Source organism: Peromyscus californicus, unplaced genomic scaffold (assembly GCF_007827085.1).
Source record: "Peromyscus californicus insignis strain IS unplaced genomic scaffold, ASM782708v3 Scaffold_33__1_contigs__length_539039, whole genome shotgun sequence".
Lineage (NCBI taxonomy): Eukaryota > Metazoa > Chordata > Mammalia > Rodentia > Cricetidae > Peromyscus > Peromyscus californicus.
In genome coordinates this window covers 370467-442555 of record NW_026294544.1, presented here as the reverse complement: position 1 = coordinate 442555, position 72089 = coordinate 370467, and the positions used below count along the sequence as shown (strand labels likewise).

At 38.4% G+C, this 72089-nt stretch overlaps 1 protein-coding gene across 5 annotated transcripts; it reads left to right on the top strand.

Annotated features, from left to right (window-relative positions):
- The first annotated feature begins 26178 nt into the window (after positions 1 to 26178).
- On the top strand, positions 26179 to 56711 carry LOC128121193 (zinc finger protein 431-like). 5 transcript variants are annotated; one of them, XM_052755614.1, is made up of 5 exons: positions 39209 to 41177; positions 43962 to 44040; positions 50583 to 50709; positions 50906 to 50966; positions 51885 to 56711. In XM_052755614.1, exons 3-5 carry the CDS (start codon positions 50676 to 50678, stop codon positions 52837 to 52839), a joined length of 1050 nt encoding a protein of 349 aa, XP_052611574.1. In that variant the 5' UTR covers positions 39209 to 41177; positions 43962 to 44040; positions 50583 to 50675; the 3' UTR covers positions 52840 to 56711. The 5 variants fall into 5 exon arrangements, 4 of the variants coding, with proteins under 4 accessions (XP_052611575.1, XP_052611574.1, XP_052611572.1 ...); XM_052755612.1 differs by having other exon boundaries at positions 39210 to 41177; positions 45021 to 50709; XM_052755615.1 differs by lacking the exons at positions 39209 to 41177; positions 43962 to 44040 and adding an exon at positions 26179 to 26658.
- Positions 56712 to 72089: the final 15378 nt, after the last annotated feature.

Here is a 72089-nt window from a genome sequence, read left to right as displayed (position 1 = left end):
GATTTCTTTTTAATAACAAACACAGGAGAATTCCAAGGGCTAGTTGATTCTTCAATATGCTGAGCATTTAACTGTTCTTCTACCAGCTCTTCTAAAGCCTGGAGTTTCTCTGTTGTTAAAGGCCATTGCTGGACCCATACAGGCTTGTCTGTTAACCATTTTAAAGGTAGAGCTGTTGATGTCTTTGGAAGATCATCAGTTGTTGTGCCCTGTTCTTGTATAATATGGATGGCTGGTGACCATTCAGAATATTGCCTTCTAATATTTCTCTCAGAAACTTGTGCTAGTTTATGATTTGTTTCTGAGATTGAAGGGATGTTAATCTGAGTATTCCATTGTTGCCACAAGTCTTGACCCCACAGGTTCATAGCTATGTTAGCCACATATGGTTTTAATTTTCCTCTCTGTCCTTCTGGACCTATACATTCGAGCCATCTTGCACTCTGTTTCACCTGAGATAATGTTCCAATTCCTAACAGTTGAACATTTACTTCCTGAAGAGGCCAAGTTGGATGCCAAAATTCTGGTGCAATTATGGTAATGTCCGCACCTGTGTCAACCAGACCAGACAACAAAACACCATTTATTTTTATCGATAATTTTGGTCTTGGTTCATTAATAGAAGTTTGCCAAAAAATTTTCTTTATGTTTTCTCCTGAATTTTCTATTCTCTCTGTTTCATCATCCTGACCAGCATGGCTTATTCCAATAGGCATTTGGTTATTTAATTGCTCTGAGTAGGGGTTTCCTCTATGACTGCAGGAAAGGTTTGGACTGGATTTGCTATTGGGGCCTGCATGAGGCCCCTCTGGGAGTTTCCCGAAGACTGAGGCAAACGATTACCCTGTCTGTCCCTTGTTGATCTACATTCGTTGGTCCAGTGTTTTCCCTTACCACACCTTCTGCATACTCCAGAAGGAAGGGGGTATTCTATTGCCATTGCTCCTTGAAGAAACATTGTTTCTAGGAATGACCTGTTTACAGTCCCTTTTCAAATGTCCTTGCTTTCCACATCCAAAACATCTAACATTTCTCTAACCTTTTGAAATTGCTTCTCCTACCCACGTATCATCATGCTCATGAGCTTCAACATTAACCGTGTCTCTAATCCAATCTTCCAAATGTGCAGATCTTGCCTTTAACGGCCTGATCATTGTTTTGCATGCTGCATTCACATTCTCAAAGGCCAAAGATTCAATTATTATCTTACTAGCTTCTGAATCTGGGACCATTCTCTTTACTGCTGAAGCCAGTTTTTGTAAAAAATCTGTGAAAGATTCTTTTGGACCTTGTACAACCTTTGTAAATGACTCAGTTTTTTTCCTGGTTCCTCAACTCTGTCCCATGCGTTCAAGGCTGCTGTTCGACATAAAATTAGGGTTTGTACATCATATAAACATTGTGTTTGTGCTGAAGCCTATTGACGTTCTCCAATAAGCTGATCCTGGCAGACTTGTATTCCTTTATCCCTCCACTGTTTTTCTATGTTTTTAGCTTCATCCTTGAACCAAGTTAGACACTGAAGCCTTTGATTGGGTTCAAGAACAGCTTGTGCCAGCTCCCGCCAGTCCTGTAGTACAATCCTATTATAAGTTGACCAAGAATTTAACATTTGCTTTACATTTGGGGAATGCATGCCATAAGATACTATTGCCTCCTTAAACCTTTGTAAATCTAACATTTCAATTGGAGCCCAAATATTTTGTGTAGTCATTTGATCAGGCAACTGCTGTACGGTTACTGGACAAACTAAGGGTGACTGTGTGAAAACAGGCTTTCTTTCTGTAACCCTATGATCCAATCTTGAAGCAACTTCACTGTTAGTTTCTTCTGTCTGAATTTTTACAGGTTTAACAAGTTTTTCTAAAGCTGTCATCCTGGCACTTAAATTGACTATCTTTTTAAATAGTAAAATGAGGATTTGCATAGTAATAAAATGCATAATTCAATCAACATTAATCTTCTCATATAGCTGTTCCATTGTCATGGAAAACAGTGAAGCATATAGTTGTGTGTTATTTCTAATGAAAACTTTATAATATAGTATGAGCTTTTAGATACATGGCAAGATTAGGTTAATTGTATTGATAAGTTGATACGTACTTGTTACTTAGTGGAAAGCCACTTTATTATTAATTTAATCAAGTAGGCACTCATTCTTTAATCTAACAAATTTCAAATATTAAGCTAATTGATGCTTAAAAGGGAAACACCAACATCAAAGCTCCAGTCACCAAGGAAGGAGAAAGTAAACTCTGTCTCCAGTTCTAAATGCATTATTTAGAAATGTAGTTAACTGAGTGAATGATGTCACTGGGGAGATATCTCCCTGGTTAAAAGCACTGACTGCTCTTCCAGAAGATCTGGATTCAATTCTCAACACCCACATGGTGGGTCACAACTGTCTGTAGCTCCAGTTCTAGGGGATCTGACACCCTCACACAGACATGTGGTGATCTTGATCTTATCTATTCTTATGTAATCTTTGGAATGTTTGGAATGTCAGGTACTTTCCATTAGCTGCTGGCCTATCCTTGGGTGGATCTCTTAGTGGTGTCAGTTTATGGATGCAGGTGTTGCCTACCAGTAAGCCTGTCATGGCAGCTTTGTGGTCAAGCTGTTTTGGGTCCCCTACACCCTACACCAATATCTTTCAGGCTTGTTCCAAAATGAGGTTGAAATGCTGCAGCTGTCCATTTGTGAGTGATTCCTGCATGATGTACAGAACCACCAACTGATGCTAGTCTTAGGTTACTGGGTCAATCGAATGTAGGAAATACACAGCAAATAAATTTCCAAAATTCATTCTTTCTTTCTTTCTTTCTTTCTTTCTTTTTTTTTTTTTGTTTTTCGAGACAGGGTTTCTCTGTGTAGCTTTGCGCATTTCCTGGAACTCGCTTTGGAGACCAGGCTGGCCTCGAACTCACAGAGATCCGCCTGGCTCTGCCTCCCGAGTGCTGGGATTAAAGGCGTGCGCCACCACCGCCCGGCTTTTTTTTGTTTTTTTGAGACAGGGTTTCTCTGTGTAGCTTTGGAGCTTGTCTTGGAACTCACTCTGTAGCCCAGGCTGGCCTTGAACTCATAGAGATCAGCCTGGCTCTGCCTCCCAAGTGCTGGGATTAAAGGTGTGCACCACCACAACACAGTGACCTTACTTATTTTTGAAAATGTTTCTTTGGGAAGCAGTGGCAGACACTTGAAATGACTTTAATAGGTATTATATTCCAATTCTACAATGCTCCTATTTTTGTATTTTATTATGTTTTGTTCTTTTACTGTGTGTGTGTGTCTGTGTGTGTGTTTGTGTGTGTGTGTGTGTGTGTGTGTGTGTGTGTACATTATGTAGCACAGGCTTCACTACTTACTGTGATCTTCCTGCCTCTGTGTTCAGATTGCTGGTGCTAAATGAATGCACTACCACACACAGCTTGCAATATAATCTTTAGGGTCTAAGTCTCCTCTTCTTATGGTGGTCAGGGAGACCAAGAGACTGTGTCAGAATCACTGATACTGGAGATATATATATATCTATATATATATCTATATATATATATATTAGTGAGCTTCTACATGTACTGGGAATGGAAGCTGGATGCTCTGAAAGAATCTTCAGTGTTCTTAACTGGTAAGGCATTTTCTACCCTAAGTTTTCTATTCTTGATTATTTTTCCTGTCCAGGCAGTCTAGTCAGGGTCAGACACATGATACTGATTAAAAAGTAGAATTTTCCTCCACTTGTGAGAATAAGGCAGGGATGATCTCCTTAATTATCTTTCCAGTACAACATGGTCAGCCAAATATCCATCTATGTATAACCAACAACAATGAATGTAGCAGGCTGTTTTCATGTATTTCATCATACTTATTCACCCACAATTACCAAGGAAGACTTTAGAAGGAATTTGTGTAGGGAATAAATTAAGAGATGAAAGGAGAAAGTAATGTAATATGTTTTAATTAACAATTGATGGAAATTATTTGTACATATTGTAAATATTTGAAACTAATGTACAACCACTATGGATTTTCCTATGGTGGTTTCTCAGAAAATTGGAAATTGATCTACCTCAAGACACAGCAATGCAACACTAGGGCATATAACCAAGGAATGCTCAATTATACCACAAAGATACCTGTTTAACTATGCTCATAGCAGCATTATTTGTAATCATCAGGACCTGGAAACATCCTAGATGTCTGTCAACTGAAGAATGGATAAGGAAAATGTGCTACCTATGCACAATGGAGTACTAATAGGCAGAGAAAAACAATGACAGCATGAAATTGCAGGCAAATGGATGGAACTAGAAAATATCATCCTGAGTAAGGTAACCCAGACTCAGGACAAACATGCTACATACTTACTCACAAGTGGATACTAGATATAAAGCAAAGGACAATTAGACTGCAACCCACAGATACAGGGAGGCTACCTAGCATGGGGTACCCTAGGATGACTGTGGCTTATAATAAGTTTTGGTTTACCCATTCACTATAGTGAAACATTTCATTATTAGGATAAGAATTTGTACTGTACCAAGCTGAAAAAAAATAAAAAAAGAAAAATTAAATAAACTAAAAAACAAACAAACAAACACACAAAAAACAAGGAAGAGTTTAGAAGTATTTCAAAAAGGCCTAAGACCTTGTGGTATAAGATGAACATCCCAGAGGGATTTCTTTCCATCATTTTAATAATTTATATATGGCTCCACATGATTTTTATGTATAAATTCCTCTAAGTGTCTCCACTGTTACATTTTGATCATGTTCAGATGTGGATTGATTAACCTAGCCTGCTTAGGAATATGGAGAACTCTACATGACCATGTCCAGATTCCCTATGTAAAATCTATATACTTCCTTTGCTTAGAAAAAGCTTTGGAAAAGCATTAATACTCTACCATCCTCCTGCAGGTAGGAAATTTTTCTCCTTTCTTCCATCTTGGATATTGTGATGACTATTCTTGGTAGTCAAACTGACTACCTCTGCAATTAACTAAAACCAAAAGAGTTGCGTATACCTGTGAGGGATTTTTGAAAGGTTTTGAAATTAAAGACTGATCTTTAATCTAGATCATTTGAGGTGATATCCACCTTCAGCTGCTTGGTGTCTGTGCACACATTTAAGCCCAGCACTGAGGAGGCAGAATCACTTGGGGTTTCTGACTTTGAGCCCAGCCAGTTCTACAGAATGAGTTCCAGGGCTACATAGATAAATCAAGTATCAAAAACAAAAAAAAAATCAAACAAAGTATAAGGTCCACCTTTTATCTTGATCATAACTTCTGGTGTCAGCATACATATATAAAGGACACAGAAGAAGAAAGCTTTCTGTTTGCCTACTTGCCCTAGCTCTGGCTACCAAGTTCATTCCTTTACCAGCATTAGAACCCACTTCCTTAGATGTGTGGTGTATACTGAAGACCAGTGGAGATACACAGACTCATGAACTAAACAGCTGTTGAATTCTTCAAATTTCCATTGGCAGCTGCCATTGATGCACTACCTGAACCACAGTTTGTGAGACATTCTAATAAATCCACTTCTTTATACATAGAGAGATTTGTTCTATCATTTTCAGGTAGAGAACCTTGAATAATGAAGTGGTTTTTTTCTTCACCTGCCCATTGAGAAAGATGTGCTGCCTAACAATAGTGTTCATAAACACATTCTTCATAGCTCAGTTATTCTCTAAGTATTACATTATCCATGAAGATTAGTCTTTGTTATTATTAATTTGCCAACAGTTTACTCTGAATTCCTGGAATAAAACTCCTAAAGCAATGGACCTATTTTCTTGGTTGTGATCCAGTTTCTGCTTTTCCTTGCTAGTTGTCTGAAGTCCCTATTACAACCAGGTAAAAAGTACCTTCAGTTCACCTGATGTCAGTATTAAGTCACAAAAAAAACCACTCTCCTCATGTGTCTTTAAATCTCTCTTTAGTTGTTAATATTCCTGACATTCTTTTTCCTATGTAACAGAGAATCACTCCACTCCATATAGTTTAGTGGTCTGTGCAAGCTAGCTAGCCACATGGTGTCTAGGAGGAAGAAGGGGAAGTTCCTATGGAGTGCAGGAAGATAGCAGAATCAACAAGTGGAGCCAGGTACAAGTGCTATTATTATGCATATCTCTACTCATTTATAAAAAGCCTTGCTAGGTGGTGGTGGTGGCGGCGGCGGCGGCGGCGGCGGCGGCGGCGGCGGCGGCGGCGGCGGCGCACGCCTTTAATCCCAGCACTCGGGAGGCAGAGCCAGGTGGATCTCTGTGAGTTTGAGGCCAGCCTGGGCTAGGCACAAAGCTACACAGAGAAACCCTGTCTCGAAAAGCCGAAAAAAAAAAAAGAAAAAGCCTTTGTGTAGGGTGAAAGACAGGGTCAGGAAACATTGTGCTGTGTCTTTAAGCCACTGTAATCCTGTGGGAGGTGCTCTTGTCACTCAGGCCTCACTAGCCAATCAGGCACTCCAGGTGACCTGCCAGTCAAATGTGGTGCAGGGTCCTTCCGGCCACTGGATTCAGACTTGGCTTTGAAGAAGAGCTGGTTCCAGCAGTTTTGTGTGGTGTGCTGTGAGTCCTGCTGCAGGAAGCTGAGCAGAGAGCATGGCCGAGCTGAGAAACCATGATATGGTGAGTGAGGGGCTGCTATCTCCATATGGAGTGGAGGAGATGGTGAGATGGAAGATCTGGTGTGATGTGTCCTCCTTGGATCTGGGTGGGAACCTGCCTGCAGAATCTTTGTACTATGAGTTCCCATGTGGTACTTGAATCTTGGACCCTGGGGCAGGCCTCTGAATAACTTTGCTCTGTGGTCTGAACCTTCACAGAATTGGGCACAGGGAGGTGTGTAGAAACATCTTTGTGTTACATGAGGGTGGCCCATGCATTTAATCCCAGCACTGGGAGAGTTCAGACCTGTATGAGTTCAAGGCCAGCCTGCTCTACAAAGGGAGATCCAGGAGAGGCATCAAAACTACACAGAGAGGCCCTGTCTCAAAAAAAAAAAAGAAAGAAAAGAAACGTTTTTGTAGTGAGCTTTGACATGGTTTTGGTGCACCCATAGAAAGCAGGTTGTCAAACATGGAGAGTGCCTTTCAGTAACTTTTAGAGGTTCAGCACTTTGCATTTCACTTTCATGTGTAAGATCCATTCATAGTTAATTCTGTAGAGGGTGTAAAAGGCATCTCATGTGTTGGATAGCATGTTACTATTAACGTGTGATATAGAAGAGTAGAATTGGTGATGTAAAAGATTTACTAATTCTCTGAAGATAGTAAGTCTCACAAAATAGGGGTTAGCTGAGGGAGGACTGCCTCAAAAAAAAAAAAACCCTCAAAGGTAAGTGTATTGTAGTCAGGCCTGTTAGAGATTAGGACAGGAGGATACACATTTGTTGGGCTCCAAACCATTACACAGGAGCCACTACTTATTTAAAACATACCACTAGGCCTAACACTGAATCAAAATGGGACTCTAACAAGCTGCTCATTCAGGCATTACAGGGTAACAAACAACCTTAAATCCTGGCATGCCATGAAGTTCCAGTTTTCTTCTTGAGAAAAGCATAGTTCTGCCAGATGGACAATAAGACAACTAACTGTATCAACTTATTTGAAAAGGAAAACACTAGGCGGGTGGTGGTGGTGCACACCCATTTTCCCAGCACTCACTCAGGAGGCAGAGGCAGGTTGATCTCTGTGAATTTGAGGACAGCCTGGTCTACAGAGCAAGTTCCAGGAGAGCTACACAATAAAAATCTGTCTTGAAAATACAAAAAAAAAAAAAAAAAGGAAATAAGAATAAAAGAAAAGTAAAACACTAATGTGTTAAGGAATTGCCTAATCAAGCAAGGCTTTCATTTAGGCCCTCAGGCATATGTTAGGAAAATTCTTGTGTGAGTTAGTAATAACCTTAGACCTAGGGCTAGGATGCTTTTCCCTCAGGGCCTGGTGTACTGATAATAAAACAGAGCTCCTTCCCAAAAACCAGGAATTTGCTTTGGAGAACTAGCAATGGTCTGGGACCAGGGTGTTTGTTGTGGGGTTACCTTAGATCCTGAGAAACTAAGTCTCTCCCCGACATCACGGTATAGTTAATCAGTCCACAGATCACGTGGGCTTAGTCAGTAATCCTCTTTCTTTTTTTGGAGGTGAGGATCAAACCCAGGGCCTTGTGCTTGCTAGACAAGTGCTCTACCACTGAGCTAAATCCCCAAACCCTAGCAATGTTCCTGAGATGCCCTGTTTTTCCTTGTGCAGCATTGTTTGAATAGGCTCCTCTTTGAGTCTCCCCCATTGTGTGATACTTTCTGCTGACTTCCAAGAAGTGTCCCATTTCCTTTCATTTCACCCCTGGAAGTAGTATCCATGGTGCTGTTCTTCTTAAGAAGCTTAGGTGACATGAGACATAGCTTGTGTAATGCCTCCCCACCCCAGCTTTTATCCTTTCTACCTTATACTTCTCCTCTCTTTCTCATGCCCTGTGACCTTCACCTCAGGACCCTGTCATTAAAGAACATCCTGCTGTTTCACATCACTGGGGTACTTAAGAAATAATTTTGGAAATGTCTTTACTGTGTAAGTCTCCCATCTGTCTAAGTGAGTAGACTTGGAGTCTTCTGTCTCTGTTTAAATTGCTGAAAGTGTAACCTGGAGATGGAACCTAAATGTCACAAGGATGATTACATGCAGAATGCAATGTCTCTTCTAGGCTGGCTCCTCTTTTAGCATTATCTGGAGATTGACGCATGCTATAATTAAAGAGATTTTTCTTTATCTCTAAATTGTGTTGAGTGATTTCTCTCTTTGCAAGTATTTTGATTCTAGAACAGCTGCATTTCAATCCTGTTAGAAAAATGTTTCTGAAATAAGCTCTCTTATGTTGACACCAGTGGCCTTGGTCCCAGTCTGCTGCTCTCTATGGCAATGACTTTCCTGTCCTCTACATTACACATTAAAAATTTTATATTATGGGGTTGGGGATTTAGCTCAGTGGTAGAGCACTTGCCAATCAAGCACAAGACCCTGGGTTCGATCCTCAGCTCCAGAAAAAAAAATTTATATTAAATGATTGCATCACCTCAGAGTTTCAAATTATCCATTGAAGTCATGCAATTGCATGAGCATTGCAGTAAAAGGAAAAGGATTTACATGTGGAGCATGGTTTCTACCTTCAGATCAGAATAGAAGGAATAGTTTATTGTGTACACTGCTGGGGGAAACAGGGTAGTCAATCAGCTACTGGAGTCATCACTATGAAAACAAACTTGTTTGTAGCAGGGGAAGGGATTTTGTAATTTCCCAGCATGTACTAATTGCTGTCTTGTGAATGAAGATAGACCAGACTTGTTGGTGTACAATTTGGGAAGATCAACTTGTGCCAAAGATATTGAATTTTTTTTTATTTTTTTTTTTGGTTTTTCGAGACAGGATTTCTCTGTGTAGCTTTGCGCCTTTCCTGGAACTCACTTGGTAGTCCAGGCTGGCCTCAAACTCACAGAGATCCACCTGGCTCTGCCTCCCGAGTGCTGGGATTAAAGGCATGCGCCACCACCGTCCGGCTGAATTTTTAATTATACAACTCTCCTATGCAGATATTTTCAGTCCTGCTTGACACAGTTATGTTAGCTCAGAGGTTTGAGCAAAGGGTCATTGACTGTAACTCTGTGTGTCAGGTTACAGATTACAGTAGCCCCCAAGTGCATATGGGAACTTCAATCTCTCTCTTATTAATGACATCCCCTCTACTAAAAAAGGTCCCACTCTTTTTGCAAGTCAATATACCTAAGTATTTTTATCTAAAATCACTTTAAAATACTATCTATTATTATTACTTTTAAATTTTTTGTCTGGACCTGAGGATCAAACCCATGGCCTTGTGCTTGCAAGGCAAGGACTCTACCACTGAGCGAAATCCCCAACCCTATTTTTAACATTTTTATGTTCATTACTGCTCCAATCTATTTGTTTCTGTTCTCTGGTGTGTGTAGTTCATAAATTGTTTCAATCCTTCTCTCAAAAGCTGTTGATTATTGACTTCTGTGTAGAGAAGTGTCTTTTGTAGCCCAGGCTAGACACATGCTATGTAATTGAGAATTGCTTTGAACACTTAATCTGCCTCTGCTGCCCAGTGCTGGGAGACAGTTCTGCAACTCCTTCCAGGCTGGGCCCAGTGAGAAGGGAAAATGCACCAGTTACTTAGTGTCCACCAGTCTCTCTGGCATTTGGGGTGACATAGAAATGAACAGAGACCTGTGTAAAACTGATTCAGCTGATGTAGTGGCAGTGCAGAAAGGTGGGGGCAGGAAGGAGGGTGAGAGCTTACCTGTTTCAACAGTAGTTGAGATTAGCAATGTGGAGTCATGTAATCAATTTTAGATTCTCTGTAAACGGCCTGATTGCCCATTTCTTGGGGTCCACAAATCATATCATTCAGTAATCTGGATAAAGGACTGACCTTGTAGTGCAATGAAATTACTGTAGTTACACTGGTTCAACCAATATAGAAGGTCTGAGAAAAACAGTGCGGCCCTGCCTAGCAGACTGTTTCTTTTTTTGTTTAAGAAAAATCTTTGGTTTGCTGTCATACTAATCCCTGATTTCTGGAACACATGGCCATGAATTGTGTTTAAACTTTTCAGAGGAATTCTTTGAGATTATAACTACATCATGCCACAGTCTCTTTTCTTCCTAGAAGAACTACTAGAAAACAACTCATTGTTTTCTAATTCCTGACCTGTTTTTCTTTAACAACAGTTACACAGTATTCACAGTTACTGTTTGAATGTGACCTGTGTTTTACTTCCCAGCTGCAAGTCATAGGTTTGGCACCACTCGACAATCAGTGTGTATTGGAATTTGTACACAAAGGAGTGTGTCCTGGAAAGGAAACAGGAAGTACTCTGAGAGACTGGAAGAATTTCTACTAAAATACAAATATCTCAGATTAGGGTCCTGCCTACCCCTAGGGTGGAAGGGCAGAGCTGGGAGGGCCTGTGCTGTCTGTGTCATTTGATCTCTGATCCCCCAGAGGGGTAGCCACTACTGTCTGAGTCCCAGCTGGGGTCCTTAGCTAATGTGGGACTCTGGAAAGGCTTAGCAATTAGGAGCACCAATGGGAGGTAGCTTGCAGGTTCTTTCTAGGATTATCTTCTGGCTCTGCTGTAGGGAGCTGTGAGGGAGAACACAAGCCATGTCATGGTGAATGTGGGGACCACTGACTGCAGACCAAAAGGAGCAGTTCTGCTGAGCTGTCAGAGCTTCTGTCACATGGATGGATCATGAACCAGACTTTTGTTCTGTTGGTCCATGTGATTATCTGGCAGTGACCCTTCTCTGTGGCTCCCTGAGTGTATTGTTGTGAAGTGGGGAAGGCTCTGCCAACCTGGCCATAGAAAGCTGTGGTTCTTGTAATATATGTGTCCAGTGTGCACAAATAGGATTTGCTTATAGTGAGCAGTGGAAAGACTGATTGGAAAATTGAAGATATAGTTTCTAGAAGTTCTGATCATTACACTCTACATTCAAATTTGTCTTACAAATGTTACAAATAGTTTAGCAACTGGCAGAAAGAAGTGTTGGGGATCCTCCTTCAGCAATACATGATTAGAATGTTTAAAACTTTTGATACCAGTCTCAACCTGATTCAGGGAAGTCCAGTTCCAGGGGAGAAAAGAAGTTTCTCAGCAGAAGATATATTTCAGGTTTGCATGTTGTTGGACAGGTGCATAGGGCAGATTCCATATCATGGGCCATAATCCATGTGGGAGAAAATAGACATTAAGTTATTCTTCTACACTGATTTGTGATTCAGCATTAGTAGGGCTGGGTTTGCCTGAAACCACAAGAGGACATGAGAGTCTGTACTGTAATAGAGTGAGATTACCTCCATTTGCCAAGAGAGCTCTAGAGTTTGGGGCATCTCAGTTTGGAAGAAATATCAGTAGCTGGATAGTCAGAAACATAACAGTTTAAGCATTACTTGGAATTAATTTTTAGGGAGTTGTGAAGTCTGAGTTAATTTCTATACACAGAGTTATAGGTAGTGGTTAATATTGGTCATGATTACACGTTTCCAGGCTGAGATTCCTATGGCCTTTTGATTAAAAGTTTACCATATTTTTCTGCTTTTGTCCTTGGCTTTTTCTGTCTCTTTTATTCTTTTACAAATATTGTACATTTTTTTATTATTGTAGCTTTGTGGTAAATATAGAAATCACATAGTATCACTAGGTGTATTATTTTTTTCATAATCCTATTGAGCATTCTGAGTGTTTCCACTTTGCATGCAGCATTGCAATCAGGAATCCTGTTATAAAATGCTGTGAATATTTTTAGGACTGTATTCAATTCATGCTGCAAATTTACCAAGCACAGCATCTTAATACTGATACATCATGTTCCCATGTATCATTTATTTACTTCTTTGCTTATTTAGGTTAAGCTTTGTTGTTAATTAGTGAAAAAAATTTCTTTTATTGGATAAAAGGTGCTATAGGGCTGGTCAGCTGGCACAGAATGTATTCTTCTTGGGGATGACCTGAATTCATATTCCAATGTCCAAGATGGGAGGCTCATAACCACTTGCTACTCAAAATCTAGATGATCTGATGCCCTCTTTCTGTGTATATCACCTGTATACACATGAAAGACATTTTTTTCACACACAAAAACATACAAAATCTGGGAATAAACTTTTGTTCCCAAGTTCTTGTGACTCATAAACCAATTAGAGCAAAACAATTTGTTTTAAGTATGTAAAACAAGCAGGGTGGTGGTGGCTCATGCCTTTAATCCCAGCACCTGAGAGGCAGAGGCAGGCAGATCTTTGTGAGTTCCAGGCCAGCCTGGTCTACATAGTGAGATCCAGGACAGGTGCAAAGCTACAAAGAGAAACCCTGTCTCGAAAAACCAAAAAAAAAGTATTTAAAACAAAACATACACTGTCACTTTAAAATCTGTTATCTTGCAGTTGGTTTGAAAAAGTTTCCATTTCCTTACTTGTTGTAGAATATTATTTTGATGTATGTTACTTTTGTTTATGCTGTGGAACATTTGTTTAATGATGCAAAGATGTGTTGCATTCTTTTATATTGCATTTTTTAACCCTGTGAAGCTATGTTACATTGTCTTTCTAAAACACATTATGATCTAATAACAAGCTGACCAGCTAATAGTGAGGCAGGGATAGAAAGGATATGCAGGGCTGGCAGGCAGAGAGAATAAATAGAGGAAAAAATGTGGGACCAAAAGAAGAAAGGAAAAAAAGGGAGAGGAGGATGCTGGAGATCAGCTACCTAGCCCCCCATCGGCCATGCAGTAAAAGTGAAAGCAAAGTTTACAGAAGTAAGTGAAAGGAAAAAGCCTAGAGGCAAATGGTAGACAGGATAAGTTAAGAAAAGCTGGCAAGAAACAAGCCAAGCTAAGGCCAGATATTTATACTTAAGAATAAGCCTTTGTGTGTGATTTATTTGGGAACTGGGTGGTGGGCCCCCCAAAGACCAAAAGCAACCAACAACACTGCCTCTGATTCAGACTTTCAGGCAATCATCAGCCACAGCAAACAAAATGGTGCCTAAGTGATCCTAACAAATAGTATTTTCTTTATTATAAGGGAATGAGTTCATTTCTATACTCAAAATTATTTTCAATAAAGATAAAACATCAGAAACCTTGAAGCAAATATCTCCAGTTTTGGTGAAACAGCTCATCCTCTCACAATCCATTTTCTATTATTGGCTAAGGACAGAACTGGGGTGAACAGGATTAGTGTTGGCCAGTGATTTCTTGGGGTATAATTTTATTTAGAATCTTGTTTTTGTTAAAGGTGCCACTATAATTATATATATATGTATATATATATGTATATATATATATATATACATATATATATACACATATACATATATATATTTGTAGGTGTCTTTTTTGTCTTGTTTGGTCAGTGATTCCATCTATGTTGTTGATTTTATTAGTTGTCATGTACATTTATTGTTGTATCTCTTGAAAATGATAGATAGTCACCATTTTTTCAGAAAATTTACTATGTTCCATATGAGTTCTTTGAGCTTGTGTTGGCTTGTGAAGCTTCTGAGAAGACAGAATTTTGCATTCCTCTTCTTAATCTTAGAGGCTCACTTCATATTTATTTACTTTTCTTTTTTTTTGTTTTTGTTTTTTCAAGATAAGGTTTCTCTGTGTAGCTTTGAGTCTTTTCTTGATCTCACTTTGTAGACCAGGCTGGCCTCAAACTCACAGAGATCTACCTGACTGCCTCCCAAGTGCTGGGACTAAAGGCATATGCCACCACCATCCGGCCCTCAATTCTTGACATATCTGTGTTTCCCTCTTGTTTCTATCTTCATGTTTGGGTTTTTGCTGCTTAAAGGATTATTTTGGTTAATATGCTGGTTTTGGTTTTTAAATTATCTCATATATTATTGTCTCTCTCTTAGTTAGCTTTAACTGTTAACATGATGTAACCTAGTGTCATCTGAAGAAACATCAATGGATGCTTTGCTCAGATCAGAAGCACTAGGTCCTAAGTTTTTGAGAAAATGTGATTGATGTGGGAAGGCTCTTCAACTGAGCTTTCAATACCCTAAGAAAGAGGGCCTGATATGGTTGAGAGATCTAGCTTAGGACAAGGACAGTGACCCAGCAAGAGAGAATGCCAGTAAACAAAGTTTTCCAGTGTTTTGCCTTCAGTTCTGAGTTTCTATCCAAAGCTCCCACAATTATGGTTTGTAATCTGGCAATATCAGCCAAATAAATGCATGCTTTTGGTTAGAGAATGTAATCACAGCAAGATACATGCAAGTTACATCAAAATGTAATACACCAAAAGTGATTTTGTTGCTGAGTAGAATGTTGTCTTTTGGAGGAATGTTGAAGATATTAGGAGCTTAGATGGCAAAAGCCATAGACAGCTGTACACACAGCTTAATCAGCTATTCTTGGAGGACTAGGAATATGAGTGTTGAAAGTAATTCAGACAGTGGAACTTGAGGCCACAGCATTACAGTGGGAAATAGACACCATAAAATGTTAGTTCGAGGTCACTTGTATAATATTTTGTCCCCAAATCATTCCTATTTTCTCCATTCTCTGAGAAATTGAGTAAAGTAGAATTAAAAAGTAATTGGCTGATTTCTTGGACAAGATATTGATTCTGTTGGATGTTTATTCCAGATAACTCATTCAGTTTATGGAAGGCATGGGCAACATGATTCCTAATCTGAAGAAGCAACTTCACACAGAACCAGTTGTAACTCTGGTCCAAGCATAATAGCATTCATCATAATTTGGATGACAAATTTGGGGGTATAACCCATAATGTACTGGTTATGCAAACAGCGATGCAAAACTTATAGGCTGCATGAGCTCAGTAGCCAGATTGTGTCCAAGAGGAGAAAGTGAGTTTTCCTTGAATTTTTCTGTATTTGTGTTTTCTATATTTTATAACTGTGAGAATGTCATTGATAAAATTATCTTTTAGATTGAACATCAAGATTGATAGGTTACATAGGCTCCAAAACAATATTTTTTCACTCTATCATTTACTACTTTTCAGGTAAGACCTTGTGGTACAAGATGAACACACCAGAGGCATTTCTTTCCATCATTTTATCATTTATATATGTTTCTGCATGACTTTGCGGACAATACCCCTAAATGTCATGGTTTTACATTGCGATCATGTTCCAAAATGGATTTGTTTACTTTCCTGTTTAGTAATAAGGAAAATTCTTCATGAACAAGTTCAGACTTATTAAGTAAAGTCCAGATATTCCTTGGTTTATGAAATGCATGCTTTCCCTGCCTCCTGCAGGAAAGACATTTTTGTCATTTCTTCTTTCTTGCTTGATGTGATGTCTATTCATGGTAGTCACACTGACTACTTCTGGAATTAACTAAAACAAAAAGTGTTGGGTATACTTGTAAGGGATTTTTTTATGTTTTGAAATGAAATGTATATATTTAATCTTGATCATTTGAGGTGAAATCAACCTTTAGCTGTTTGCTGACTGTGTACACCTTTAACCCAAGCAGTTAGGAAGCAGAAACAGTTGGAATTTCCTGAGTTTGAGGACAGACTGGTCTACAGAATGAGTTTCTTGGCACACAGATAAAGCCTGACTTGAAACAAACAAACAAATAAGTAAATAATAAATAAATTAGCAACATTTAAGATCCATCTTTAATCTGGACTGAATCTTTTTGAGAGCCTACATATATAAAATATATTGAAGGAGGAAGCTCTCTCTCTCTCTCTCTCTCTCTCTCTCTCTCTCTCTCTCTCTCTCTCTCTTTGCTTCCTTGCCATAGCACAGGCTATCAAGTTTATTCCTTTAGCAGCATTAGAGCCTACTTCCTGGTATTGTGGTGTATACTGAAGACCAGTTGAAATATCTAGCCTCATGTACTGAACTACTGGACTCTTCATATTGCCATTGGTAGGAGCCATTGTTGGAATACCTGGGACACAGTTTGTGAGAGATTCTATTAAATCAACTTTCTACATACAAGGAGAGATTCATTCTACTAGTCTTGTTCATGTAGAGAACCTTGAATAACACAGTTGTTTTTTCCTTCATCTGTCCACTGAGAAAAATGTGCTGGCTGACAATGGTGTTCATAACTGCTTTCTTTCCAGTTCAATTATTCTCTAAGTATTAAGCTTTCAATGAAGACTATTTTCCAACACTTTTTCCGATTTCAAGAATAAAACTCCTTAAGGAATAGAGCCATCATTCAACTTTCTGATTGGAGAAAGACCTATTACCTTGTTTGTGATCTGGTTCCTGCTTTTCTTTCCTGGTTGTCTGAAATCCCTGTGACAAGCAGATAAAAAGTCCATTCAACTGATCTGACCTCAGTGTGAAGCCGTGTAACAAACATCTCCTATTTTGTGATATATCTCTCTTTAGTTGTTAATATTCCCGGTACCCACCCACCCGTGTGACAGGGAATCCCTCCACCCCACATAGTACAGTGGTCTGTACAAGCTAGCTAGCCACATTGTGTCCAGGAGGATAAAGGGGAAGTGCCTATGGAGGGCAGGAAGAAAGCAGGGTCTGATATTAGAGTCAGGGGTAGGTGCTATTGAAATGTAATTCACAGCTGATTCAGAAAAGCTATGAGTCTAGGATCGAAAGCAGGATCATGAACCAATGAGCTGTGCCTTTAAGCATATTTTAACCCTATGGGAGGTGCTCCTGTCACTCATGCTTCACTAGCCAATCAGGCCCTCCAGGAAACCTGCCAATCAAAAGTTGTGCAGGGTCTTTCCTGTCATGGGCTTCAGGCTCGGCTTGAAGAGAAGCTTGTGCCAGTGGTTTTGTGTGCTGTGCTGTGAGTTCTGCTGCAGGGAGCTGAGCAGAGGACATGGTAGAGCTGGAAAACCATGAAATGGTGAGCTAGTGGCTGCTGTCCCTAGACTGGGAGGAGAGGCCAGTTGAGCCACGGGAGCCAGTGTGGTGGGTCCTCCTCTGGCTGGGTGGGAGCCAGTGTCCGGATGGAGAGTTCCACATGTTCTTGCCTGGTCCTGCATGGTCCTGCTGTGGTTGCATGCTCCACTATAATTTTGTGTGGTCCTGTGTGGTCTTTTCAGTTTTGAGTCATGGTCTCTGATGTTGCTTGAGGTGGAATTGAACCCTGCCTGTAACCTCATAGGGCACTGCCCTTGTTATTCTTGTGACTAATCACCCTAAATCTTGGATGATACATCTGCAACACCACAGAGTTCTAAAATTACAGGTATGAGTCACATTGTGGACTGTCCATTGCAGACCAGGGAAAGGATTTGTGTGTGGAGAGTGATTTCTTACTTCAGATTGGAAGAAGAAGAACCGTGTACTGTGTACACTTCAGGGGCAAACAGATTAGACAATATCTTGATCACAGACTGAGGTTGAAGGTAGTGAGCTGCAGGGGTCTCCATTACAAAGAAGGACTGAGCACGCATGGTGAGTGACTTTCTCTGTAATTTTTCTGCATGGATTAATTCTTTCCATATGAATGAAGATAGACAGAATTGGTGGGTGTACAGTTTGGGGAAGATATCTTGAACTAGTAAGTATTCAGTTTCAAATTAGAGAACTCTCCTACTTAGATATGTGCAATCCTGATGGACACAGTTAAGTTAACTCAGAGATTTGAGACACAGGCCATTGGCTGTAAATCCATGTGTTAGCTCACAACAATCAGTGGCTAACACTTTACATGGGACAAAGTCATACAGTATCTTATTAACGGTATTCTCTCTATCAAAGTATTACCTACTCCATTTAATGTCAGTATACGTAAGTGTCCTTCCAATTTTTTTTGAAGATCTCTTCAACCAAAAGAGATCTATGTATAATGTCATGGCTGTGCCTAACAGGATTGTTATTTTTCTGGTTTTATATGTTAACCCTGATACAAATGTTGTGAGAAATCTTTGATATGCTGTAAAATAAATTCTTACTCTCTGGAGCCCATAGACATAAAGTTTGTTTCAACTTTCCAAAATAATTTTTTGAGATTATAATTACATCATATCCACATTCTCTTTCCTATAGCCAGGCTTTGCTATAACCCCTCATTGTTTTCTAATTCACAGTCTATTTTTCTTTAACAAAAGTTAAACAGTAACAACAGTTAAACAATAGCAATAGTTACTGTGTGAATATGACCTATGACCTATGCAGTTGTCCCAGCTACAAGGCAATGGGTCGGCTGCTATACACATTTAATGTGTAATAGAATGTGCACACAAAGGGCCCTGTATTTTGGATAAGGATCATGATGTGCTCTGGGAGAGTGGAAGGATGTCTACTAAAATACAAACTTTCTGGACTAGGCCATGTATGAAGGACTGGAAGGGCAGAGGTAGAAGAACTGTGCTTTCTGAATCATTTGATCTCTGATCACCCAGTAGGGGAGCTGTTAATATTCTGAGGCCTAGATGGGTGGCCCTAGACAATGGGGGACTCTGGAAAGTCTTAGCAATTAGAAGTACTAGTTAGTGGAAGGTAGCTTTCAGGTTCTGTGCAGGATTCTCCTCTGCTTTTGCTGTAGTGAATTTTAAAGAAGATCACAAAATATGCCATGATGAGTATGGGGTGTTCATAGCAGGTCTACTGAGATGTCATTTCTTTTGAAATTTGCATCAACCATGAGCCAGACTGCCGTTCTGTTGGTTCATGTGATAATCTGGGCAGTGGTCCTTGTCTTCTGAGCCTCACTGTGTGTGAATTTCTAAGGGAGGGGGGAGACTCTGCAGTCCTGGCATGGGAGTATATGATGCTTGTAGTGTCACTGTCGAGTGTGCACACACAGGCATGCTTTTGGTGTGTAGTGGGAAGACAGAATTTCAGCAATATATGATTAGAATGCTTCTAAGGTTCTGCCACCACCAGGCACAATGGTGTGATTCTGTAAAGTTTAGTTCCAGGGGACAAAAGGAGTTTCTGATCTTCAGAGGTTTCTCAGGTGTGCATGATGTTGGGTAGGTGGAAAGAACAGAATCCAAATCTTCTGTCATAATCTATGTGACAGGAAGCATTCATAACTGATAAGTCTGTGTCATGATTTTGGAGCTGGTTCATGTCACAAAAGGAAACCCGCTACATGCCCCCATTTACTTGGATAGGTATTACTTATGATTCATTCAGTACAACATTACAAAAATCAAGAAGTGGACATAAATAAATGAAAAGACTATTGGTTGTAGAGAAAAAGAGCACTATGAATTTGCAGAAGGTAGTCAAATGCTGACCAGAGTCAGGGATGTTCAGGGAGATTATCACCATTAAAAAGAAGGCCCTTATTCTACATCAGAAACCTAGCAAAGTGCCTCAAGGGTAAGAATCCATCCTTATATGCCCTCAGTTAATGGAGGGATTAGGCAAAGTGATTGCCATTCCCAGGAAGCAACTTTATTCAAGTCCTGCTGCAACTCTGGTCCAAGCATGGCAGAGGCCATCATAACTTAGTAACCAAATTTGGGGGAATGATTTATGTTGAACTTGTTCTGGAGACCAGAATGCTGTGGGATGTTCTGTATATCAAATGTGTTACTGATTAGTCAATAATTAAAACACTGATTGGCCATTGGCTAGGCAGGAAGTGTAGGCGGGACAAGGAGGAGAATAAAGCTGGGAAGTGGAAGGCTGAGTCAGAGAGACACTGCCAGCTGCCACGATGAGAAACAGCATGTGAAGATACCGGTAAGCCACGAGCCATGTGGCAAGGTATAGATTAATAGAAATGGGTTAATTTAAGCTGTAAGAACAGTTAGCAAGAAGCCTGCCACGGCCATACAGTTTGAAACCAATATAAGTCTCTGTGTTTACTTGGTCGGGTCTGAGAGGCTGTGGGACTGGCAGGTGAGAGAGATTTGTCCTGACTGTGGGCCAGGCAGGAAAACTCCAGCTAAAAATGTCACCCAACGTGGGGCAAGAGTTTCCACCAAAAAACTGAGAAAAAAGATTCTAAAACTGAGCTAAAACCAGCTTCCTAATTGTCTCTCTCAAATGAGCAGCAGCTGCCGGTTTGAGCTACTTGTGGGTTTCTGGTGTGGGCGCTCGACCTGCAGTTTGGCGGGAATGAGGCCTCTGCAAGTGGCACATTAAGCTGCATGGTGAATTTAGACTTTGCTAGTACAAAACAAAAAAAAGAGGTTTCTGGTCTACATGCTGCTTGGATAAAAGCATAGACCCACGATAGCTCCCAGAGCTGGCGGTAAGCATAACCATGTTGGGAAGCTGAGGTGGGCGGAGCCAGCAGCCAAAGCTGCTGCAGTTTAAGGCAATAGATTCACAATAAGACAGATTCAGATGTAATAGTTTACAATGTGTGTAATATACGTAGACTTGAAAGAGACAAAAAAGGTGATATATAAAGTTATATACACAAATACATAGTTTGAAAAAGTAAAGTCTTTAAAGAGACAGTAAAATTAATATAAAAAATAAGCCACGTAAAGATGAATATTACACAGAGAATCTGGATTGTGTTGTCTTTGGGATTTTTAACTGCAGAAAAACATTTGATCATAAAAGATGTTGAGTTAAACCAATATGTATATTTTAAAGATACCATGACTTCAAAATTTGGATATAAGGATATGTTGCTTTGGAAAAGAGTCTCTTTTGTTCCCACAGAAAGCCAGAGGCTATGGATTTGTTCCAGATTAAGATACATCAGGTTTGACCAGCCAAGACCCCCTGAAAGGTCTCCGATGACACCATGGCCCAGATGACACCATAGCCCAGATGATCCAACATCCAGAATGATTTGAAGGCAACTGGCTCAGATGATACACCCTCATGGACTATTCTATAATTCTAAAATTTTCTTTGTATCCCCATAAGATACAGCGCCCCCCTCCAGCAGGAAGTAGTAAGAGAAGCTACGCCCAAATTCCCAAATTATATGTAATTTTACTTTGTTAAGGTTAAAACCTTCCTTTTTTTTTAAAAAAAGGGGGGAAGTGCTGTGGGATGTTCTGTATATCAAATGTGTTGCTGATTAGTCAATAATTAAAACACTGATTGGCCATTGGCTAGGCAGGAAGTGTAGGTGGGACAAGGAGGAGAATAAAGCTGGGAAGTGGAAGACTGAGTCAGAGAAACACTGCCAGCTGCCACGATGAGAAACAGCATGTGAAGATACCGGTAAGCCACGAGCCATGTGGCAAGGTCTAGATTAATAGAAATGGGTTAATTTAAGCTGTAAGAACAGTTAGCAAGAAGCCTGCCATGACCATACAGTTTGAAACCAATATAAGTCTCTGTGTTTACTTGGTCAGGTCTGAGAGGCTGTGGGACTGGCAGGTGAGAGAGATTTGTCCTGACTGTGGGCCAGGCAGGAAAACTCCAGCTAAACCAGAATGATGTAAAATTTAAGATTATACATTTTTAGTCTGCATTTTCACTTCAGCTCTGTTGTAGGCATCTGTGTTTGCTATGGTAAGAGCTCCAGTGAGAAGACTGTCTGAGTTCATTGCATGATACTATGAGGATGAAGCCTGAGTTGTATTTTGAGACCATAAGATGTTGAGATAATTAAGCTATGAAATATCTTACATAGAGAGCTAGCTACATATAGGGAGTGGAGATAGCCATAGAGAGAGATGTATGGGAAGTTGTGGAGAGAGAGAGCCATCTAAGCCCTTTGAAAATGAAGCCTCATGTCTCTGATACAGAGCTAGCTACCATATTCAACGGTTGCCCTGCTGGATTTCAGTCTTCCCTTGGTTCAAACTTTCCTCACTGTGTCTTAGTTCCTTTCCTTTGGGATGATAATGGGTTTTCTGTGCCATTCACATGTTAGAAATATTTAAATTGTTTTCTGATTTTATAAGATGCCACAGTCAAGAATTTGTCTTGAGTGTCAAAAGAGACTTTGGACATTTCAACAGTGTAGGAGTTGTTGCAGACTATGAGAATCATTGAAGTGACTAAATGCATTTTCTTCATGGATGACACTTGAGCCTATAGTGACCTGGGTGAGAATCTAGTTAATTGAATAAAAAGCTCCCAGATGGATGAGGTATTTGAACATGTGTCTCTCCTTGATGACTTTCTTTGCGGTATTTGTGGAACCTCCGGATAATCATTGGGATATTATTGGGGCTGGTGATATGTTCTTCTATAGCCTCAACCCATTTCCTTTTCTATGTTTCTACTATATTGTGATTGAAATGAATGAGCCAGCTTCCTTCTTGTGCTGCCATGACTTCACCACCAGTATAGATAGTATCATCAAATCACAGAAAATACAATTGATGGAATTGGTATTCAATGCTAAGCCACTTTGCCAGCCTGAGTTTTTTAAAATTTTGTTGTTCCTATTTTTGTTTTTGAAGAAAAGCTTTGACTGAGTAGCCCTGAGTCTCCTAAAAGTAGCCCTGTAAACCAGGTTGGCCTCCAACTCAAAGATTCACCTGACTCTTGCTCCCACATGCTGAGATTAAAGGTTGTTCAACATTCCAGAATTTTTTAATATATAGTATCAGGTGATGGTTCGAGAGTGTATGTTTTTGTACATGTCAAGCATATGTTGTTTTGCTGAGCTTTATCCCCCAGTTTCAATTTTGAAATTCAGCAGAAGATATTATTCTCTTCCTAGATGTAGTGTCTGGGCCTTCTGAGTCATTAGATTACAATTGTGTGACATTCTTCTTGCCTTTTGAGTTTGTTTTGATTTTTTTTAATGAATTTGGTTATTTTGTCTATGTACATGGGAATTTTTTTTTTGAGACCAGGTTTCTCTGCATAGCTTTGTGCCTTTCCCAGATTTTGCTCTGTAGACCAGGCTGGCCTCGAACTCACAAAGATCCACCTGCCTCTGCCTCCCGTGCACTGGGATAAAAGGTGTGCACCTCCACCACCTGACTGTCTGTGTACATGGATATGCACCACATGTACACCTATCCTCACAGCAGTCCAAAGAGAGTGTTAGAAACCATAAGATTGGAATAATGAACAGTTGTGTGATTTCCCCATGTAAGTTCTGACAATTGAGCCCATCTGTATGCAAGACCAGTAAGAATTCTTTTACTTCTGAGCCATCTCTCATTCCCTGTGTTGATTATTTATGATCATCATTGATATTGCTAATGTTATCTTCTTTCTATTTGTAACTCTTTAAATGCACAGTTCCTTTTAGTAAGATTTACTAATGTACAGTTTAAACTGGAACAATTCTGGTTTCTGGAAAATGAATAGAGAACTGGAGTGAATGCCAAACTCTTTGTAGGATCTTCAGAAAAAATAAATCTCTGAGTTCATCTTATCTTTTTTGTTTGTTTGAATTGAAGATTCAGTGCAGATGCAGTTAGCATAGACAAGGCTAACTTTCACCTCAGAAGCACATACACCTGCTTCTACCTTCTAAGTTCTCGGATTAAAGGCATGAGCCGATATACCTAGCTTACAAATCTTCTTTGTAGTTAATAATTGTTCACAAAATTTCTCTGATGGGTGCTCAGCACTGTTGAAGTGTTTGCTTGTCTCTCTATCTCTGTTAATAGGTGTTTCTCTTGCAAGGTGATATCCTGTTCAGAGCATTCAGAAATAATAGAGGTAAACCTCCAATTCAGTTTGTTTGTGAAGTAACTTGATGAATTCATTGCAATTGTCTGAGTTATGGAATACGTGTAGCACTCACCAGAATTATATGTCTATATTGTCAAAGAAGCACACATTTACAATGTTGTATCATGCTTTTTGTTTTATATCTATGGAATGCATATTTATGTATGGCATATTTTAGAATGCAGTGACCTATAATGATGTGCATGTCGACATCACTCAGAAAGAGTGGGCATTGATGGATCCTTCACAGAGGAATCTCTACAAAGATGTAATGGTGGAGACCTGTATGAACCTCACAGCTCTAGGTAATACTATAAATTTTCCTTCACAGTGTATGATTTGTTTTATACACTTAAATAAGATTATTTTCCTCTAATTACTTTCTGAGTCACAAGAACTTTAGAAGAAAAGTTTATTCCCAGAATTTGCATGTTTTTGTGTGTGACAGAGGATGTCTTTTGTGTATCCAGGTGATATACAAAGAAAGAGGACATCAGATCACCTAGATTTGGAGCAGCAGCTGGTTATAAGCCTCCCAACTATGTCTTGAAAAACCAAAAAAGAAATAAAAGGGAAAAAAAGAAGTAATATGTTTTAATGTTAATATTTTAAATTTATTTTTTTATTATCAGATTGATACAGTATATATTCGTATCCAAATAGTGAAATGTTTCACTGAGGCTTGGCCAGAAATGAGGAAAACCAAAACTTATAAGCCACAGTCATCCTAGGGTCCCCCCTGCTAGGTAGCCTCCCTGGTTCTGTGGGTTGTAGTATAATTGTTCTTGGCTTTATATCTAGAATCCACTTATGAGTGAGTACATATCATGTTTGTCCTTCTGTGTTTGGCTTTTTTCACTCAGGATGATATTCTCTAGTTCCATTCATTTGCCTGCAACTTCATGCTGTCATTGTTTTTCTCTGCTGAGTAGTACTCCATTGTGTATATGTACCACATTTTCTTAATCCATTCTTCAGTTGAGGGGCATCTAGGTTGTTTCCAGGTTCTGGCTATTACAAGTAGTGCTGCTATGAACATAGTTGAGCATGTATTTTTGTGATATGATTGAGCATTCCTTGGGTATATGCCTAAGTGGTATGGCTGTGTCTTGAGGTAGATTGATTCCCAATTTGCTATGAAACCACCACACTGATTTCCACAGTGGTTGTACAAGTTTGCATTCCCACCAACAGTGGAGGAGTGTTCCCTTTGATCCACATTCTCTCCAACATAGACTGTCTTCAGTGTTTTTGATCCTAGCCATTCTGACAGGTGTAAGGTGATATCTCAGGGTCATTTTTGATTTGCATTTCTCTGTTGATTAAGGATGTTGAGCATTTCTTTAAATGTCTTTCAGCCATTTGTGATTCTTCTTTTGAGAATTTTCTGTTTAGTTCTTTAGCTCATTTTTTTAGTTGGATTGTTCAGTATTTTGATGTCTAGTTTCTTGAGATCTTTATAAACCTTGGAGATCAGTCCTCTGTCTGATGTGGGGTTGGTGAAGGTCTTTTCCCATTCTGTAGGCTGTCTTTTTGTCTTATTGATGATGTCTTTTGCCCTACAAAAGCTTCTCAGTTTCCAGAGGTCCCATTTATTTATTGTTGTGCTCAGTGTCTATGCTGATGGTGGTTTTTTTTTTTTTTTTAGGAAGTGATCTCCTGTGCCAATGCATTCAAGTGTAGATAAGTTAAGTAATATCTTTTAATTAACAATTTATGGGAAAACACTTTAAATAAAAAGGGGCTAGATAGATGGCTCAGCAATAAATGCACTGACTTTTGTGACAGAGGACCCAGGCTCCACTTATAGAACGTACAAGGTAGGAAATCATTTGTTGTAACTCCAGTTCCAGGCACCTTCTATCTTCTTCTGGCCTCTGTAGGCCAGAACAGTGTGAACAGACAAAACATCATATAAATATTTCTTTAAAGTTATAAAAAGTAAAGAATGGGATTCTTTACAGTGAAGTCACAGTCCTCAGGCAGACAGTAGCCAGGGATAGTTAAAATGAACTCCTTATTGTCTTGCCTGGAAGCAGCTGTGGCCTCCTGCCAAGCCAGCCTGCTCAGAGGCAAAAGCAGCTTCATTCTGAGGTTAATAAAGCTCATCATAACCATTCATCTAACAGCAGAGTAAATAATGCTGTTAAGTGACTTTTTAATAATGATTTCTGTTCTCTCTCTTTGTGAAAATTATGATATTGGTATACTTATCCTTTAGACTGAACATTAAGATTGACAGGTCTCATATGGCCAAGAGCAATCTTCATTCACTGTATCATTTACTTGAATTTCAGCTAAGACTTTGGGGTACAAGATGAATATCGCAGAGGCAGTTGTTTTGATCATTTTATAACTTACATATGGCTCTGCATGATTTTTATATAAGAATTCCTCTAACTGTCTCTACTTTTGCATTGTGATTGTGTTCAAAGATGGACTTGTTAAACTGTCCTGCTTAAGAATAAGAGAACTCTACACAACCATGTCCAGATTCCCTATGTAAAATCTACATTCCTCCTTTGTTCACATAAAGCATTGTAAAAGTATTCCATACTCTACTATCCTCCTGCAGGTAAGAAATTTTTCTCAATTCATCGATCTTGGATATTGTGATGGCTATTCTTAGTAGTAAAATAGACTAACTCTGCAATTAACTGAAACCAGAAGAGTTGGGTTCACCTGTGAGGGATTTTTGAAAGGTCTTGAAATTAAAGACCCATCTTTAATCTAGATCATTTGAGGTAATATCCATCTTCAGCTGCTTGGTGTCTGTGCACACATTTAAGCACAGCACTGAGGAGGCAGAATCTTCTCAGGATTTCTGAGGTCGAGGCCAGTATGGTCTACAGAATTCCAAGGCTACACAGATAAATCCATTCTCAGAAACACCAAAAGAAAATCAAGCAAAGTATAAGCTCCACCTTTAGTCTTGATCATACCTTCTGCTGGTAGCCTACATACATAAAGAACACAGAAGGAGTAAGCTCCTGCTTGCCCTAGCTCTGGCTACCAAGTTCATTCTTTCTCTTCCTTCCTTCCTCTCTTCCTTTCTTCTTTCCTTCCTTCCTTTCTTCCTTCATTCCTTTCTTTCTTTCTTTCTTTCTTTCTTCCTTCCTTTCTTTCTTTCTTCTTCTTCTTTTTTTTTTTTTTGGTTTTTTGAGACAGGGTTTCTCTGTGTAGCTTTGAGCCTTTCCTAGAACTTTCTCTGTAGCCCAAGCTGGCCTTGAACTCACAGATCCACCTGCCTCTGCCTCCCAAGTGCTGGGATAAAAGGTGTGAGACACCACTGCCCAGCTCCAAGTTCATTCTTTTACCAGCATTAGAGCCTAATTCCTTAGAACTGTGGTGTATACTAAAGAACAGCTTAGATATACAGCCTCATGAACTGAACAACTACTGAATTATTCGAAGTTCCATTGGTAGCAGCCATTGATGGACTATCTAAACCACAGTTTGTGAGACATTCTAATACATCCATTTTCTTCCTACATAGAGAGATTCATTCTACCAGTCCTTTTCAGGTAGAGAACCTTGAATAATGCAGTTGTTTTTTCCTTCATATGCCCACAGAGGAAGATGTGTTGACTAACAATAGTGTTCATAAACACATTTTTATAGCTCAGCTATTATCTTAATATTAAACTATCCATGAAGGCTACCCTGTATTATTATTCATTTGCTAACAGTGTGCTCTGAATTTCTGTAATAAAATCCATAAAGCAATGGTCTTATTTTCTTGGTTTTGATGAAGTTCCTTCTTTTCTGTGCTGGTTGTCTGAAGTCCCTAAGACAACCAGGTAAAAAGTACCTTGAAGTTCACCTGATGTCAGTATTAAGTCACACAATAAACACTCTCCTCATGTGTCTTTAAATCTCTCTTTCGTTGTTAATATTCCAGAATCCCTTTTACCTGTGTGACAAGGAATCACTCCACCCCATATAGTTTAGTGGTCTGTACGAGGTAGCTAGCCACATTGTGTCTTTGGGGGGCAAGGGGAAGTGCCTATGGAGTAGAGGGAGAAAGCATAGTCAGCTATTGGAGCCATGAGCAAGTGCTATCAATATGCACATCTCTGCTGTTTAGAAAAAGTCTTTGTCTAGGGTGGATGGCAGGGTCAGGAACCATTGTGCTGTGTCTTTAAGCACACTCTAACCCTGTGGGAGGTACACTTGTCACTCAAGTCTCACTAGCCAATCAGGCACTCCACGTGACCTGCCAGTCAGAAGCCGTGCAGGGTCCTTCCGGCCACTGGCTTCAGACTTGGCTTTGAAGAAGAGCTGGTTCCAGCAGTTTTGTGTGGTGTGCTGTGAGTCCTGCTACAGTGAGCTGAGCCGAGATCATGGCCAATCTGGGAAACCATGACTTGGTGAGTGAAGGGCTGCTGTCCCCTGATGAGGTGGAGCAGATAATGAGGTGTGGGATCCAGTGTGGTGAGACTTCCTTTGATCTGGGTAGGAACCTGCCTGCACAATCCCAGTCCTGTGACGTTCCATGTGGTACTTGAAACTCCCTGGACCCAGGGACAGGCCTCTGAATAACTTTGGTCTGTGGGCTGAATCGGCTCGCAGAATTCGGTACAGGGAGCTGTGTGTAGAAATATTTTTGTGCCAAGTGAGGGTGGCCCTCACCTTTAATCCCAGCACAGGGGAGGGAGAGTTAGGCTGATCTCTTTGAGTTCAAGGCCAGCCTGGTCTATAGAGTGAGATCCAGGACAGGCATTTAAAATGACACAGAGAAGCCCTGTCTCAAAACACAAAAACAACCAAACAAAAGAAACGTTTTTGTAGTAAACTTAGACATGCTTTTGGTGTACCCATGGAAAGCAGGTTGTCAAAAATGGAGAGTAACTTCCAGTACCTTTTAGAGGTTCAGCACTTTGCATTTCACTTTCATGTGTAAGATCCTTTAATAGTTAATTTTGTGGAAGTTGTAAAAGGCATCTTATGTGTTAGGTAACACTCCACTATTAATGTGTGATGTAGAAGAGTATAATTGGTGATATAAAGGATTCACTAATCTTTTTGGAGATAGTAAGTCTCACAAAATAGAATTTAGCTGAGGGAGGACTACCTCAAAAAAACAAAAACCTCAAAGGTAATTGTATTGTAGTCAGGCCTGTTAGAGATTAGGAAAGTAGGATACACATTTGTTTGGCTCCAAACCATCACAAAGGAGCCACTGATTATTTAAAACAAGCCACTGAATCAAAGAATGGGACTCTAACAAGCTGCTTATTGAGGCATTACAGGGTAAAAATCAACTTTATATCCTGGTATGCCATAAAGTTTCAGTTTTCTTCTTGGTAAAAGCATAGTTCTGCCAGATGGACAATATGACAAATACATCAACTTATTTGAAAAGTAAAACACTAGCCGGGTGGTGGTGTCGGTGCACACCTATTTTCCCTGCACTCACTCAGGAGATAGAGGCAGGTTGATCTCCGTGAGTTTGAGGCCAGCCTGTTCTACATAGCGAGTTCCAGGAGAGACTCCAAAGATATACAGTAAAAATCTGTCTTGAAAATCCAAAAGAAGAAAAAAAAAAGAGAAAAGAAAAGAAAAAAAAGGAAATAAGAATAAAAGAAAAGTAAAACACTAATGTGTTAAGGAATTGCCTGATCAAGCAAGGCTTTCATTTAGGCGCTCAGGCATAGATTAGGAAAATTCTTGTGCAAGCTAGTAAAAACCTTGGACCTAGGGCTAGGAAGCTTTCCCTAAGGGCCTGGTGTACTGATAAGAAAACCGAGCTCTTTCCTGAAAAGCAGGCATATGCTTTGGAGAAGTAGCAATGGTCTGGAACCAGGGTGTTTGTGGTGGGGTTACTTCAGATCCTGAGAAACCAACTCTTTCCATCACATGAGGCTATAGTTATCAGTCCACAGAACACTGTGGGCTTAGTCAGTAAAGTTCCTGAGATGCCCTGGTTCCCCTTGTGCAGCATTGTTTGAATAACCTCCTCTTTGAGTCTGCCCCATTGTGTGAGAGTTTCTGCTGACATCCTAGAAGTTCCCCATTTCCTTTCATTTCACCCCTGGAAGTAGTATGCAAGGTGCTGTTCTTCTTAAGAAGCTGAGGTGACATGAGACATAGCTTGTGTAATGCCTCCCCACCCCAGCTTTTATCCTTTCTACCTTATACTTTCCCTCTCTTTCTCATCTTTTGTGACCTTCACCTCAGAACCCTGTCACTGAAGAAGATCCTGCTGTTTCACATTAGTGGGGTACTTAAATAATTTTGGAGCCAGCCAGAGGTTGTGCAGGCCTTTAATCCCAGCACTCGGGAGGCAGATGCAGGCAAATATGGGTGAGTTTGAGGCCAGCCTGGGCTACAGAGTGAGTTCCAGGACAGACTCCAAAGCTACACAGAGAAACCCTGTCTCAAAAAAACAAAAAAAAAGAGAGAATTTTGGAAATGTATTTGCTGTGTAAGTCTTTCCTCTGTCTAAGTGAGTAGACTTGCACTCTTCTGTTCCTATTTAAATTGCTGAAAGTGTAACCTAAATCCTGAACCTGAATGTCACAAGGATGATTAGCATATGTGCAATGCAAAGTCTCTTATAAGCTTTCTCCTCTTTTAGCATTAGCAGGAGATGGATGTATGTTAACATTAAAGAGATTTTTCTTCATTAATCTCTGAAGTGTGTTGAGTGACTTCTCCCTTGGAATGCATTTTAATTCTAGAAGAGCTGTATTTCAATCCTGTTAGAAAAATGTTTCTGGCCGGGCGGTGGTGGCGCACGCCTTTAATCCCAGCACTCGGGAGGCAGAGCCAGGCGGATCTCTGTGAGTTCGAGGCCAGCCTGGTCTCCAAAGCGAGTTCCAGGAAAGGCGCAAAGCTACACAGAGAAACCCTGTCTCGAAAAACCAAAAAAAGGACTGGAGAGATGGCTCAGAGGTTAGGAGCACTGGCTGCTCTTCCAGAGGTCCTGAGTTCAATTCCCAGCAACCACATGGTGGCTCACAACCATCAATAATGAGATCTGGTGCTCTCTTCTGGCCTGCAGGCATACATGCAGACAGAATATTGCATACATAATAAATAAATAAATCTTTGAAAAAAAAAAAAGAAAAGAAAAACCAAAAAAAAAAAAAAAGAAAAGAAAAGAAAAACCAAAAAAAAAAAGGAAAAATGTTTCTGAAACAAGCTCTCTTATGTTGACACAAGTGGCCTTGGTCCCAGTCTGTTGCACTCTATGGCAATGACTTTCCTGTTCTCTATATTACACATTAAAAATCTTATATTAAATGATATTATCACCTCATGGTTTCAAAACTATCCATTTGAGTGATGCAGTTGCATATTCATTGCCGTAAAAGGAAAGAGATTTGCATGTGGAGCATGGTTTCTACCTTCAGATCAGAATAGAAGGAATAGTTTATTGTGTGCACTGCTGGGGGAAACAGGGTAGTCAATCAGCTACTAGAGTCACCATTATGAAAACAAACCCGATTGTAGCAGGAGGAGTAATTTTATAATTTCCCAGCATGTACTGATTGATGACTTGTGAATGAAGACAGACCAGACTGGTTGGTGTTCAATTTAGGAAGGTCAACTTGCACCGAATGGTATTGACTTTTCAATTAGGTAACTCTCCTATGCAGATAGTTCAGTCACTCTGTTCTCTAATGTGTCTATGTCATTAATTGTTTCATTCCTTTTCTATCAAGAACTGTTGATTATTGATTTTCTGTGGAGAGCAGTGTTTCTTGCTTGACACAGTTATGACAGCTTAGAAGTTTGAGAAATAGGCCATTGACTGTAACTGTGTGTCAGGTTACAGTTCACAGGAGCCAACAAGTGCATATGATAAGATCAACCTATATTTTATTAATGATATTCCCTCTACTAGAGAAAATTTTAAAAACTTTTTTAAAGTCAATATAGCTAAGGTTCATTTTTTGTTTTCTTTTTATTTTTTTTGAGACATGGTTTCTTTGTGTAGCTTTAGAGCCCTTTCTGGAATTCACTCTGTAGCCCAGGCTGGACTCAAACATACAGAGTGATCTGCCTGCCTCTATCTCCGGAGTGCTGGGATTAAAGTTGTGTGCCACCACCACCTGGCATAGTTAAGTTTTTAATCTTAAAAAATGCATTATTTTTATCACTTTAAAATATCACTTATTGGTATTATATTTAATATTTTAAAGAGCATTACTGATCTTATCTATTTGTTTCTATTCTCTAATGTGTCTAAGTCATTAGTTGTTTCATTCCTCATCTATCAAGAGCTGTTGATTATTGATTTCTGTGTAGAGCAGTTTTTCTTATAGCCCAGGCTTGCCTCATGCTATGTAATGGAGAATTGCATAGAACACTTAAACCTGCCTCTGCTGCCAAGTGCTGGAAAGACAGACCTGCATCTTCTTCTAGGCTGGGCACAGTGAGAAGGAAAAATAGAGCAGTTAATAAGTTTTCAACAGTCTCCTTGTCTTTTTCTGGGGCATAAACTTGAAGAGGGACCTGTGTAAGAATTGAGTTCACGGAGCACCTTTGAAGTTGATGCATTGAAAGGCCAGAAATGGAGGAACAGGACAAAGGGTGAGAGTTTTCCTGTTTCAACAGTATTTGAGGTGAGCGATGTGGAGTGATGTAACCAATTTTAGATGATCCACAAATGTCCTGACTGGCTGTTTCTTGGGGTCTACAGAGCAGCACATTCAGTAATCTGGATAAAACACTGACCCCATATTGAAACAGAATTACTGTAGTTACACTTGGTCAATCACTCTAGACAATCTGTGTAAAGTGGTGTGGCCCTGCTTAACAGGACTGCTATTTTCCTTGTTAAAGATGTGTAGCCTCCGGAAAAAAAAATGCATGTGAGTAATCCTTGGTTTGCTCTCAAACAAATCCCTAGTATCTGGAACACATGGCCATGAACTCAGTTCCAACTCTTCCAAATTATTCTTTGAGATTATGACTATGTCATGTCTACGCTCTCTTTCCTACCTACAAGCCCTACCATTGACCACTAATTGTTTTCTAATTCTTGGCCTGTTTTTCTTTAACATTTACATAGTTACAACAGTTACTGTTTGAATGTGACCTGTGTTTGGATGCAGGTCTTCCCAGATATGAAGCAAAGGTTTGGTTGCACTGGACAATCAGTGTGTATTTGTACACAAAGGACTGTGTGCTTGGAAAGGGGAACAAGAAGTACTCTTGGAGACTGGAAGAATTTTGAAAATACAGACTTCTCAGAATAGCATTCTGTCTGCTCCTAAGGTGGGAGGGCAGAGCTGAGAAGGCCTGTGCTGTGTGTGTCATTTGATCTCTGATCACCCAGTGGGGGAGCCGCCTCTGTCCTGAGTCTGAGCTGGGTAGTCTTAGCTAATGCGTGACCTCAAGAAGGCTTAGCAATTAGTACCAATGAGAAGAGCTTGCAGGTTCTTTTCAGGATTCTCATCTTGCTTTGCTGTAGGAGCTGTGAGGAAGACCAAAATACATGCCATGGTGAGTGTGGAGCCCACTGACCTGAGACCAAGAGCAGAAGTTCTGCTGAGCTGTCAGAGCTTCTGTGACTGTGAAGGACCATGAGCCAGACTATGGTTCTTTTGGTCCCTGTGTTGATCTGAGAAATGGCCCTTCTTTGAGAATTCCTGAGTGTGGATTCAGTGGTGAGGGGGAGGCTCTGCTTCTCTGGCTATGGGGCTGTGATATCTGTACTATATTTGCATGTTGTTAGGCAAGTGGATAGAGCAGATTCTATATCATGTGTTATAACCCATGTGGAAATAGACATTAAATTATTCTTCTAAACTGTTTTGTGATTGAGCATCAGTGGGTCTTGAAGCCACATGGGGACATGAGAGTTCAATGAGTCACAGCATGTGATTTCCTCCATTTGCGAAGAAAGCTGTAGAGCTTGAGGCCTCTCTGTTTGGAACATATATCCATAGCTATAGGGTCAGAGACAGCATTTAAAGTTTACTTTGAGATAATTTTGAGGGGGTTGTGAAATTTGTGTTTATTTAATTTCTATACACAGAATTAGAAGCAGTTGGATAATATTTGTCATGATCCCATATTTCTTCTGTGTTCTTCATTTTGTCTCTTCATTAAAAGTTGATTTTATTTTTCTGCTTTTGTTCTTCGCTTTTTCTCTCCATCTACTTCATTCATTTTCATATATTGTACAGATTCTTGATTGAAAAAAATAAAACAAACAAAAAAATATTTTTGATATGTTTATGTTACTGTAATTATGGTTTTTTTGGTCATGTCAGATATGGAGGAATAGGAAAAAAAAACTTGGTTGCACCTATTTTTGGCCCTCTTCATAGGGTGATTAAAGTCAGGCCCCAGCCTTGCACAGATATTTCTTACTTAGCTGTCTCACTGCTCCTCAAATAAACATAGCTGAGATATTTAATCAGTATAATATTGTCTTCTTTTCAAATTATAAATGTATTATCATCTAATGGTAGAGGAAAACAGGACAATTTTGTAATAGATCCTTGCAAATGGTAGTGATATACTCCTTTCCTTTTTTTTCCTTTTGAATGTGTTAGTTTATTCTGAGAATTAAGCTCTTGTTCATTACATTTTTCATAACCACAAGTGAATGCCATAGAATTGTCTCAATGGTAAAGTAGGTTGTTGTTAAGCCTAATGACTTGAGTTCAATCTCTGGAAGACTCAAATACCTACAAAATTTTCCCTTAGTGCCACATTAGGGCTTTGGCACATGCACACTCCCTCAATGGCACATACCTAAATAATTTTTAAACCCAAATAAATGTCATTGATGTCACTTGCTGCCAGAAGACTCCTTGGTTTCATCTCTGGAACTCACATAGGAGAAGTAGTTAATAGACACTTTGAAGTTGTCCTCTCACTGCCACATCCACATGATGGCACAGGCATACATGCACAGAGTTCAGACATTTTTAAATGGATAAAATTAACAAAGCAAGTAACCCAGTTATTGGGAATATATGAAATGATTAGCCAGTTTACATTATAATTACAGAAATTCAAGTGGTATTACTGTTCAATGCAACATTGATGATTTCTTTTAAAATCTTATGTTATCATTTAATTCTCTGAGTTAAAGATAGAACATTTAAAAATGTATTTCATTTGGCCTTAGAGGAGCATGCCTGCAATCCCAGCATTTGAGGAACAGTGACAAGCCAATATCTCTGAGTTTGAGGTTTCAGGTAAGGTTGGTTCAAATAGTGAGTTGCACTACAACCATGGCTTTGTAGAGGCATCCTATCTCAAAAAATTCTTAAAATAGCCAGACGGTGATGGCAAATACTTTTAATCCCAGCACTTGGAAGGGAGATCTCTGTGAGTTCGAGGCCAGCCTGGACTACAGAGGGAGTTACAGGAAAGACACAAAGCTACACAGAGAAACCCTGTCTTGAAAATCCAAATAAATAAATAAATAAATAAATAAATAAATAAATAAATGAATGAATGAATGAATAAATAAATGAATAAATAAATGAATAAACAAACAAACAAATAGTGAATAAACAAATAAACAAATAAATAAAATTCTTAAAATATATGGCATATCTCAAATTATAGATCTTTTTCTATAAAATCTGAACACTGACTGGTTTCAACAAATCAGGTTTGTTATCTTGGCTCACATCAAGGGAATTGTGTTAATAATGAAAATAAGAAGCAAAGCAGAGAGTCCATTCAAAGATGGCTAAAAAGCCATTGAACTCTTTGATAGCCATCTAGAGGGGACTTTCATCACCTTCAAGTGACAGGAGACAGAAGAAGTAACCTGGCATCTTAACCTGCATTTTAATGTCAGATTTGGGAGCTGGAAAGTTTACTGAATATTCATGTTCCTCTTGGACATACAAGTTTGGTTCCTAGACCCAGATGACCCAGAATTACCTATACTTCTAGGTCCTGGAGATGTTTTGCATTCTGTTAGGGTACCAGAAATACAAATGGCAAAAAGACAGATATGTGTATGATTTGATACTTTTGGAAAAGTTTTTCTTCATGCATATGTTATTTTCAAAAGGAATGAAGTTTGATTTATATGTATAAGTTTTCCTAGTGTGTATATCAAGAACATGCCAATTACTGGAGTATATCATAAGAGACTGTCTGATCCCAGGTGCCTGTAGTTACAGAGAGTAGTGAGCTGTCTTTTGGGTGCCGGCAATCAAAGTCAGGCCCTGTGAATGAACAGCCAGTGCTCTCAGGTGTTGAATCTTCTATTCAGTCCCATGAAAATGTCATTATAGCAGTGAAGTGTATTGGATGATCCTGATTTCATCTTCAATTCAGCCCTTATTTTCCAAAAGAAATACAAGATTGAAAGGACCCAAAATTAACTTAGACATAGTACTTAAAGAAGTTTCCAAGCCCAAATCTCTACAAAATAAGGAAAGAGTGCAAGAAATGATCAGAAGTGTAATTGACAAAGCAAGTCTTTTTTAAAGATTTATTTATTTTTATTATATATGCAGTGTTCTGCCTGCATGCCAAAAGAGGTCACCAGATGGTATCCAGCCCCCAACAATACACGTCTTAAACAGTGTCTGACTGCTGGACCAAAACCATGAGACATGAGTTTATCTCCAATACCAAAAAATGAGCAGCAATGTGAGTCCACAAGGACAACTGGCAGGTGTACCCTTGCTGGAGTTTATGCCTCCTGTAAGAAGAGGAGAGGAAAAAGCAAGAATGAAGACTGACTTGTCTGAATGGAATCCTATTTTTCTTCCTTGATACCTGTAAAATTCTGTTGGAGCTCCTAATTGCGGTGATTCCAGATGACATCCAGCTTGTCAGGAGATCTTGCGACTTAAACAGAAGTCACTGTAAACCAGTGGCAATCAGAAATTCAAAAAGAGCTATAGAGTATGGAAGAAGTGTTAGAAGACAGTTTTCGGTGTGAAAGCCCAGGATCAAATGACCAGAGAGGAATGCTTAGGGTGTACCTGAGAAAAGCTGTCTCCTACTGTGCTCTCTGTATTGACTCAGGTGTGGTGAATTAGTGCATTCCAGGTCTCTCACTCTTTCCTGTTTTGACAACTACATGTAGCTGTCCCTGACAATTTTCTGCAGGACCCTTTTTCTGGTCCACATTTGGGCTTTAAAACTCCTCAGTCTGCACCTGTCAATCCCTGTAACCTACATTCCTGGTAGGAATAAGGATGTTCTAAAGAGATATTTCTACCTCTCTTTTTGGCTAACAATTATTGGAAGAGTGGACCACATGAAATTGTATTTTCATCAAGTAGTGGTGGCACACACCTTTAATCCCAGGACTCAGGAGGCAGAGGCAGGTGGATCTCTGTGAGTTCGAGGTCAGCCTGGTCTACAAAGCAATTTCCAGGAAAGGCACAAAATTGCCCAGAGAAACCCTGTCTCAAAACTGCCCCACCCAAAAAAGAAAGAAATTTTAATTTCATTGGGCATCTCATTGTTAGAAAAGACTTGAATCCTCCAGATGATAATTCAGCATGGTTTTAAGATGGGAAAAAATTAATTACATGGCTTCATTAGATTACTTGATTTTGCATATCTTTTGCCTTCTATATAAACCTCTTAGGACCTCAAGGTGGATTAGTTATCTTATATTTTCTTTATTGTTCCAAATTTGTCAATTTGAATAAATATCATGTTTTAAATTTTCATTAATAATTTGCTTTTTTTCCTTTTCTCTTTTCATTTTGTAAAGAATAGTATTACTATGACTCCCTGGCTGGCCTGGAACTCAACTACAGACTAGTCTGTCCTAGGATATCAGAGAGATCTGTTCACCTTGTCTCCAGAGTTCCTGCATTATAGGTGGGCATGTTGCTCACTGGATAACTTGGTTCATTCACTTGACTTACTGAAGATGAGTGGCTGTGCCTGCCTAGTTAGAGTAGCCAGGGGAGAGGTTCTGATCCTATCTTCAGTAACAGAAGAAGGTTCCCATCAAATGTAGCCTGCCTGCCTTAGTGTTACCTTTCTTCCAACTCTAAGAAATTTTATTTTTCTTTATTACTGAGTCTGTTACAACTCATCAATGACCTGGGAAGAGTTCTGTCCTTATTTTGCAGAAAGTGAAACCCAGGCTCACAGAGATAAGTATTTTTGAATATAGTTAAGTATAATTGTTCATGTAACTCATCCCATCATTCTAATGCCTCATGAAATGCATTTGAAGCAGCTTAGGCTAGACATGGTGGCTCAGGCCTGCAATCATGGTACTTAGAATTTGGAGATAGGAATTTCAGATTTTCAATGTCATCCAAAATGAGAATGGTCAATGGGTTATGGTTGGAGTATAAGACCAAAATGAGCCGTCTTAGAAATAAGACCAAAATGCTTTCACCCTAAAATTAAGGCCTAAGATTTCTCCTTTTGGGAATAGGCCATTAGTTACTGAAACCAGTCAGTTCAAATTCCAGAAACCAGGAAGTGTAAAAGTACAGAGTCACAAGATAGTCATGAAGTAATGCCTATCAGACTATGGAATGTCCTCTCCCTTGTTTCCAGGGTAACTGACCACAGAAATGCCCCCACCTGAGGGCAGCCAATGAGATATGGTGGCAGGCAACCACTCCCTTAGAAGTAATTTGTAGCAGTCCCTATAAGTGAGCCAATCAGAATTGTACCTGTACTAGCACCCCTAAATGATATAACCTTGTGATTTTTCACTTTAAAAACTGAGCTTGCAGATAGGTGGGCACTTCCTCCAGCCTCCACTGCATTGGATGTATTGGATGAAGTCCCTGCCTAGGCTTGTATTGCTTTTGGATATCCAGAATTAAACCTTGCTTTTGCATTCTGGTATGCTCGTCTTCAGTGGTCTCTCTGGGGGTCACGATCTGGGCATAACAGGAGGACCAGAGAACCAAGGGAAACTGATTGGCTGGGGACAATGTCCATAGTCTTCCCTGCAGCTCCAGAAATTCAAGGCCAAGGGAACAGCAATTTTTAGCTGAGGTACTTACCACCTCAAGTTTACTATTATTTATAATGTTTTCCTATTCTTGTAAATGTTTTTTGTCCAAGGCACCTAGATCACTTGGGAATAAAACTCTTATTGCTCACTAAATAGTGGTATTCCCCTGCAGGTGGACAAATTAGTCTTGGGCAGGGATGAGCTCCCTATTTGCTTATCCAATATAATGTCTTCATCCTTGAATCTTTATATACACAACCAACAGATTTGGACTCAGCAGGTTTTATTCATATGTTTGTGCATACATATTCTCACATGCTTAATAAGGAAGAAATTGGAAGGGAAAAATTTGGGAAGGGATGGAGAGAGGAAAAGAAGGGGGGGAAATGATTAAATACATATTAATTTGTGAGAACAAAATGAGCCATCTTAGAAATAAGACGAAAATGCTTTCACCAAAAACTAAGGCCTAAGATTTCTCCTTCAAGGAATAGGCCAATAGTTACTGAAACAAGTCAGACCAGATTCCAAAAACCAGGAAGTGTAAAAGTATGGAGTCCCAAGGTGGTCACGAGATAATGAATACTGGACTATAGACTGGTCTAACCCTGGTTTCCAGGGTAACTGACCATAAAAATGTCCCCACCTGAGGGCAGCCAGTGAGCAATGGTGGCAAGCAACCACCCCCTTAGAAGTAAGATTAAGCCATGATTTTTTTGAAAGCCCCTAGAAGCGAGCCAATCAGAATTGTACCCGTACTAGCACCCCTGAATGATGTAACCTTGTGATTTTTCCCTTTAAAAACTGGGTTTGTAGATAGGTGGGCACTTCCTCCAGCCTCCACTGCATTGGACCTATTGGATGAAGTCCCTGCCTAGGCTTGTATTGGATATCCAGAATTAAACCTTGCTTTTGCATTCCATCATGCTCATCTTTGGTGGTCTCTCTGGGGGTCATGATCTGGGTACAACAAATTAAAATGTATGAAAATAGATTTAAAATAAAGAAGTGGCCTAGGGAGATACCTTAACAATTAAAAGCAGCACCAGTTGTTGTTATATACGACACAGGTTCCATTTTAACTAGCCATCTCCTGTAACTCTCTTCTGGCCTTTGCAAGTACTCTGTACAAATGCCTGGAGGCAAACATCTGTACATATAAAATAAAATAAAGCTTAAAAAATGGAATCCTATGCAATGATGTCACAGCCCTGAGACAGACAGCAGCCAGGGCAAGTTAAAATGATCTCTGTTGTGCCCAGGTCACAAGATCCCTAAGCTAGACCACCACAGAGCCATTATCTGATGCAAGCACACAAGCTTTGAAGAACAAAATAAGCAAGCTCGGTCACGTTCATCATTCGACACAGCAGGTGGAGGAAAATGGCCCTGAGCACTCACTTTAAGCAGTTTATATAGGAAACGTTTACATGCAGCTTGGGATGGGACGAGGGCGCTAGGTGTGAGGTAGTTTTTTAAGTTACCAGTTGAACTATAACCTTGAGATTACTGATGACTAGCAGGATTCACGGTATTACAGAGACATAAATTTTTACTCCCTATGTCCTGCTTTTGTTGAACCCAGGATATGTACATTCAGATTTATTGTTCCTGTCCTACTCTCCCGAGTTCAACTTCTGTTTAATTGAGCCCATTACTCCCTATATGTTGTTTTGCCAAGTCTAGGATACATAGATTTATTGTCCCAGCCTTAAAAGTTCAACTTCTGGTAACTTCTAAACCTGTTGGTCAGCAAAAACTTTTGGAGGAGGGGAGGGGGAAGCATCTCTCAAGATGGCTACTGATTTTCCCTTTTTCTCCCAATCCTGCATGCTTGTAAGACATTCTATGAAATCAACTTTCTACATACATGGAGAGATTCATTCTATCAGTCCTGATCATGTAGAGAAGCTTAATTAATAGAGTTTATGTTTTTTTTCTTCACCTGTCTATGGAGAAAGATGTGCTGGCTAACAATGGTGCTCATAAATGCATTCTTCCTGGCTCCATTACTCTCTAAGTATTCTTCTTTCCATGAAGACTACTCTTTATTATTATTTATTTTGCCAAAACTTTGCTCTGAATTTCAGGAATAAAACTTAAGGAGGATGGAGCCTTCCTTCAGCTTTCTGATGGGAGAAAGACCTTTTATCTTGTTTGTGATCTAGTTTCTGCTTTCCTTGATGCTTGTCTGGAGTCTCTGTGACAACCAGGTAAAAAGTACCTTCAGTTCACCTGATGTCAGTGTTAAGTCACACAACAAACACTCTTCTTGTGTGTCTTTAAATATCTCTACAGTTGTTAAAATTTTGGGTACTCTTCTACCTGTGTGGCAGCAAATCACTCCACCCCACATAGTATAGTGGTCTGGACAAGCTAGCTATCCACATTGTGTCCAGGAGGAGGAAGAGGAAGTACCTATTGAGAGCAGGAAGAGATCAGGTCTGCTTTGCAGCCTGGGGCAAGAGCTATTGAAATGCATATTTCTGCTGAACTAGAAAATGTCTTTGTCTGTGGTAGAAGGGAGGGACAGGAATCATTGTGCTCTGTTTTTCAGCACACTTCCTAGTCCCAGGGAAGGCCTCTGAATAACTTTGGTCTGTGGGCTGATTCTGCTCACAGAATGGGGAGCAGGGAGCTGTGTGTAGAAAGATATTTGTAATTAAATTAAACATTCTTTTTGTTTGAAAGTGTTATGTCCAGTTTGCAGGGATCACCAAAAATCCACTATGGAGGCTGTATCCCATAAGTGAAATCAAAGAGCATTTATTTTCAAGCTCCGGGGCATCGTTTGTCTGTCCCACACAGCAGGGAGAGCAGAGAACCCTGAGCTCAGGTGGGATTGGGTTTTTATAATAGCAATGGTTAGGGTGAGGAAATTTCCAGAATTCAGGACCCTGATTGGCTGACTATTATCTAGGGGTATCTGAAAAATAAAAAGGTGTGTGCAAGATTCAAGGATATTTGGCTACCTTATCTAATTCTTGGAATGTTTGGGATGTTAGGTGCTTCCACATCCCTGGGTGGATCCCTGGGTGGTGTAAGCTTATTTCTTTTCCTGACTCTGGGTGTTGCTTGCTAGTAAGCCTGTCACAGAAGGTATGTCTGGGCCTCTAATCCTGTCATGCAGCTATGTGGTCAGGTTGTTTGGGGACACTTCCACAAAAGCACGTTTCTAAACTAGAAGAGGCCCAGTTTCTCCAGTACCTTCTAGAGATTCAGCACTTTGAATTTACCTTTCATGTTTAAGATCCTTTTTCATTAATTTTGTGGAGATTGTAAAAGGCATCTAATGTGTTAGGTAGAACTCCACTGCTAAGGTTTAATATAGAAGAGTAGAATTAGTGATATAAAAGATTCACTAATTCTTTGGCAATAGCAAGTCTCACAAAATAGAATTTAGGTGAAAGAGGACTGCCTAAAAAAACACAAAATAGGTATATTCTCCAGGGCTGTTAGAGATTAGGACAGTAGGATACACATTTGTTCACCAGGATTGTCCAGACACTTGGCTCCAAAGCATTTCAAAGGAGACACTGCCCATTTACCACAAGCCACTATGCCTAATCCTATATCAAAGAATATCTAACAAGCTGCTCATTAAGGCATTGCAGGTTCACATCCAACCTTAAGTCCTGTCATGTCATAAAATTCCAATTTCTTCTTTAGAAAGGCATAGTTCTGGGCGGTGGTGGCACACGCCTTTAATCCCAGCACTCGGGAGACAGAGGCAGGTGGATCTCTGTGAGTTTGAGGTCAGCCTGGTCTATAGAGTGAGTTCCAGGAAAGACGCAAAGCTACACTGAGAAACAATGCCTTGAAAAAAAATTTCCTCTAGAAAGGCACAGTTCTGCCAGATGGGCAGTATGGCCAAGTGGCAAATGTTTGAAAAGTAAAACACAAGGTTTATGGTGGTACACACCTTTAATCTCAGCACTCACTTGAGAGGCAGAGGCAAGTAGATCTCTGTGTGTTTGAGGACAGCCTGATCTACAGAGTGAGTTTCACGAGAGGCTCCAAAGCAATACAGTGGAACCCTCCCTTGAAAAACCAAAAAAAAAAAAAAAAAAGAAAAAGAAAGAAAGAACAAGAAAGAGAAAAAAGAAATGTAGAGCTGGGTGGTTGTGATGCACACCTTTAATCACAGCACCGGAGAGGCAGAGCCTGTGGATCTCTGTGATTTCAAGGCCACCCTGGACTACAGATCGAGATCCAGGACAGGCACAAAAAACTACACGGAGAAACTCTGTCTCACAAAACCAAAAAACCATAAATAAATAAATAAATAAATAAATAAATAAATAAATAATAAAATAAAATAAAGAAATGGAAAACACTGTTGTGTTACAGAGTTGCCTAATGATGCAGGGCTTTCCTTTATGCCCTCAGGCAGGAAGGAGGAAAATTCTTGAAAAGGTAGTTAAAACCTAGGACCTAGACCTTGAGAGCATTCCCTAAGGGTCTGATGTGTTGAGAATAGAACAGCTCCTTCCCTAAAGCCAGAAATATGTTTTGGAGATCTGGTAATGGTCTAGGGCTAGGGCCTTTGTGGTGGGGTTTTTTTCAGATCATGAATTTATCCCATTGTGTGATAGTTTCTGCTAACTTTATAAAAGTCATCCATTTTCTTCAGTTTCCCCCCTGGAAGTAGTATACAAGTTGCTATTCTTCTTAAGAAGCTAAGTTGAGGCTGGAGAAATGGCTTAGAGGTTAAGGGCACTGGCTACTCCTCTTCCAGAGGTCCTGATTTAAATTCCCAGCAACTACATAGTGGCTCACAACTATCTATAATGAGACCTGGTGCTCTCTTCTGGCCTGCATGCATACATGCAGGCAGGTTACTGTATGATGCATAATAAATAAATAAATAAATAAATAAATAAATAAATAAATAAATAAATAAATAAATCTTTTTTTAAAAGGTGCTTAGTTGACATGAGACATAGATTGTACAAGACCTCATTCTTTTTCTCTCTTTCTTATCTCCTTCACCTCAGAACCCTGTTACTGAAGAAGATCTTACTGTTTCATATCACTGGGTTATTTAAGAAATAATTTTGGAAATGTCTTTGCTGTGTAAGTCTCCCATCTGTCTAAGTGGGTGGAGTTGCAGTATTTGGTCTCAATTTGAATTACTCAAAGTGTAATCTGAAGCTTGAATCTAAATGTCACAAGGATGATGGAATATGGGGAATGCAAGATCTCTTCTAGGCTGGTTCCTCTTTGAGCATTAGCCAGAGATGGATGCATGCTTTCATTAAAGAGATTTTTTTTCCATATTAATCTCTTAATTGTGTGGAGTGATTTCTCCCTTGGGAGGCATATTGATTCTAGGACACTTGCATTTTAACCATTTTAGAAAGATGTTTCTGACACAAGCTCTCTTATGTTGACACAAATGGCCATGGTCCCAGTGTGTTGCTCTCCAGGTCAGTGATCTTGCTGTCCTCCATATTACAGCTGCAAAATCTTAAACTGAATGATTGTATCACCTCTAGGTTTAAAAACTCCCCATTTGATTCATCCAATTTAGTATCCATTGTTGTAAAAGGAAAGGACTTGCATTTGGAGCATGGTTTCTACCTTCAGACCAGAATAGATGGAATAGCTTATTGTGCACACTACTTCGGTAAAGAGGGTAGATAATAAGCTGCTGAAGTCACCATTATTAAAAAAAAAAAAAAACAGAACCTGATTATAGTAGGAGGAGTGATTTTGTAATTTCTAAGCATTTACTAATTGAAGTGTTAGGAATTAAGACAGACGAGACTAATTGGAATGAAGGGACTGTGAAAATTTCATGTGCTGGTGGCCTGGCACCCTTGACCCAGCATACATTATAGGCAGGTCAAGTTTCAGTTGAATGTTCTGTGGCTGGCTTGGTGTCCCAGGTCCATCACTGGAGCCTTATGTAGTTACAGAAAATTGCTAGTTCAGCCTCCATATTCTTAATTGTTTGGAATCCTAACTAGGGTCACCCATATGAGTTCCAAGATGTTTTTTTTTTAGATTTATTTATTATCTATGCAGTATTCTGCCTACATGTGTCCCTGCAGGCCAGAGGAGGGCACCAGATCTCCTTACAAATGGTTGTGAGCCACCATGTAGTTGCCAGAAATTGAACTCAGGACCTCTGGAAGAGCAGTCGGACTCTGAAACAATGAACCATCTCCCAGCCCAGGTTCCAGGTTGTTTACATTGCACTATTTTCATAACCCCTGCTAAAAGCTCCCCTATTCCAGTTATCTCTCCCTACCTTCTCCTCATTTGTCTCTTCCTTACTCACCTGATCCTTCCTGTTCCCATCCCAACTTGCCATCAGTGCACCCAAAAAATCTATTTTATTCCCTCTTCCAAGGGAGAGCCACAAATCTCTCCTAGGGCCATTGTTTATTATTTAGCCTCTCTGCATCTATGGATTGTAGTGTGATTACTGTGATTACTGTGATTGTACTTTACTGAACTACTTATATCTACTTATAAGTGTGTACATACCATGTTTGTCATACCATGTTTGACTCACTCAGGATAATACAGAACTAAAGAATCTTGACAACATCAAACCAAGTAATTCCTTTATAACGGGACATACCTCTAAACAGAATTCTCAGTAGATGAATCTAAAGTTGCTGAAAAAGACTTGAAGAAATGTTCAACATTCTTAGCCATCAGGGAAATGCATATTAAAACTCCTTTGAGATTTCATTTTATATCTGCCAGAATGAGATCAATAATACAAATGATAGCTAATGCTGGCAAGGACATGGAGCCAGGGGAGTCATTGCTTTGACAAGTGCAAACTTGTACAGCCACTGTGAAAAATAAATATGCAATCCTCTGAAAATGGGTAGTCAATCTACATGAAGACCCAGCTTGGGCATATATCCAAATGATGGTCCTCCACCCTACCACAAAGACAATTGCTCAACTATATTCATTGTGGCTTTATTTATAATAGCCAGAAACTGTTATGTCTGTGAGAGATTTTGCTGATTGATGATTGAAATGAGAAGGCTCCTGCACCTAAGGTAGCAGAAATGGCTATTCCACCTAGGATGACTGTAGAAAGAACATACCCCAGTTACGGGGGAGGAATAATCATTCTTGATTCAGACATGGTATAACACTCATTTATTCACACAGTAAGATTACAAGTAATATTTATCCTGTCTTCCAAATGGAAATGGAGTACCACTCCAGGTGTACAGGTCCGGACTCACCACATCTGTTCCTATGGATCTTGGGTCAGTCATCCTCCGGTCAGCCATGTCTGTATTGGGGACAGGATCTCACGTCTCATGCAAGGGTCTGACAAGATCTGTTGATCAGGTCTGAGGCTTCATTTTATATCCCTTTCTGGCAAGGTTTCTAGTCTTATCCCAACTTCCACACATAGATTATAGCTCATCCTTACTCCATCTGTGGTTTACTTAAGTCATTCTATTGCTTATCACTCCTGTTCACCCTAGGTCTTATATGTTCCTTACAGTGACAATAACCCTAAGAAAGTGGGCCTGGGCTAGAAAAGGGAGCCAACTGTGCATGAGACAGTTACTGCCAAGAGAGAACCCCAGAAAGCAATCTTTGCCTGTGGGTTTTTCCTTCAATTGTTAGCATGGATTTTTATCCTCATCTCCCAAGGTGATGGAGTGTGATCTGACACAATCAGCCAAATAAACCCATTCATTGCCTGATATGTCTTTGGTTAGAGGCTTTAATCACAGCAAGATAAAAGAAAGTTAAAACAAAAAAATGTAACACCAACAGTGATTTTATTGCCAGGTAGAACCTGAGAATGTTGTCTTTTGGAAGAATGTGGAAGATATCAGGACCTTAGTTGGCAAAAACCATAGAAAGTTACACACAGAACATTATTGGTCCATTGTGTATGAGTAGGAAGATGGGAATGTTAAGAGTAATGGCAGAAAGTGGAGATTGAGACTATAGAATTTCAGTCAAAATGACTCAGTAAAAATTAAGCTAACAGTCATTTGTGTCATATTTTGGCTCCAAATGACTTCTTATTCTGTCAATGCCCAGGATATTTATTAATGCAGAATTAAAAAATAATGTGCTAGTTTCTTAAATGGAATATTGATTCTGTTGGAGTGTTTTTATAGACTCATTCAGGTGAACAATGGAAGAAAACAAGAGAGGCAGAAACAATTGAAAATGAGAAGGTAGTTTCAGAGGGCTGTGAAGTGCTGAAAAAGGCAAGGGTTTTCAAAGACTTGATCACTGTTATTCAGAAAATGGAAGCATGAAGGGTAATGGAAGGTCTCCTAAGGTTAATGCTCTATTTACGTAGTGCTTGAAATTATGAAATGAGAAAGCACAGTGATTTCTAGTCCCAGGAAGCAACTTCATACAAAATCTGTTTCACCTGTGGTCCAAGCATGTTTTTGTCCATCCCAATCAAGAAGTCAAACTTTGCAGGATCCACCATCATCTGCTGGTCCTGGAAACAAGAGAGAATCAAAATTTAAGGTCATCGATTCTTAGCCTCTGGTTACAGTTCAGCATTTTTGCAGGCATCTATGATTGGCAGAGACAGAAATCAAGTGAGGAGATTGGGAGGGTTCACTGCATGAAGTAGTGAGGATGAGGCTTGGTGCTTTTTTATTCTTTTTTAACTCTTTACTCTTTTGGTGTCTGGCTACCCAGTTCTAAAATTAATTGCACACATAGAGGCTTAGTCTTTCTTATAATTGCATGGCCTTAACTTGGCTTGTTTCTAGCCAGCTTTTCTCACCTTAAATTATCACATCCACCTTTTGGCTTTTAATCTCCTCTATTCTGTATACCTTTCTTTTCTTGTTACTCCATTGCTTGCTGTGTAGGTGAGGGGATGGCCCCTGGTGTCTTCTCTCTCTTTTTTTTTCTTTCTTGCTGCTTCTTCCTTTTTTCTATGCAGATTTTTTTCTCCCATTTATTATCTCTGACTGCCAGCCTTGCCTATCCTTTCCTGCTGAGCTATTGTCCATTCAGCTTTTTATTAGATCAATCAAGTATTTTAGACAGGTAATGTATCACAGCTTCACAGAGTTAAATGCAACATAAAAGATTGCAACACATCTTTGCATCATTAAAAAATGTTCCACGGCATACACAAATATAACACATCTTAAAATAATATTCCACACACCTGCATTGCATTTTGTGACCACAAGATGTTGAGATACCTAACCTATGAGACATCTTCCATTTAGACTTAGCTGCATATAGACAGTAGAAGTAACCATAGAGATAAATGTTTGGGAAATTGCAGGGAAAGGGCAATCTAAGCCCTTTTGAACTGAAGCCCCTTGCATCTGAGACAGAGATACAGGATTTGTTGTTTTTCTTCCTGTGCTTCAATCTTTTCTTGGTTCAACCTTCCCTCACTGTGTCTCCATTTCACTGTTTTGGAATGTGAATGGGACTGTGTGCCATTGTATGTTCAAAATATGTAACTCTACTAATTTTACAAGATATCACTGTCAAGAGATCATCTTGAGGATCAGAAGAGACTTTGGACATTTGAACAGTGTAAGGGCTGTTACAGACTATGAGGATCATTGAAGTAACTAAATGCATTTTCTTCATGAATGACCATGAGCCTTAATGACTTGGGTCAAAATGTGATTGATTTAAAAACCTCCCAGTTAAGACACTATATTTGGATACATGTTTCTCCTTGGATATTTCTTTGTATTGTTTTGAAACCTTTACTAGGAGGAGTCTTTCTGGATAAAATTCCTCACTAGGAGTGTAATATGCATCTCAACAGTCTCAACACATTTCCTGTTTGTTCTGTATACTGTGTTGTGTTGAAATTAATCAGCCAACTTCCTTCCTGTTCTGTCATGCCTTCACCAACATTATAGACTCTATCTCAAAATCACATAAGATAAAGTAGAAGCAATTGTAATTCAGTGATAAGGCAGTTTGGTAGCCTGCTCTTTTAATTTTTTGTTGTTGTTGTTTTTGAAGACAAGGTTTATCTGTGTAGCCCTGGCTGTCCTGAAAGGAGCTCTGTACACCAGGCTAGCCTCAAACTCAGAGATCCCGCTGATTCTTGTCCCCACATCCTGCAACAAAAGGAGGACCAACATTCCTAGCTTTTTTGTTTTTATATTATTGGGTGATGGGCTTGAGATGTAGGTTTATACATGTCAAATATATGCTGTTTTACAGATTTTCACCTGTATCTTGTACTTTAAAATTTGGCAGAGAGCATCCTTCTGTTTCTCAGGATGGCATGTACTCATGACACTAATATTGCCTGCACCTTTTGAGTCATTGTATAGTGGGTGTATGAACTTCTTCCTGCCTGTTGTGTTTTGTTTTAATTTTTAAGTGAATATGAATATTTTACCTGTATGCATAGATATACACCACATGGGAAACTGGTCATCACAGTAATCAAATGATGATCTTAGAAACCCTGAGGTTGGAATAATGAATAGTTGTGATCTCCCATGTAAGCAAGAGCAATTGAGCCCACCTCCATTCAAAACAAAAAAGAGCTCTTTGCTGCTATACCATCTCTCCTGCCCTGTGTTGATTATGTTTGATCAACATTTATATTTCTAAAGTTTTCATCTGTCCATTTATAACTGTTACAATGTGCAGTGCCTTTTATCAAAATCTTATTGATGTTACAGCTTGAATTGCACACTTCATGTTCTTGAAGATGAAAACAGAACTGTAATGAATCCAACACTCTTTTAAGGAACTTCAGTAAAAACCTCTGAGCTTCCTCTGTAGCTAGAGTTTTCCTGCCTTGCCCACAGTCAGGAAAAATTCTTGTCACCCGCCAGTCCCACAGCTGCTCAGACCCAACCAAGTAAACACAAAGACTTATATTGCTTACAAACTGTATGGACATGACAGGCTTCTAGCTATCTAGTTCTTACATCTTAAATTAATCCATTTCCATAAATCTATACCTTGCCATGTGGCTCATGACTTACTGGCATCTTCACATGCTGCTTGTTTTGGCGATGGGTGGCAGTGACTTCTTCCACCTTCCTGTTCTTTTTTTCTCTTCTCTGTTAGTCCCACCTATACTTCCTGCCTAGCCACTGGCCAATCAGTGTTTCATTTATTGACCAATCAGAGCAATTTGACATACAGACCATCCCACAGCATTTCTCTATCTTTTTTGTTGATTTTTACATGGAAGACACGGTCTTAATTTATAGTTCTGGATTTTCTGGGCCTGATGTTGTAGAGTAGACTTCTATTCAACTCAGAGGCAGATATACCTGCCTCTGCTTTCTGAGTGCTTGGGTTAAAGGTATGAACATTACACCTAGTCTACCTAACCTACTTTTCTTTTCTGTAGTTCCTAATTATTCATACAATTTCACTCATGTGTACTCTGTACTGTTGATCTGTTTACTTGTCTCTCTATGTTAATAGGCATTTCTCTTGCAAAGTAATATCTCATTCAAGGGGTACAGAATTGACAGAGGTAAACCTCCTATTCAGTTTTCATCTAAAGTGACTTGGTGATTATATTGCAATGTCTATGTTATGAAATATTGTGGGAGGATCAGAATTATATGACTATACTGTCAAAGAAGTATACATTTACAATACTTTCTGCTGTACACATGTATGGGATGTTTTAGAATGTAGTGACCTATGATGATGTGCATGTTGGCTTCACTTGGGAAGAGTGGACTTTGCTGGATCCTTTCCAGAAGAATCTCTACAAAGATGTGATGCTGGACACCTACTGGAATCTCACTTCTATAGGTAAGACTGAATATTCCTTCATGTTTTAAAATAAGGGGACAATATTTCCTTGGTTATTGATTCTCTTCAGTAATTTGATTGAGAAAGGAGAATGAGGTGAATAATTCAGTCATGCTTCAAAGAGTCACTGAAGATAGTAACTTAAATTTTGCAGTTTCCAATAAAATATCATCCATTTTCTGATACTATATTTTAGGGTACATTTGGAGAGACAATACTACTGATGAACATTTTCAAAGTTCCAGAAGACATGGAAGGTAATTGTCTTGTGCAAGTTGATAAAAATACACCTTTGAAGAAATTGTAATGTGTTCTGGAAGTATTAAACAAATGCAACAGTGTAAATAAGCACTGTTTGAAGTGTGTTGGTGATTATTAAATTCTTACAAAGCACATACCTCAATTTTAAGTAGTTGAATTAGATTTGCAAGGCATTCTTTTAAGAAATAAGACAAGGGGAAATGCCTCAGCAGCTATCAACTTTTGAATCATTGCACCATGAGAACTATGCTGTAGGACTGTAAACCCATTTATTTTATCATACTCATATTACAAAATTAATAATCTGTGAAGAGGTGAGATGTATATCTTCAAAAAATTCTAGTAAGCAGAGTCCATAATAAAGATAGTATTGCTCATATATTTATTGTGACTGTGCTGTTTAGTGAGAAGGGCAGTTAGAGTCAATAGTCAATGGGCATTGTCATGGAGAAATGTTAATCTCTATTATAAATCTATGAGGACAGGAAGTCAAACTGAATTCATTGTGGAAACCTTTTATTTGTCATTCTTCCTTTACTAGGTATATCATTTGTCACTCTGGATACAAGACATATGAGCATAGAGATACGGAAAGACATATCATACCTCTCTCTCAGACCAATTAGAAAATATGTAGCAGTCCCCACATTGAATATATTTGTTGAATTTGATGCAAGTATTCAGTTAATTGTGTTTCTAGCTTCATTAAGACACCAACAAACTCACATTACAGAAAAGCCCTATGAGTACTAGGACTGTGTAACTACAACATGAGTGTAAACATAGTGATAAAACCTAAAGATCTTTTTCCTTTTATAATATGACCAAATTGTAAAAATAATTTATACATATATAAGGAGTCAACAGTGTATTGAATGTGGTAAAGCTTTTACATGTGCCAATTATTCTTGCAGGTATGAAAGAAACCAAACTGCAGAGAAACCTGTATTTTTTCAATGTGGTAAAGCCTTTGCATATGAGAGTCATCTTCACAGGCATGCAAGAACACATAGTGGGGAGAAAATCTTTGAATGTAATCAGTGTGGTAAAACCTATAGTCATCAGAAAAGTCTTCAGATGCATAAAAAAACTCATACTGGAGAAAAACCCTATGAATGTAATCAATGTGGTAAAGCCTTTGTTGATCATAGTATTCTTCGAAGGCATGAAAGATTACATACTGGAGAGAAACCCTATGAATGCAATCAATGTGGTAAAGCCTTTGTTCATAACAGTGCTCTTCAAGTACACAAAAGAAGACATACTGGAGAGAAACCCTATGAATGTAAGCAATGTGGCAAAGCCTTTGCACATTGTGGTCATCTTCACAGTCATGAAAGATCTCATACTGGAGAGAAGCCCTATGAATGTATTCAATGTGGTAAAGCATTTGTGCGTCAAAGTCATCTTGAGATGCATAAAAGAACACATACTGGAGAGAAACCCTATGAATGTAATCAATGTGGTAAAGCCTTTGTTGATCATAGTATTCTTCGAAGGCATGAAAGAATACATACTGGAGAGAAACCCTATGAATGCAATCAATGTGGTAAAGCCTTTGTTCATAACAGTGTTCTTCAAGTACACAAAAGAATACATACTGGAGAGAAACCCTATGAATGTAAGCAATGTGGCAAAGCCTTTGCACAATATGGTCATCTTCAAAGGCACGAAAGATCTCATACTGGAGAGAAGCCCTATGAATGTATTCAATGTGGTAAAGCATTTGTGCGTCAAAGTCATCTTGAAATTCATAAAAGAACACATACTGGAGAGAAACCCTATGAATGTAAACAATGTGGCAAAGCCTTTGCACAAAAGAACCATCTTCAAACGCATGAAAGAACACATACTGGCGAAAGAATCTAATTAATATGGTAAAGCATTTGTATCACAGTCATCTTCAAATTCATGAAACAACACATACTAGAGAGAAACCCTATGAATGTATTCATTATAATAAACCTTTTGCCTATCACAGTCATCTTCAAGTGTATATAAAAACATACTAGAGAGAAACCTTATGAATGTAATTAGTGCTATAAATCCTTTGTATGTATCAGTAATCTTTGAAATCATGAGAAAAAGTCATATTGCAGAGAAACCCTAAAAATATAGTCTGTGTGACAGGAGTAAAACTTTTGTGTGCATCTGATCTCTTAAAGCCTTTGCTTATCACGATAGATGTTGAGTACCTGAAAATGATACTGAGGGCTATTTATTATAATGTATTAGTAAGATCTTTAACCAATACACTTACAGCCAATTACACAACATTATTTTGTAGAAAAAAAAGTTGACAGTTTCAACAAACTGTTCAAGCACTATGATCTCCATTTTTATATAGTTTGGCCCAGCTATCTCATGGGGGAAAAATGAATTTATGAAGCACTATGTGTAGAGTAAAAGGGCCAGCTAAAGAAACACACTTTGTCCCTGAATCCAGAGCCTTTGAGAGATACACTGTGGTCCTGAAACTAGAGGCATAATTTTAAGAGGGACCAAGTGAAGGAATCGCTTTTTCCCTTAAAGCACAGCCAATGAAACACACTCTAGCTTTGACAAACTGAGCACAAAACCAACCAATCAATGAGCACAAAATGTAGCCTAACTCTGAGATTGTTCAAGCACAGGGATTGAAATCCAACCAATTCCCACCCCAGAAATCTTCCTGGAAAAACTCAGCCCTAAGAAGCCCCATATAAGCCCTGTGCATGTTCAGTTGGCTGCGGACCTTTTCCATACTGGAAAAGGAATCCAGACTCTCTCCTTGATTTCTCCCTCCACAATACATGACTTGAATTACTTTTGAGTGAAGACATCCTTTTGCCCAAGTGGATCAGAATATCTCTAGTGACTTGGAGCAAAGACGCAATGGACACTTCTTCTGGGAAACTCCCTTAGGGGAGTGGAGCAGAGCAACAACTGACATCTCTGGTGGGAAAACTCTCTTAGCAGAGTAGAGCAGAGCCCATCTCTAAGAACTCTCAGAGAGAAGCAGAATTTCTCCATCTTGTGGGGAGATCATCTCTCATGGGAACACAGCTCCAGGTATAGCCTAACTTCCTGTCAGGATACCTTTCTCCTCACCACTGTAATTATATAGGATACCTTCCAATCACACCTGTAGGTATAGTCTAACTTCCTACAGACAGGGTACATTCTTTCATTAAACAATAACATAATCCTTTTAGATTTTATACTTGTCTTAAATTGTATGAAATAACTAATTCAGGTGTAAAACTTCATGGATTGGTATTAGTTCCTTTTCTGTTGTGATATAATGTCTAGGTCAACTTATAAACGTGTTTAATTTTGCCCTTAATCCCAGAGAGATACATGATTACCATGAAAGTGGCATGGAAACAACTGTCAGATGTGGAAGCAGAAGGCTAATAACTCACATCCTTAACTGGAAGCATGAAGCAGAGTGTGGCACCTGTAAATGATGTGTGGATATAAATTCTCTAAGCTGGTAGTTCCAGTAACATATTTCCTGCAACAGGGCATCATTTCCTAAATCTTTCCAAATGAAACCACCAATTACAAGGATTCGTTTCTGGAACTCATGCCTACATACTTGCTTTTGGTTACATGAAGCAATTCATGGTGAAGAAAAACTGTAATAAGCCATTAGACCAGCTAAACACTGGCTACAGGAATGAATGCTTTCAAGAGAAAAACTTTCATGAATGAAACATTGTTTTACTAAAATTTTGCTTTAATTATAATTATGTGATGTCAGTGTTTGTCTTTTAGGGTGTGTGAATGTGCATGTTGTTCCTGAGAACATTAAACACTTGGATCTTCTTGTAGCAGGAATTACAGGAGATTGTCAAAAATCAGACCTTGGTCATGGGAATGAACATTTCTTAACTGCTCAGCTATGCCTCTAGTGTTGTAAATATTTTAAAAATTATTTCAATCATTTTGAAGTCAGAAAATGGGGACAAACTCATACAAGACAAGAACCCGATTTGTGTAAATAATTTGGTAAAGTCTTTTGACACCACAGTTGTCTTCAGCTTCAAAAAAAATACATTTCATTTATTTTTCATTGTAGCCTTGGAGGAAGTAAATTACTTACCATGTTCACTCAAGACATATGGTTGAGACCCCTGCATTGTGGTTTCTATATTGAAACATTTGAGGTAGATACTCAAGTGTGCTCTATGTATGGCAAATCTATTTAGTGAAGTTTATTTTTTGATCTTTATATCCCTTCTGTGGCTTTGTTCATCTACTATCATGCTTTTACTTAGTGACAGGTATTTTTTCTGCTGTAATGTATAGAATGAGATCCTATTCATCTCAGTGGTCTATTGTTTATTTAAATAGCAGTCAGTGTGTGATCATAATTTTTAAGTAAGGTTGTCTATGAAAGGTGGTGGGTTGTTGTTGCTGGTTTTGTTTTTCATATTTTCACATATACCCTTGTGCTGTGGGATGTTCTGTATGACAAATGTGTTGCTGATTGGTCAATAAATAAAACACTGATTGGCCATTGGCTAGGCAGGAAGTATAGGCAGAACAAGGAGGAGAATAAAGCTGGGAAGTGGAAGACTGAGTCAGGGAGACACTGCCAGCTACCACCATGAGAAGCTGCATGTGAAGATCCCGGTAAGCCACGAGCCATGTGGCAAGGTATAGATTTATGGAAATGGATTAATTTAAGCTATAAGAACAGTTAGCAAGAAGCCTGCCACGGCCATACAGTTTGTAGCCAATATAAGTCTCTGTTTACTTGGTGGGGTCTGAGCAGCTGTGGGACTGACAGGTGACAAAGATTTGTCCTGACTGTGGACAAGGCAGGAAAACTCTAGCTACAAATGGTGTCCAACGTGGGGGCAAGAGTTTCCACCTAAAACCTGAGAAAAGATTCTAAAACGGAGCTATAAACAGTTCCTAATTGTCTGTCTCAAATGAGCGGCAGCTGCTGGTTTGAGCTATTGATGGGTTCCTAGCGTGCACGCTCGTCCTGCCGTATGGCGGGAATGAGGCCTCTGCAAGTGGCACGTTAAGCTGTGTGGTGGATTTAGCCTTTGCTAGTACAAAACAAAAAAAAAGACGTTTTTGGTCTATACACTGCTTGGATAAAAGCATAGAGACCCACAGTAGCTCCCAGAGCTGGAGGAAAATGAACCACCGCCATGTTGGGAAGCTTAATGGGCAGATCCAGCAGCCACAGCTGCTGCAGTTTAAAGTAACAGATTCACAATAAGACAGATTCAGATGTAATAGTTTACAATGTTTGTAAAAGATACGTAGGCTTGAAATAGACAAAAAAGGTGATATATACAGTTAAATAAACAAATACATAGTGATATATACAGTTAAATAAATAAATACATAGTTTTAAAAAAATAAAGTCTTTAAAGACACAGTAAAATTAATATAAAAAATAAGCCACATAAAGATGGGTATTACACAGAGAATCTGGATTGTGTTGTCTTTGGGATTTTTAACTGCAGAAAAACATTTGATTGTAAAAGCTGTTGAGTTATGTCAAAATGTATATTTTAAAAGTACCTTGACTTTAAAATTTGGATATAAGGATATGTTGCTTTGGAAAGGAGACTCTGCTTTTTTTCCCACAGAAAGCCAAAGGCTATGGATTTGTTCCAGATTAAGATACATCAGGTTTGACCAGCCAAGACCCCCTAAAAGGTCTCCAATGACACCATGGCCCAGATGATCCAACATCCAGAATGGTTTGAAGGCAACTGGCTCAGACAATACAGCCTCATAATCCTAAAGTTTTCCTTGTGTCCCCATAAGATACAGCGCCCACCTCCAACAGGAAGTAGTAAGAGAAGCTATGCCCAAATTCCCAAATTATATGTAATTTTACTTTGTTAAGGTTAAAACCTTCCTTTTTGAAAAAAGGGGGGGAAGTGCTGTGGGATGTTCTGTATGGCAAATGTGTTGTTGATTGGTCAATAAATAAAACACTGATTGGCCATTGGCTAGGCAGGAAGTATAGGTGGGACAAGGAGGAGAATATAGCTGGAAAGTGGAAGGCTGAGTCAGGGAGACACTGCCAGCCACCACCATGAGAAGCTGCATGTGAAGATCCCGGTAAGCCACGAGCCATGTGGCAAGGTATAGATTTATGGAAATGGATTAATTTAAGCTATAAGAACACTATTTGCAGTATGAGTTTATTAATTTTACAATGAATAATGAAATTTGAAAACTTTATTTTCTTGTTGAACTAACCAATTCTCACTAAATTACTGTTCAGAAATCCTTATAACAATGTCAAATTTCAAGTGGGCCTGAACAATAATCACAGTCTTTTCTCTCGTAGAAGCATACCCAAGATAAGGTTTATAGAAGCACTCTGAAAGAAGAAATTTTAAATGCATCCTGATATTGTAGTGAGCGTAACAGAACTAGAACTATGTTTATTCTGGCAAATATAATTGGACTAGAGTAAGTTCAGCAAAGGTTCAGTAAAATCACCCATTTTAAAGAGGGATTCAAAACATTATGTTGGTGGAAAACTTGCAAGTGTACAAATTAGGGCATATCCTTCAATTTCTATGTAAACTTCATTCAAATGATTTATGCAACTCTGGAGATAAAAGTTTGCATCAAAATTTGGAAACAGTTTTTGACTCATCTTTTAAATCTTTTTGGGTATCCAAGATTCCTTATTGAGGATGAAATATGAGAAATCTGTGAAATGCTGTGGGAGATCCTTCACACTAAAGACATTTAAGAGGCTCCTCAGTGGAGAGAAACCATGCTACTGTACAGAATGTGTCAAGACCTTTGCCTAGTACTCCACTTTTAAAGATCATCAAAATATCAATCCTGGAGAGAAAACTTACAAATGAGAAGAATGTGTCAATTACATTATATACTGCTCACATCTTCAAACCCACCACAGAATCCATTGAGGAGAAAAACTCTGTATGTGTACAGTATGAGAAATCATTTATCTACTTCTTAACTGTGTGAAATCAACACAGAATGTATACTAAAGAGAAAAAATACAGATATAAAGAATGTTGCAAGTCCAATGCCTTGAGCTCAGAGCTTATATTACTTAAGATTTATGTTGGAACAAAATTTGATACATAATCATTGTTCAACTGTTTACACATAGAAAATATTCTTTAACATAGAAAGACTTGATTAGAGTATATTAAACAATGTTCATGTCTTACTCAATGTCAGAGAAAATAAAACAAGAAGACATATGTATAACTGAAATTTTGAAACATTTTACCAAGAAATAAAAGTTATATTCACCAAGCATCTTCTTGGTAAATAAGCTACAGACAAAATAAAGTTTTGTACAGAATGATTTAGAAATTATTTTTTAAAATGGCAAAAATTCGTGTGAAATTTGACTAAAGCAAAAATGATTTAAAATATAAGGACTTAAAGCCAGGTAGAACTATTTATAAACATCAATAAGCTAGGATATTTGTGTTTGTGTTATATTCTACAGGAAGATTGTTTTGTTCATAGTATTTGCAATTTTAACTAAGTGTATATTATAAAAGTTTTAACATTAAGTTATCCCCTTGCCTAAATTCCCAATAAATGTATTAATACCTCGTGTTTACTACCTGCTGCCTTGGCATGATAGGTAATCATTTTGTAGTAAAAGATGTAATTAGTATCATCTGGTCCATGGATCCTAATACAAAGTAAAATGTGTTTATTTCTTAGTACATTGTTTGACATAAATTCTAACATAGAAATCAGTAAATGTGTTTCTGGGGAGCAGAACATTGGAATTTGTGGAGGAATGAACGAGTTTGTTTGTGTACAGGGAAACCTCCATGTCAGAGAGCACACACTCAGGCCCATGAGAAATTTGTAAAAAAAAAAAAAAAACAAAAACACTTCAGTCCCAGCTGAACAAGAAAGCCTCCTGTGTTTAGTGTGGATATTGATAGTATTCAGAAAATATTCACCCCAGCCTTCTCCAATAGTGGTGCTCCCCTACAAAGAATGTCCCTCCTGACGTGATCTAAACCAATCCCCTTATTCATTTGGATAGAATGACCACTCTACCTGTAGATATTATCCCTAAAACATTGGTCATCTCTTTGTAATGAATAGGCAAAGATTCCTAATGATGTTGTTTCTCCATCAGAGGGAAGGGTCCACCAAATTCCAGCCATTTTGTGTGTCCATTTTTCATTTTATATATTTTTCTTATGACATTATCAGCCAACTCTCACATTTAATCCCACCACTAGAGAGGCAGAGACAAGCCATTCTCTGTGAGTTTGCAGCCACTATGTTGTACACAGTGAGTTCTAGGATAGATAAGTTGATGACACAGAAAAACCCTGTCTTCAAAAACCAAAATAAAAAATAAAGTTAATTATACTACAAAAGGCATTATAATAAACAAGGCCATGGGAGACAATGGGAAAAATCACTGAAGACCTTATAGAGGCATGGATTGCCCTCATGATTCTTGGCCACAAACACTTAGGTTTTTCTTTCTGTTGAAATACTTTCATTTGCATCTACTCCACAGATTTTGTTTGTTATTCTCAATGGGAGCATCAATGTTATTTTAATCAACCATTAGAGAGAAAGAGAATGTGTGGGTCCTTGGGGATCCTTAAGGCTTCTGAATAACACCTGTGCACAACCTCCATTTGAAATGGCTAGCTAACTCTCCTGGGTGTATCAGGTTAATTCAATCACATTCCCACCTCTATACTAAAGCCCTTCAAGATGCTGGTCTGAATGCATGAAAAGACCTTCAGTTTGATCTGCCTCTGAGAGCCGGTAGCGCTCTGTATCTTGGCTCTGCTTTAGAATAGGGAATGAGGATTGTGATCCTTGCCGTCCAGTATTGGTGTGTGGTAGCAAGCATAGTGTGTTGTTGGGGTTTTGTAATCTGAAATATTATCAGGAAGGTGAAATTTTAAAATAAAGTTTCCTGAGAGGATCCACATGGAAGGGAAAAGAGAGATGACATATTCTCAGGTAAATATATAAATGGAGATGAGATATGTTGTCTGTTGTTACAGAACTGTTTAATTTGAAGCAACTCCTAGTGTTTAATTTACCTCCTAGTTTTTTTGTATTGTTTTTGTTTTTCGAGTGTTTCTCTGTATAGCTTTTCACCTTTCCTGGAACTCACTTGATAGACCAGGCTGGCCTCGAATTCACATAGATCTGCCTGCCTCTGCCTCCTGAGTCCTGGCATTAAAGGTGTGTGCCACCACTACCCGGCTCTTACCTCCTAGTTTTGACAAGGCTTTCTTTTTCTTTTTCTCAAGTGTTTTTGAAGGTAAACAGTTTAAGTGCATGTGAACCATGTGTGTTTACCCATGTTTCACATTTCTCCGAGTATTTTAATTTTTTTCTAGATAAATTTTCTCAATTAATGCATAATGTAGAATTTTTTTGAATTACACGAAAACATGTACACTCACTTCTTTCTTAGAATGTAATTGTGTCATCTCAGTCAGTGAGAAACGACTTATGTTCCATGATCCTTCCTCACGGGGATCAAATGTTCATTACATAAATGTCAAAGAAAGAGGAACACACACACACACACACACACACACACACACACACACACACACACACACACACAATAATAATAATAATAAAACCAGGGTGGAATTTCTGCTTTGCCAAAAATAATGTTTAAAATAGAATTTCTATAAAAGACATACTGTGTCATATGCAAGGATAAAGTACTTAAGTGTGATAAAACTTCCAAATGCAATTCATCAGGCATAATGCAGTGTGAAATTTCCTAATAGGAGTGTTTTCTTCTTTTTCTTCTTTTTTTTTACTAGTTTTAAAGAGTCTATTCAATTGTTTCTCTTTGTTAGCTACAAACCTCCTAGTGAGCCTGCATTGCCCTTCAGTTGTGCTGACACCTACTACCAATTTCTCCCATGGGGGCTGATGTTGATTTTCTTGTCCTGGCTGTGGAGTGTCACACTTGCCTTCATCACTTAGAGTTCACAGTTTTCTCTTTAGCAGTAGTAACAGCTTTGAGGAAGTTTACAGAGGAATATGCAAATTTAATCATTATTAATGTGGAAACTGGAGTTTCTCTTCAGGTATCATCTTTACTCCCTTGTGACACAGGAGTAAAGTTCCAACACCCTGTATATACACTCTAGCTGTTAAAGGCAGAGATGCTGATGCAGGGCTAAGTTCTATGCCTTTTCATTTGTATAGCTTACTCATGCCTGCAATGTGCTTTGATCAAAATCCATTCCAGATGAGAAACATTCTTTATGAAGGCATAACTTCTAATCTTTGCTAAAGAGATCCACCTTCTAAGAGAAAAGCATTCAAATAAATGAGCTTATGGGGTCATTCAGTGGGAACACAACACACTAAAAAGGAAGTAAGCTATGCCTTTAACTGGCCCTTTCATTTGATACATTGTGGAAATCTATTCACAAAGACAAGGCAGTACCACTCATTTGGTCATGTCCACTCCAATTGGGTTTTATACAACTACATACATATAGTTAAGAATAATTCTAGGATTGGGAGGAGGAGGCTGGAGGGACAGGAAGAAGGAAGAGTTGAATCTTTGATTGATATGTAAAATGAAAAAAATCTTAATAAAAACAATACTTCTATAGTGCTATATTTATTATATTTGTGCCTAGAGTCATTATCCTTCCACATAATTTCTGAACTCTCCTACTCTCCCATCACTCATAAGATGTGTAAGAGTTACAAACCTTAAAATGTATTGTGCTATCACTAAGTATTTGTTTCTGAGAAGGCTGGTTTCAACATCTTTATCATTCTGTGAAGTACCATGCTCCAAACTGTTTCTGGTCAAGAATCAGTTGACAGGTCGGGTGGTGGTGGTGGCGGTGGCGGCGGCGGCGGCGGCGGCGGCGGCGGGTGGCGGCGGCGCACACCTTTAATCCCAGCAATGGGGAGGCAGAGGCAGATGGATCTCTGTGAGTTCAAGGCCAGCCTGGGCTACCAAGTGAGTTCCAAGAAAGGCGCAAAGCTACACAGAGAAACCCTGTCTCGAAAAAAAAAAAATCAGTTGACAATAGCAGTTCACATCAGAAAATCCAGATTTTTTAAATTGTAAAACCATTATGTAGTCTCCTAAAGGGTTTAGTAATATTAGATGGTCACTCAATTCTGGATATGACAGCAGAGCATAAATCACTCCTTTTAACTCCTATGCACTGGTTCACTGATACATTCATAAGAATATCTAGTTTTAGAAATAATTAGCTCCAGGCTTACATGTCACACTTTAACTTCTGCATCTGCTCTGATGGTCTCATGTGCCTATGTCCTGTGTGTTCTGTATTAGGCCCTGCCTCAGGATAACAACCATCACAACCATTTTTTGGTATTTTAATTAATTAATTTCCATAGCCTGACTAGAGCCTCTCTTCCCTTGCTCCTCTCCTTCCAATCCCTTCTTCCAACCATCTCTCTCCCTATCACCATTCACTCCTCTTTTTTCTATTCAGAAAATTAGAGACATCTCTTATATTTTAGCCAATCATGGCATTTGAAGATGCTGTAAGACTAGGCAACTTCTCCCCTATTAAGGCTAGACGAGGCAACACAGTATTAGAAAATAATCTTAAAAGGAGGAAACAGATTCAGAGACAATCCCTGCCTCCTCTGTTAAAACTCCCATAAGAAGAATAAGCTACAAATCTGTTGCATATGTGTAGAGAGCCTAGGACAGTCCCATGTAAGTTCTCTGTTTGTTTCTTCAGGCTCTGTGAGACACTATCAGTCCAGTTTAGTTGATTTTGAATCTCAACTATGTCTTTCTTATAGTTCAACTTGGAAATGGTGAGGAAGAGAGGGATCCCTTTCTTGTCATGGTATCACTAGAGAAATGTACATATAGAAATTCTGGAATGACATAGAAATCAAGTTTCTTTTTTTGATATGAATTCCACTATTCTCCAATATTACTTTTCAGACAATAGGTAAAGGCCTCATCATACTTCTATATCTGGTGTACATTCATCTGTTTTTCCCTGCCAGAGTTAAATGGAGGGAAATTGCCTTCACTTAGCTTCATGCTGGTTTTACCTAAGAATCAAAAAGCCAAAATCACACAGCACATTTCATTTTGAATTTCCTCTTTAATGCTAATTCCATACCTTTCTACCCATCATGTCACCAGCACTTATTTCACACCACCCTCCCTTTCACAACCACTCTATTCAAATAACATATATCAATTACTGAAAAGAGAAATGTATTTAACAAATTTAATTTTCCTCTGTGCCATCAAAGCATTACGCAAATGTATATAAGTTAGAACAGTATTTTTTTTCTGAATCAGTTGGCTTTCACAGAAGTGGCCATAGATGTCACACAGGAGGAAATGGGTTTCCTGGACTCTGCAGAGAGGCCTTTGCCTGGCAATGACAAGTTGAAGAACTACACCAACCTGGTCTCTATAGGTGAGATTATATTTTTACATGATTTGTAGTTTATCCCTGAGATTTCTATCAAGTGTTATTAGGAGACACATATATGTTGTGTTAATGAGTCTTACATATCTTTTTTCAAATGGTTGAATTTTGGTATATAACACCCATTTATGTAACTTATTCTTGTTTTTATATCCATTCTCCTGCCCATGATATAATTCTTATAATCCTGTATTATATATTGCTGGAGGCAATGTATACCCATCTCAACATGATGTTCCCTGCTTATATTTCTGATTTGTTGTAATTAAAATAAATATACACACAGAGAAAACTGAAAAAGCCTTCATTATTTTAAAGCATTTAACAAGGTATTTCCAATGAAGAAGTCAAATATGAATCTTCCATTATTTTCCTCTTACTCTGAGTTTAATCTGATGTTTTAACTCCAAATGTATTGAACCATGTGAAGACTGTGTCATATGTTTCTTCTAATGCACAGGACATTCTGTATCAACACAAGAGCTATTCTCCAACCTTGACCGAAGCAAACATTCCTGGAAAGGGTCTATAGAGTAGTCAGGATTCAAAGAACCTGGTAAGATTAAATGAAGCATTGACATGGGCCAAGGGTACACATGAAGGTAAATTCAGTCCTGTAGTGACCTGAGGCCAGTTAGTTAGTAAAAAGCATTCCTGAAAAATCTCAGTTATATAATGTCCTCAATGTGTTTCACAAGGTATGTGTTAGATGATCTTAGCCTGTTCACAAATGAATAGTGTTGATTTGAAATTTAGAAATTCACTGTAGCTTGGAAATGAATAAGAGGGCCTATTTATGCCCATCTGCATTTCTGTATTTTCAGAAATGGAGATCGTATTAAATTATTATGGTTTCTATATTAAAATAAATCTGGAAATGAAGTAATATAGAACAAGGAAGATTTTTTTTCTCTTTAGAAAATTCCTGACTTCATCATGATTTCATGAATTTCCACAATACATCTAAGATAACTTTATCCAATTCTACAAGCAACCATCATTAATTACAGGTCTGAAATTGATCAAGGTCCAAAAAGTATTACTGTTGTGCTCTAATACTTAAGAAATTGGGAATATTAGCTGGGCAGTGGTGGTGCCTTTAATCCCACCATTCGGGAGGCAGAGGCAGGCAGATCTCTGTGAGTTCAGGGCCAACATGGCCTACAAAGTGAGTTTCAGGAAAGGCACAAAGCTACACAGAGAAACCCTGTCTCAGGAAACAACAACAAAAACAAAAGAAATAGGGAATGTTAATTTTAATTGCTTTGAGGCCAAATAGGTTACACAGAGAAATTTCATGTTCTTCTAATTGACTGAGATTTTTCTTGTGTTCCATTATGATGTCTATTTTATAGCGTCTACCATGGTTTGAACAGTAGAATTCATATTATTTGATATTTGTATGGGATATTCTATAGATAACCCTTGTGGCTACTTGATGTATAATTTCTTTTAATTTTTATATTTACCTACTTATTTTTTGTCCTGATCACCTGTATATATAACAGAGTGATGTGCTGAAATCATGTAATATTATTGTCCTTTGTTACTCTCAGTGTATATTTCAAGTTTTAGGTATTTTATGATATAGGCTGTACATTAATTTACTGTATATACATTTGGGGTAGTAATGTCATCTTGATTAATTATTAAAATACCTGGGATGTTAATTCCTTCTTTATATTTTTCTTATAAATTTTCCTGTAAAGTCCATTTCATCAGATAATAGGGTAAAAACACCTACTTGTTTCCCATTTATTAGAAAAAAAATGTTTCCTCATTCATTTTATGACAGTTCTTATCTTTAGAGCTGAGGTTTTTGGAAGTAATAGAAAGATTGCTTTCATTTTTTTAATCCATCCATGTGGCATGGGTCATTTGACTGGAGAATTGATGCCATTATTATTTCAAGTTATTCTAGAAATGTATGTGTAGTATAAACTTTTGAAATGTATTTAATTCTTGATTTTGTTGCATTTGTTTTTATTTGCATTCTTATTTGTACTCTGTGTTTTAGTAGTTACAGATAATTTTATTTACTTTTTCTACTCTCTGAGTTATGCTTATTTCTCTTTTTTTGTCTCACTCTTAAAACAGTTTTAAATTATATTTTGATCACATACTTCCTCTTTCCTACTTCCTCCTACAAACTCTCCCTCTTCCAACCAAGTGGACTTTAAGTTGCTTTCTGAATAAAACAAACAAAAACCCAATTCAGCAATAATGGCTCCCAAACCAAGGAAACAAAACAAAACCTACACAGCCAAACAAAGAAAAAGACACCATCTTTTAACCAAGTTAAAGAACAAACAAAAACACATGGGAGTTCCATTATATTTTTGGTCAAATACTTGTGAACATGAAAGCAGTTCTGGAGAGTTTGATAGACTGAGAGTCACTCTATTGAAGAAAAGTTATGTTGTATCTCAGTAGATTAAGGGTCAGTTCACTTGTTCTCATGTAAACTAGTGGTTTGATTTAATTCAATCTTTATTTTTTTAAATGTAATAAAATATATTGTAATAAGATAAAAACAAAACCTAACATATTGAATTTTTACAAGATAAAACAACAAAACAAATGGAGTCAAAGGATAGGTATAATAATCAGAAATCAACTCATTGTCATGCTCAGGAATCCCATAAAACCATTAAACTGGAAACCACAGTTTATACACAGAACACTTGTACAAACCTGTGCAGTCCCTGTGCTTGCTGCTTCATTCTCTCTGAGTTCATATGAAATCCTTCCATGTTAATTTAGAAGACCTTGTTTTCTGGGTATCTTCCATTCCTGTGGCTCTTACACAGTTTTCACCTCCACTTCGGCAAGTTTACCTGAGCTAAGGAGAGGAGATATTAGAGAGAAATATCTCATTTAGAATTGAGTGTTCAAGATCTCTGTGTCATTGTAAAATGCCTGGCAGTGTGTATATGTGTGTATGTATGTATGTATGAATGTATGTATGTATGTATGCATATATATATGTGTGTATATATATGTGTGTGTGTGTGTGTGTATATATATATATATATATATATATATATATATATATATATATATATATATATATATATATATATGTTTTTGAGACAGGGTTTCTCTGTGTAGCTTTGCGTCTTTCCTAGAACTCGCTTGGTAGACCAGGCTGGCCTTGAACTCACAGAGATTTGCCTGCCTTTGCCTCCCAAGTGCTGTGATTAAAGGCATGCACCACCACCACCTGGCATGTCTATATATTTTTGTATATTCTTTAGGAGAAACCTTCCATGATGATATGTGAACAACATGCTGCTCTATGAGTATTGCAGGATATCATGATGAGTCATATTATCACTACATTTTTTTTCTCTTTTAGACAGGTAGAATTTTGTTTTACCATAATTCCATGGGTTTTCTATTATCAGGTTTGTGATCACCTAGAAAATGTCAGGTATGACATCCATCTGGAGAAATGGCCTTAACTCAAATCAGTTATTGTCTGCTTGTTCCATCAAGCTTTGTTTTACCTTAGTTCTACCTTATCTTGTGGGGAGAATACATTGAAAATATAGGTTTTTTGGGGGGCAGTGATTTGGCATACATGTTTATGTTTAAAAATGCTGAGATTTTTTTCTTGTACCAAAGAAAATAAGAGTTGCAAGCTTTATGTAGTCACTAGGCCTAGGTCTCCATTTTTGATAATTTTTATAACTATTGTCTTCAGCAATTAAACCATGCTTACAGTTCATAGAGAGGAATGTGTAGAACTGGCCACAGCCTGGCTTGTTTTGATATAATATTTGAACTTCTTGGCTGACCACTCAATTGTATGTAATCTAATTTTCATACTGAAAACTGTGTTAGATTATAGGAGAGAGACAGTAGGGACTTTGGCTCTCCCATTATTCGGCAATATTTTTCAGATATCCCTCATATATATTTCTGGAAGTTCCTACAGAACTTGGTTTCAATAGTACCCCTCAAATGACAATTAATTTTAACAATCTTTCACCATATTCCTGCCTAGAAGCCCATCTCTACTCCACTTACACACTTGGTCCTCCTTTTCAGTTCTCCATTTATTTGTACTTGCTTATTCTATTTCCCTTCCTTAGAAGATAGATTGTCTTCATCCCCCCTTTGATTCTACAGTTTATTGCTTTATTATCATTGTCTTAATGACTCTTATCCACTACATGTAAATAGACAAAGAGTGAGGAGAGTCAACAGCAGAATATCTGATAAAGATCTGGGGATAAGATTGGGAGATCGGACATAGAAGTGAAAATGTACAAATAATCTCCTTGCTTCTCTGGTCAGGATGGCCTCTGTGTTCAAAGAGAATGATCCCTTTGGTTGGAACAAAGGTAGGAACAAAGCAATGAGATAGGAGATAAAGATTTGGATTGGGAAATCCGTGTGATCCATTTTAGATTGGTGCAGGAGGGAAGGAATTGTTTCAGAAGGTGTTGTATTTTCTTCCAGATAAGGCATGAAACTTGGAAGATAGATTTAGAAGAACAAATAAAGGGGTGAATATCAGCAATCCACTTCCCTAGTTCCCTTCCCAGTTTGGTTCTTGTGTCTTTTTTTCTGCTGGATTTGCAGTGTAGGACAATGTAATCAGGAGTAGAAGGAAGGTTGGGTGGTGGGCTGTTTGATCCCCCAGAGATAAGGAAGTCTGAGGCTGCTACAGTTCTACTACAGAGCTGGGGCTCAAATTAGTGTATTGAACTTAAAGAGCCAAATGAGAGGTGAAGTTCTGGATTTAACCTACCTGCTTCCCTGGCAGGAGTGGCCTGTGGGCTTCAATAGATTTCCTGCCAGATTTGATTGCTGAGAATAAGAAAGGTTGTGAGAATGATGTTAAAATTGGAAGATGCTTTTCTAATCAATGGAGATGAAGGTACAGGCAGCAGAGAACCTGCAGCAGACCATTTTATCAAAGTTGAATTGGTCTGTGGGATTGGATTAAGGGAAGAAAAAGTTGAGGTGAAGGTTTGCAATTAGCATATCTGCTGTTCTAGCTGGATTTGCCTGTGTCCATTCATCAGTCTTAAATGCTATTTCCTATCTCTTGTTTTCTATTGGCCTGCATGTTATAAGTCATTTCATACATTCTAATTCATAACAAAATCTTTCTCCTTCGATTATAGCAGATAGTTTTGCTTAGTACAGTAGTCAGTATGAGCCCTTAATCTCTTTAGAATTGCACTGTTGTAGGCTCTTTTGGTTAGTACCATCTCCTGTGAAATCAACTGTTATTCTAATGGGCTTTTCTTTACATGAGATATTTAGTTCCCTTCTTAATATTTTAGTGTTCTTGTTTTGTTCTGTATATTAACTAGGGCTTGCTGTGTGGTATTTCTTTTTATATTTTTGCCTATTTAGTGTTGTGAATGTTTCCATTATCTGCAATATTATGACATTCTTGTTTTTGGCAGATTCATCCTTCATGATCTTGAGGGAAATTTTATCTATGCCATTGAGGTAAGATTCTTATATTACATATATGCATTTATTTAAATTTCTTCACATTCCTATGGTGTAGATCATTACCTGTGTAATTATTTTTGTATATATATATATATATATATATATATATATATATATATGCACACACATATATGTGTGTTTCTGATCTGCAGTTAAATTACTATTCTTGTTATTGAATTTTGATATTGTATTTGCTATTTTTCTGTCTTACTTATGAAGTTTTATGTTGACTTTGCTAATTAGTTTCCTGTTATAACTTCACTTTAGACTGAGTTCTCATCAATAATTCTATAGCTTTTTTTGAGTTTTTTTTTTAACACTGGACTGTCTTCATTTATGTCTCTGTGGTGTCTTATATCAGTCAGATTTTTAAGTTTCTCCTGATTAATTTTTTTTAACCTTTCTAGATCTTTATTGGGAGAGAGAGAGAGAGAGAGAAAGAGAGAGAGAGAGAGAGAGAGAGAGAGAGAGAGAGAGAGAGAGAGAGAGAGAGAAAGAGAGAGAGAGGAGACCATGTAGAGGTGGGGAGAATATGGAAGGAGAGAGTGCAGAAAGAGAGCTCTCCTCACTAATTGTATTGGGCTGTTTCTTGGTGTCTAATTTAAGCACTTTGACTATTTTAATAATGTTGATGATAGTTTTTCCATCTTATGTATCATGACAATAATTAATTGAAAAATACTTCTATGAGACTGATAAACTTTGGGGGGGTTAAGTGCTGGCTTTATTTTTTTATATTCTAAGTGTGATTTTCTGTTGTTGTGATGAAACACCATTACCAGGGAAATATGTAAAGTAAAGAGTTTCATTGGTCTTACAGTTCCATGAGAATAAGACTCCACTATGCCACAGAATGAAGTCAAGAGGCAGCAGACTTAGCAGAAAGAACAGATAATATTCAAATATCAAATTTCAAGCAGGCACCAGAACTAAAAGATAGTGTTTAGTTCTTACACTTTGAGGTCCTGAAACAGGTCTATATTTTATTCATTAAACCTCTATTTTGAGTCAAATAATGGGGCTACTTGAAAACAAATATGTCATGTATCTGATCTTTAGAGAATATTGTTGTTTGAAGCAGCATACATAATGATCATATTCTCATCATCAAAATTGAGCTTGTTAACTATTTAGTCATTTCTATGTCATTTTAAAAAGCAGATTAAACAGACAACAATAAATGCAGTGAAGCTTATATGTGAAAACTACTTATAGCATGTGTGGCAGGGTGTCTTAGGTACAAGGGCTGGGCAGAATTACAAGATATGCATCTCATTGTAAGGGTGAATATCAGAGTATTCTGGACAGAGATTAGTCTAGATATGAGCACATAGGGTGGAATACATGGTAGAGCCTGGGATTGGTGAGAAAATGTCAATGAGGGGATATTGTTGATTCACCAATCTAAGATAAGGTGTAAAATGTTTGTTACCAGACTGGCATCAAAAGTGTTGATGATTTTCAGAAAGTAGAACTGGGAACTATTCTGTATTTCCTTGCTAGGGGTAGAAGAAAGCCAGGATCTTTCATTGTGTTTGTAAGATTTAGCAGCACAGGTTGTAGTTTCTACAATTATTGTCTGTGTAATAAGTGATCCAGAGTCAGGTTATCATATGTTACTTGTACAGCTGGTGTGGAAGAGAGGATATGCTGGCATGGACCTAGTGACTCACTCTTATGGGAGATAGTAATAATGCAAAGGGGATGGCAGACATAATTGTACAGTATCTATTGTGTTCCTAGAGAAGGGATGAAAGGCCTGATCTCTTTGTGGGAGGGAATCAGTTGGGGTGCAATACCAGTTACCCTGTTTTAATAAAGGAAAGAACAGGCTGTTTACAAGGAGTAGTGTCAAAAAAACTTGTGATTTCTTAGACTATGATTGTGTAAGCAGAAAGAATTATAGCAGGGAATGCAATGGGCATGTTCCCAATGCACATGGCAAGTGGGAAAGAGCTTCAATGTTTTTGAAAATTGTTGTCTAAGTTTGACTGTTACATGACATTTTGAAGGATAAACATTCTATGAGTTACACTCACTTTTCATAAGCGCATTCAGTTCCTACAGCAAAACTTTGAAAATTTTCTATTATACAGTCTTGACACATTTCCAGGACTACTATCTTTTTATGCATAATATTCTTAGAGTGTTTTAATTTTTTTTTTACAAATCAAGAGTTTGTTTTCTTTTCTTCCAGCTCTGTCATATCACCAGACCCAGGAGGTTTTTCAACAGAAGTACAAACAAGATTCTTTACAGGGAGAAAGAGCAGGCATATTTGAGACTAGTAGTCTTGACATGCTACATACAAGGAAGTTCTGGGAATATCATGGTGACAACAGACAATATGAATTATGTCATAATGAGAGTGATATTTATGAAAGAGATACCAAAGGCATTTCTTATGAAATACATCAGATACCTCTAGTATCTCAAAAGACATTATACTCTGTGTCAGCTACAAGTTCAGAACCAAATGATTATATGGAAAAATATTCACACCAAGCATTGGTACCTGGCTATACTCTACATGGATATATGAAAACTTCACAAGGGGACACACAGTGTAACACTTCAAAGTCTTTGCAGCACTTTTCAAGTGCTGTGAAATTAAATGATACTCCAATAGTCACTGAAGAAAGGAATGCATTAAGCACAGAAAAACATTTGAATTGTCAGCAGTATGGTATTTCCTCTGCTCAAAATTCTGTAGAGGTTCCTGAACAATTACCTCCACTATATGACAACTTCCACAATTTAGATCAACATAAATATTTTAGGAATGAAATGTGGCATAATATGTATCATAAGGAAAGAAATTGTGAAAATTGTAATATATTTAGTGATGTTGATATTGACCATGCTAAGTTTTCTTTGGTAAATAATTACCAGAATAGTCAGTTTGAAATACCTTTTAATGGCAAGGACTCATGGAGTTACTTTACTAATGATGTAATTCCTAGTAATTCTCACATAAATACATGCTCAACAGTTAATCATTTTGAAAACCATGAACATCAGAAAGTTTTTGATAAGTACTCAAACACTTTTTTGCACAAACATGAACATAGCCAAGAGAAGCACAGGACAAACAAACACCATGACCAAATTCTTAATGAATTCTCAAACTGTATTCAGTATAATGGAACTAGTACTCAAGATATTTATGAGAGACTCAGAGGTGATGCATGTACAAAGGTGACAATT

What these genes read in the sequence shown, in the direction of transcription:
- LOC128121193 (XM_052755615.1), top strand. Translation starts at nt 50,676, where the DNA reads ATGCTGGACACCTACTGGAATCTCACTTCTATAG. An exon ending in CTGGAATCTCACTTCTATAG is followed by an intron (nt 50,710 to 50,905) that starts GTAAGACTGAAT and finishes ACTATATTTTAG; the next exon opens with GGTACATTTGGAGAGACAAT. An exon ending in AGTTCCAGAAGACATGGAAG is followed by an intron (nt 50,967 to 51,884) that starts GTAATTGTCTTG and finishes TTATTCTTGCAG; the next exon opens with GTATGAAAGAAACCAAACTG.